Below are 72089 nucleotides of genomic sequence, written 5' to 3'. Positions count from 1 at the left end.
TGTCAATCACACTACGATCGCCGGAGCGAAGAAAAAGCCGTGAGTAAAAATACTATCTTCATTGTTAAATTACTTGGCGCAGTCGCAGTGCGAATATTGCGCATGCGTACTAAGCGGAATTTCACTGCGATGCGATGAAAATTACCGAGCGATCAACTCGGAATGAGGGCCCATGTACCAGTAGTTAGAAGTAGAAGAGCTCTAACAGAAACCACAAAGCTTATCTAAAGCCACACCACACTGGATATGCCCAATCTCATTTGATCTTTGAAGCAAAGCAGTATTGGACTTTGTTACTACCAAGCAGTCTCCCATCCATGTATTATCAGATTCTTTAGGTGTTTTTAAACTACCAACACCCTTTTCTTGGTACATTTAATTTTTACACGTATTCTTTTATGTACCAGAAGTTAGAAGTAGAAAAGCTCTAACAGAAACCACCAGCTCATCTACAGCCACAGCACACTGGATTTGCCCAATCTCTCCTGATCATGGAAGCTGAGCAGTATTGGTCCTGGTTTTAGTACTTGGATGGGAGACCACCAGGAAATACCAGGAGCTGTGTGTATTTTTACAATACCAACACCGTTCTCTTGATGCATTCCATTTTGAAACATTGGGGCAGATCTATTAAGCCTGGTGAACTGATAAAGTGCAAGGTGATAAAGTACCAGCCAGTCAGCTCCTAACTGTCATTTTTCAAACCCAGCCTGTGACATGGCAATTAGGAGCTGATTGGCTGGTACTTTATCACCATGCAAATTATAATTTCACCGGGTTTAATAAATCGGCCGCTTATTCATTTATGTACTAGTAGTTAGAAGTAGAAGAACTCTAACAGAAACCACTAAGCTCATCTACAGCCACACCACACTGTATATGCCCAATATCACCTGATCTTAGGCCTGGTTTGTTCTTGGATGTGAGACCACCTAGGAATACCAGGTGCTGTAGGTAGTTTTATACTACCAACACCGTTCTCTTGATGCATTCTATTTTGAAACTTATTCATTGATGTAGAAGTTAGAAACAGCAAAAATCATCTACAGCCGCATCACACTGGATATGTCCAATCTCATCTGATGTTGGAAGCTAAGCAGTGTTGTGCCTGGTTAGTTTTTGGATTTCAGGTCCTGCCTTCTGGTTTGGCCACGGCACCTAAGAAATTCACCAAGGTCATGGCCGTGATGACGACCCTTCACCATCGGTGGACCAGGGAGGAATCTCTCCTCCCGATAAACATTCTGGAATTGTGGGCAGTGTTCAATTCATTGATACTGGCCCTGCCTCTAGTACAGAACAGGCCTGTTCAAGTACAATCGGACAACGCCACCACGGTAGTGTACACAAATCATCAAGTCGGCACTCGAAACTGCATGGCAAAGCTGGAAGTATCAAAAATCCTCAGTTGGGTAGAACGTCATCTGCCAGCAATATCGGCAGTGTTCATTCCCGGAGTCCTCAACTGGGAAGCGGATTTCCTCAGTCGTCAGGACGTTCACGCTGGAGAGTGGAGAGGCTGCAGCAGAAATATCTGCACTGGTGTCAGTAGGTGACTGAGGCAGGGATGACTGGGAGATAGTGGGTGACTGAAGCATGTATGAGTGGGAGATAGTGGGTGACTGAAGCCGGGGTGACTGGGAGATAGTGGGTGACTGATGCAGGGGTGACAGTGATAGTGGTTGACTGAGGCAGGGGTGACAGGGAGATAGTGGGTTACTGAGGGAGGGGTGATAGGAAGGGGTTGGGTAAGTATGGGAAGAAAGTGGGTGACAGGGATAATAAATGAATAAGGCAGGGATGATAGGGAGATAGTGGATGACTGTGGCAGGGGTGACAGGGACAGTAAGAGACTGAGGCAGGGTTGACAGGGATAGTGGGTGACTGAAGCAGGGGTGATAGGGTGACAGTGGGTGACTGAGGCAGGGGTGACAGGGATAGTGGGTGACTGAGGCAGGGGTCGCAGGTATAGTGGTTGACTGAGGCAGCGGTGACTGGGAGATAGTGGGTAACTGAGGCAGGGGTGACAGGGAAAGTGTGTGACTCAGGCAGGGGTGATAGGGAGATAGTGGGCAGCATATCTCTGCCTCACTGCAGCAGCACATTCCTGCTTCACTGACAGCAGCACATCCCTGCAACGTTGACAGCAACACATCCCTGCAACATTGACGGCAGCACATCCCTGCCTCATTGACGGCAGCACATCCCTGCCTCACTTATAGCAGCACATCCCTGCCTCGCTGACAGCAGCACATCACTGCCTCGCTGACAGCAGCACATCACTGCTTCACTGACATCAGCACATTACTGCTTCACTGACAGCTGTATATAGGGCCTAATTAAGACCTGATCCCTGCTGTGCATATTCACACAACAGGAGATCAGGTCTGAAGTGCGTGTGTGCTGGTGCCACAGTGCACCGGCACATGCCAGGATGCGATCAGCATCTCTGCCCTGTGAGCGCCTCTGCCTGATTGACAGGCAGAGGCGGTCACTGGACAGGAGGAGTCGGGCCAGCGGCGTTGTGCCGCCATTTTGGGGGCACAGTCAGGACAACGCAGACATGACCGGACCGTATGGGGGCGGGGCGTGACGGCTGTGTGACCCGGACAGCAACGGGCCTTATTTACTAAAATCTCAGATAAATTTTATGGCATTTATGTGCAGTCTAGTTTGCACAGTTGATAGAGTGTTGATCTTGCACTATCAATGTAAGCCTCACATAGGTTTGATACACATGTAAGTTTGTTTTTATTTTACTACATTGTGGTTTGTGGCTCTATACCATGTAATACATGTCTTTTAACAGTAGTCAAGTCTTCCAATGTGCTTGTTAGTGAAACCCAATACATAACTTTATTTTATTTTGTTTCTTCAAATATTGAATGCATATGTCTTATAACTTTTTTTTTCAATATATAAACATTTTTATTATAAGATTTTCAATGACACAAGTACATCCAAGTTGCAGATTATGGGTTGTGAAGGACAAATCAACCATATAAACAATTTAAGCAATTTAAATTGCATGCAGGTAGTAGAATATCAAACTCCTTGGATGAGAGTTGGTCGTAATAAACTAGGATAGAAAAGAATAAAGTAGAAAATAAGATTTTAAACCTACGGTAAATCTTTTTCTCGTAGTCCGTAGAGGGTGCTGGGGACTCCGTAAGGACCATGGGGATAGACGGGCTCCGCAGGAGACATGGGCACTTTAAGAAAGACTTTAGTTCTGGGTGTGCACTGGCTCCTCCCTCTATGCGCCTCTATGCCACAGTTAGAGAAACTGTGCCCAGAGGAGACTGACAGTATGAGGAAAGGATTTTGTTAATCCAGGGCAAGATTCATACCAGCCACACCAATCACACCGTATAACTTGTGATAAACTACCCAGTTATAAGTCGAAAAAACAACATACTGCAGCATCAGTGCAGGATCGATGCAACTATAACATAACCCTTATTGAAGCAATAACTATATACAAGTATTGCAGAAGTAGTCCGCAGTTGGGACGGGCGCCCAGCATCCTCTACGGACTACGAGAAAAAGATTTACCGGTAGGTTTAAAATCTTATTTTCTCTAACGTCCTAGAGGATGCTGGGGACTCCGTAAGGAACATGGGGATTATACCAAAGCTCCAAAACGGGCGGGAGAGTGCGGATGACTCTGCAGCACCGATTGAGCAAACATGAGTTCCTCCTCAGCCAGGGTATCAAACTTATAGTATTTTGAAAAGGTGTTTGAACCTGACCAAGTAGCAGCTTGACACAGCTGTAGTACCGAGACCCCTCGGGCAGCCGCCCAAGAAGAGCCCACTTTCCTCGTGGAATGGGCCTAGACCGATTTCGGTAACTGCAATCCAGCCATAGAATGCGCTTGCTGAATCGTGTTACAAATCCAGCGAGCAATAGCCTGCTTTGAAGCAGGGGCACCAATCTTGTTGGTTGCATACAGGACAAACAGCGCTTCAGTTTTCCTGACTCTAGCCGTCCTGGCCACGTAAATTTTCAAAGCCCTGACCACATCAAGTAACTCGGAATCCTCCAAGTCACGCGTAGCCAAAGGCACCACAATAGGTTGGTTCATATGAAAAGATGAGACCACTTTTGGTAGGAATTGAGGATGGGTCCGCAATTCCGCTCTATCCACATGGAACACCAAATATGGGCTTTTATGTGACAAAGCCGCTAATTCCGACACTCGCCTAGCCGAAGCCAAGGCTAATAACATGACCACCTTCCACGTGAGATATGTTAACTCCACCGTTTTAAGGCTGCTAAAAACTGCTAGCGAGCAATCAACTCAGAATGACCCCCATAGTGTATTGCAAGAAAATATCTGTAAATCCAATGGTACCGTAAGTGCGGTATATACTCGCACTTCTTTGCGGGGCGAGAACATCTCCCCTAAGTGAAGTCAGCCCTATGAATAGAGTTTGTGTGATCCCTGTGCAGCAGTCACAGAAAGGGTTCATCTCTGCAGTTTGTCACTCAAATTACATTGTTGCATTTTTTCTAGAAGTGGATCTGAGAGCTGTTACCCGCAGACCAGCTACAATAATTATCCTGGGATAGTGCACAAGGGCATAGAAGGGAGCGGCTCAAGAAAAGAGAAGTGGAAACAGACAGCAAACTAGGCTGGAGAGAGACCTGAGACAAAGAGATCTGAATTATACGAGAGCCGACCAGGGGAAACACAAATTATGCAGTCAAGTTTCCCACATTTGGGGAAATCGCAAGAGCAGCACACCCAGAGTGCAATGGGTGAGCCTTGCCCTGGGAGAAGCACCTTCATGATCATAGTATCTCACCTGGCAGGTAAGTAGGAGTTGGGCTAGAGCTGGGTAGGGTCGCTGCTCGGGCACTTCCCTGTCAAGTGAAGGAGATCCAACTGAGTCAGCACAAGGGAACTCTCGAAAGAAGAACAAGGCTAGAGGAAGATCTGAGACAAATAAATCTGACTTTTACCAGAGCTGACCAGAGGAAAGCACAAACACAGTCCCCCACTACCACAAATAATGAAGTCGAGTTTCCCACATTTGGGGAAATCACAGGGGTCAGCATACCCAGAATGCAATGAATGAACCTCACCCTGGGATAACAGTCTTCATTACCATGATATCTCCTATGCAAAATAAGTATGATTTGGGATAGGGCTAGGGAGGGCCGCTGCTCAGGCACATCTCTGTCAAGTAAAGAAGATTCAACTGAGGCAGCACAAGGGAACTCTCATCTGGGGACAACAACTGCAGGGAGAACACATATTTTCAGATGAACATGGGAGGGCAGAAGGCTGCCTAATACTGAAGCACCCCCAAACAACAAACCAAATGCAACAACTAGTGCAAGCATTCCTGGGGGAAGGCCTGCAGCAGATGGATTTGCATATGGTGATGTCATCCAAGCAGTGGGTCCAAAGTTGGCTTCAACCCTCGTCTGCATATGAAAAGAGAAAAGGGGCATGCAGGGCATGGCGGCCTTTTGTGGCGCTTGGATGACCCCTAGTTCGCATTAAACACCTCCACCCTCCTTCGGTGTGGGGCTCATGTTGGCTATGCCCCAGCCCCTGAAGCATTCAAGCTGATTTCTTGCAGAAGCTGGGCACTGTAACAGCTCCAGAGCTGCTCTGTATGGCAAGTAAAAGGGTGTGGGCCCTGCAGCACTACCTGTAGTTCGCATTGTGCGTTGGAAGGCACAATGTAAGCAGATGGGAGAAGTCAGGATAGTGCGCAAGGGCATAGAAGGGAGCGGCTCAAGAAAAGAGAAGTGGAAACAGACAGCAAACTAGGCTGGAGAGCTCTTCTGTCTATATTTTGCAAACCTGCTCTTGTCCTCTCCAGCTGCTCCATGTAGATTTGACGTCTGGAAAGGTGCATAACCCACTGACAAGCAGGCACACTCCTGCATGAGTTTTCTCTCTCACTAGCTGGATGATACACAATCATTTGCATGTGCTCCACCTCCGACACACCACCCACCCAACCACCCAGTGACCAGAGCCACCCACAAGCCAACTGGCTCCGTGATTTAATTTGCACAGTGTAGTCATCCAGGCAGCATGTCCTTCTCAATGGAATACAATAATACAACAGTTAATAAGGCTATGGGTGTGGAGTGTAAGAGGGTGAGGGAATCACAAGCCCGAAGCTTTATTGAAAGACAGACACATATAAAGGGAGGATCAATAAATACAAAGATATCCTTTACTATAGAATGTAGTCCAATCCGGTCTTTCAACTCTTCCACAACTTAAAAACGGATAGTGTTCCCAAGCCTTCCATCCTGGAATATCTTCAGTCTCTCGCCAATGAAGAAAACAATCCCTCCAGCAGACTCTTCAACCACGATACAAGATCACAGCCAAAAGGGCGAGAAGCAACTACACTTGCGTTTAACCAAAATAGCTAAAACTTAGTGGAGGAAAGTGCAGTGCACCAAAACATAAGCTGACACAATCATGGAGAATGTGCCAGCATATATGCTCTTCTATCTATATTTTGCAAACCTGCTCTTGTCCCCTCCAGCTGCTCCATGTAGATTTGACGTCTGGCAAGGTGCATAACCCACTGACAAGCAGGCACACTCCTGCATGAGTTTTCACTCTCACTAGCTGGATGATACACATTCATTTGCATGTGCTCCACCTCCGACACACCGCCCACCCAACCACCCAGTCACCAGAGCCACCCACAAGCCAACTGGCTCCGTGACTTAATTTGCACAGTGCAGTCATCCAGGCAGCATGTCCTTCTCAATGGAATAATCTCTGGTTCCATGGAATCTTCCGCATTGGAATGCTGCGGAACAAAAAGGATTTAAACATTCAGCTTGCTAGCATTCAATGTACCTGCGGCTTGGCTCTAGCACATGGGTCTTCATCCTGTGGCCCTCCAGCTGCTGTGAAACTACACATCCCAGCATGCCCTGCCACAGTTTTGCTATTAAGGTATGCTAAAACTGAGGCAGGGCATGCTGGGATGTGTAGTTCCACAGCAGCTGGAGGGTTGCAGGTTGAAGACCCATGTTCTAGCATGCCTGTTCTATGATGCATGTTCCGTGATGTCACAATCAGCTTGGAATGGGGTATCTAGCAGGCATTTGCTGACAGTCACTTGAGGTAGACACACATCAGGAGATGCAGCATATCGGAGGTCTTCGATGCCTTTCCAGCAAATGCACACCACCTGCTGCTGGTCTGGACACAAAACAATGCCCACAATCGAAGTCCCAAAATGCCCAACTACAGGATTCATGTAAGTAGTGAATTTAGGAATGAATTTAGAAGTAGGAAATTAAGTTAGTTCACAAGTACATTCAAATTCAGATCTAAAGTCTAGGTAGGCCTCACGTCCTGGCAGACCCCAGCATTTAAAAATGCCTTGATTAGAGGTAGGGAATTAAATGTAGATAAGAAGTAGACGCAAAATAAGACTCCACAGAGCAGTTATCAGGTGTCTTTATCAATTGTTGCATTTAAAAAATCAAGCAATTAGGGAACACAATGTTGCAACAATTTAACCCTATTTGCAAAATAGTACTAAATAAGTTTGTCGATGTAAGACATTTGCAAAGGCGCAAACAAAACACGCTGGAAAATCTGATCACAAGGTCAATTACGTCCCTGGGTGGGATTGAACCACCAACCTTTTGGTTAATAGCCGAACACACTAACCGATTGCGCCACAGAGACACTTTGCAAAAAGTACATACTGACAAAGGCTAATAAGCATTTATCTAGAACGTTTCCTAGAAAAACTTTAAAAAGTCAATAATCTGGAGAGTTTTTGTAAGATGTTTCTTCCATCAACCAACGAAGAAACACATTGGTACTTTTCCATGATGAGTGAGTGCTTCAGGTTCTCTTGCACTTACATGTGCAGCAGAGTACTGCAATGGAAGCATGCTGGGCCCATAACCCAGAGGTAGGCAGATTGAAACTATCCTCTGCTATATGCATTTTTTTTTGTTAATTAAAGTAATCCAAAACTGGGATTGATATTTTGGTTCTTTTATTTTTACTTAAAGTACAATAACTTTTACCATTTTAATTTGTTTTAATAGTATATTGACAGTATTGTTTTCTTTCAAAAATCCACTTAATTTTCTTTACCCTATTATTAAAATGGTAATTGACAAAAACAAACTACATTGTCACCAGAAGAGCAATACAAAATGTACAAGTGATATATTAAAATCATCTTTCCAGCTTGAATTTCAATGATGCATTGGGGCAACGATTTTGTTAGCAACATCTTCACCCTTAAATAAAGATTTTCTTAATTCCTTACCTGTGTGCTAATTAGATATCACCTTGTTTTCACATTAAACAGACTTCCACATGAGAAAGCAGCAAGGATGCAGTGGCGTTAATGTTTCGTGGTGTCAACCCGTATTATTTCAGTAGACATTGAAATGAGGATGCATCTTGCTGCCTTTCCAATGAAGCAAATTTAATTTAGTAATAGGTGAAAAACCATCCCTACAAAGGTGTTAATCAGAGACTTGGCTTTGTGGACACTTTTCAGAGAACAAATTTGTTAGCATAAAAATAAAGCCAGAAAATGAAGAGCTGTTTAATCACTCAATTGGATTTTTTTGCCAGCATATTTCTTTTTCTCTGCAACCCACTGCTAAATTGTGCTACCTAGCTGTTTTTATAAAATCACTGAATCAAATCTAACTCTGATTACATCAGAGAAGGCCAGGTACCCTACACCATAAGAGGGGGTTTGAAATTTTGACTTGTCTACTTAAAGATCACCAAAATCTGATAACAAGGTCAATTACATCCCTGGGTGGGATTGAACCACCAACCTTTTGGTTTATAGCCGTACACACTAACTGATTGCGCCACAGAGACACTTTGCAAAAGTACATACTGACAAAGGCTAATAAGCATTCATCTAAAACGTTTCCTAGAAAAACTTTAAAAAGTCAATAATCTGGAGAGTTTTTGTAAGATGTTTCTTCCATCAACCAACGAAGAAACACATTGGTACTTTCCCATGATGAGTGAGTGCTTCAGGATCTCTTGCACTTACATGTGCAGCAGAGTACTGCAATGGAAGCATGCTGGGCCCATAACCCAGAGGTAGGCAGATTGAAACTATCCTTTGCTATATGCATTTTTTTTGTTAATTTAAGTAATCAAAACTGGGATTGATATTTTTGCTCTTTTATTTTTACTTAAAGTACAATAACTTTTACCATTTTAATTTGTTTTAATAGTATATTGACAGTATAGTTTTCTTTAAAAAAATCCACTTAATTTTCTTTACCCTATTATTAAAAGGGTAATTGACAAAAACAAACTACATTGTCACCAGAAGAGCAATACAAAATGTACAAGTGATATATTAAAATCATCTTTCCAGCTTGAATTTCAATGATGCATTGGGGCAACGATTTTGTGAGAAACATCTTCACCCTTAAATAAAGATTTTCTTAATTCCTTACCTGTGTGCTAATTAGATATCACCTTCTTTTCACATTAAACAGACTTCCACATGAGAAAGCAGCAAGGATGCAGTGGCGTTAATGTTTCCTGGTGTCAACCTGTATTATTTCAGTAGACATTGAAATGAGGATGCATCTTGCTGCCTTTCCAATGAAGCAAGTTTAATTTAGTAATAGGTGAAAAACCATCCCTACAAAGGTGTTAATCAGAGACTTGGCTTTGTGGACACTTTTCAGAGAACAAATTTGTTAGCATAAAAATAAAGCCAGAAAATAAAGAGCTGTTTAATCTCCCAATTGGATTCTTTTGCCAGCATATTTCTTTTTCTCTTCAACCCACTGCTAAATTGTGCTTCCTAGCTGTTTTTATAAAATCACTGAATCAAATCTGATTACATCAGAGAAGGCCAGGTACCCTACACCATAAGAGGGGGTTTGAAATTTTGACTTGTCTACTTAAAGATCACCAAAATCTGATAACAAGGTCAATTACGTCCCTGGGTGGGATTGAACCACCAACCTTTTGGTTAATAGCCGTGCACACTAACTGATTGCGCCACAGAGACACTTTGCAAAAGTCCATACTGACAAAGGCTAATAAGCATTCATCTAAAACGTTTCCTAGAAAAACTTTAAAAAGTCAATAATCTGGAGAGTTTTTGTAAGATGTTTCTTCCATCAACCAACGAAGAAACACATTGGTACTTTCCCATGATGAGTGAGTGCTTCAGGATCTCTTGCACTTACATGTGCAGCAGAGTACAGCAATGGAAGCATGCTGGGCCCATAACCCAGCGGTAGGCAGATTGAAACTATCCTTTGCTATATGCATTTTTTTTTTGTTAATTAAAGTAATCCAAAACTGGGATTGATATTTCGGCTCTTTTATTTTTACTTAAAGTACAATAACTTTTACCATTTTAATTTGTTTTAATAGTATATTGACAGTATTGTTTTCTTTCAAAAATCCACTTAATTTTCTTTACCCTATTATTAAAATGGTAATTGACAAAAACAAACTACATTGTCACCAGAAGAGCAATACAAAATGTACAAGTGATATATTAAAATCATCTTTCCAGCTTGAATTTCAATGATGCATTGGGGCAACGATTTTGTGAGAAACATCTTCACCCTTAAATAAAGATTTTCTTAATTCCTTACCTGTGTGCTAATTAGATATCACCTTGTTTTCACATTAAACAGACTTCCACATGAGAAAGCAGCAAGGATGCAGTGGCGTTAATGTTTCCTGGTGTCAACCTGTATTATTTCAGTAGACATTGAAATGAGGATGCATCTTGCTGCCTTTCCAATGAAGCAAGTTTAATTTAGTAATAGGTGAAAAACCATCCCTACAAAGGTGTTAATCAGAGACTTGGCTTTGTGGACACTTTTCAAAGAACAAATTTGTTAGCATAAAAATAAAGACAGAAAATGAAGAGCTGTTTAATCACTCAATTGGATTTTTTTTGGCAGCATATTTCTTTTTCTCTGCAACCCACTGCTAAATTGTGCTTCCTAGCTGTTTTTATAAAATCACTGAATCAAATCTTACTCTGATTACATCAGAGAAGGCCAGGTACCCTATACCATAACAGGGGGTTTGAAATTTTGACTTGTCTACTTAAAGATCACCAAAATCTGATAACAAGGTCAATTACGTCCCTGGTTGGGATTGAACCACCAACCTTTTGGTTAGTAGCCGGACACACTAACCGATTGCGCCACAGAGACACTTTGCAAAAAGTACATACTGACAAAGGCTAATAAGCATACATCTAGAACGTTTCCTAGAAAAACTTTAAAAAGTCAATAATCTGGAGAGTTTTTGTAAGATGTTTCTTCCATCAACCAATGAAGAAACACATTGGTACTTTCCCATGATGAGTGAGTGCTTCAGGATCTCTTGCACTTACATGTGCAGCAGAGTACTGCAATGGAAGCATGCTGGGCCCATAACCCAGAGGTAGGCAGATTGAAACTATCCTTTGCTATATGCATTTTTTTTTGTTAATTTAAGTAATCAAAACTGGGATTGATATTTTTGCTCTTTTATTATTACTTAAAGTACAATAACTTTTACCATTTTAATTTGTTTTAATAGTATATTGACAGTATAGTTTTCTTTAAAAAATCCACTTAATTTTCTTTACCCTATTATTAAAAGGGTAATTGACAAAAACAAACTACATTGTCACCAGAAGAGCAATACAAAATGTACAAGTGATATATTAAAATCATATTTCCAGCTTGAATTTCAATGATGCATTGGGGCAACGATTTTGTGAGAAACATCTTCACCCTTAAATAAAGATTTTCTTAATTCCTTACCTGTGTGCTAATTAGATATCACCTTGTTTTCACATTAAACAGACTTCTACATGAGAAAGCAGCAAGGATGCAGTGGCGTTAATGTTTCCTGGTGTCAACCTGTATTATTTCAGTAGACATTGAAATGAGGATGCATCTTGCTGCCTTTCCAATGAAGCAAGTTTAATTTAGTAATAGGTGAAAAACCATCCCTATAAAGGTGTTAATCAGAGACTTGGCTTTGTGGACACTTTTCAGAGAACAAATTTGTTAGCATAAAAATAAAGCCAGAAAATGAAGAGCTGTTTAATCACTCAATTGGATTTTTTTTGCCAGCATATTTCTTTTTCTCTGCAACCCACTGCTAAATTGTGCTTCCTAGCTGTTTTTATAAAATCACTGAATCAATTCTAACTCTGATTACATCAGAGAAGGCCAGGTACCCTACATCATAACAGGGGGTTTGAAATTTTGACTTGTCTACTTAAAGATCACCAAAATCTGATAAGGTCAATTACGTCCCTGGTTGGGATTGAACCACCAACCTTTTGGTTAGTAGCCGGACACACTAACCGATTGCGCCACAGAGACACTTCGCAAAAAGTACATACTGACAAAGGCTAATAAGCATACATCTAGAACGTTTCCTAGAAAAACTTTAAAAAGTCAATAATCTGGAGAGTTTTTGTAAAATGTTTCTTCCATCAACCAACGAAGAAACACATTGGTACTTTCCCATGATGAGTGAGTGCTTCAGGATCTCTTGCACTTACATGTGCAGCAGAGTACTGCAATGGAAGCATGCTGGGCCCATAACCCAGAGGTAGGCAGATTGAAACTACCCTTTGCTATATGCATTTTTTTTGTTAATTTAAGTAATCAAAACTGGGATTGATATTTTTGCTCTTTTATTTTTACTTGAAGTACAATAACTTTTACCATTTTAATTTGTTTGAATAGTATATTGACAGTATAGTTTTCTTTAAAAAAATCCACTTAATTTTCTTTACCCTATTATTAAAAGGGTAATTGACAAAAACAAACTACATTGTCACCAGAAGAGCAATACAAAATGTACAAGTGATATATTAAAATCATCTTTCCAGCTTGAATTTCAATGATGCATTGGGGCAACGATTTTGTGAGAAACATCTTCACCCTTAAATAAAGATTTTCTTAATTCCTTACCTGTGTGCTAATTAGATATCACCTTGTTTTCACATTAAACAGACTTCCACATGAGAAAGCAGCAAGGATGCAGTGGCGTTAATGTTTCCTGGTGTCAACCTGTGTTATTTCAGTAGACATTGAAATGAGGATGCATCTTGCTGCCTTTCCAATGAAGCAAGTTTAATTTAGTAATAGGTGAAAAACCATCCCTACAAAGGTGTTAATCAGAGACTTGGCTTTGTGGACACTTTTCAGAGAACAAATTTGTTAGCATAAAAATAAAGCCAGAAAATAAAGAGCTGTTTAATCACTCAATTGGATTTTTTTTGCCAGCATATTTATTTTTCTCTGCAACCCACTGCTAAATTGTGCTTCCTAGCTGTTTTTATAAAATCAATGAATCAAATCTAACTCTGATTACATCAGAGAAGGCCAGGTACCCTACACCATAACAGGGGGTTTGAAATTTTGACTTGTCTACTTAAAGATCACCAAAATCTGATAACAAGGTCAATTACGTCCCTGGGTGGGATTGAACCACCAACCTTTTGGTTAGTAGCTGGACACACTAACCGATTGCGCCACAGAGACACTTTGCAAAAAGTACCTACTGACAAAGGCATACATCTAGAACGTTTCCTAGAAAAACTTTAAAAAGTCAATAATCTGGAGAGTTGTTGTAAAATGTTTCTTCCATCAACCAACGAAGAAACACATTGGTACTTTCCCATGATGACTGAGTGCTTCAGGATCTCTTGCACTTACATGTGCAGCAGAGTACTGCAATGGAAGCATGCTGAGCCCATAACCCAGAGGTAGGCAGATTGAAACTATCCTTTGCTATATGCATTTTTTTTTTTGTTAATTTAAGTAATCAAAACTGGGATTGATATTTTGGCTCTTTTATTTTTACTTAAAGTACAATAACTTTTACCATTTTAATTTGTTTTAATAGTATATTGACAGTATAGTTTTCTTTAAAAAATCCACTTAATTTTCTTTACCCTATTATTAAAAGGGTAATTGACAAAAACAAACTACATTGTCACCAGAAGAGCAATACAAAATGTACAAGTGATATATAAAAATCATCTTTCCAGCTTGAATTTCAATGATGCATTGGGGCAACGATTTTGTGAGAAACATCTTCACCCTTAAATAAAGATTTTCTTAATTCCTTACCTGTGTGCTAATTAGATATCACCTTGTTTTCACATTAAACAGACTTCTACATGAGAAAGCAGCAAGGATGCAGTGGCGTTAATGTTTCCTGGTGTCAACCCGTATTATTTCAGTAGACATTGAAATGAGGATGCATCTTGCTGCCTTTCCAATGAAGCAAATTTAATTTAGTAATAGGTGAAAAACCATCCCTACAAAGGTGTTAATCAGAGACTTGGCTTTGTGGACACTTTTCAAAGAACAAATTTGTTAGCATAAAAATAAAGCCAGAAAATGAAGAGCTGTTTAATCACTCAATTGGATTTTTTTTGGCAGCATATTTCTTTTTCTCGGCAGCATATTTCTTTTTCTCTGCAACCCACTGCTAAATTGTGCTTCCTAGCTGTTTTTATAAAATCACTGAATCAAATCTTACTCTGATTACATCAGAGAAGGCCAGGTACCCTACACCATAACAGGGGGTTTGAAATTTTGACTTGTCTACTTAAAGATCACCAAAATCTGATAACAAGGTCAATTACGTCCCTGGTTGGGATTGAACCACCAACCTTTTGGTTAGTAGCCGGACACACTAACCGATTGCGCCACAGAGACACTTTGCAAAAAGTACGTACTGACAAAGTCTAATAAGCATACATCTAGAACGTTTCCTAGAAAAACTTTAAAAAGTCAATAATCTGGAGAGTTTTTGTAAGATGTTTCTTCCATCAACCAATGAAGAAACACATTGGTACTTTCCCATGATGAGTGAGTGCTTCAGGATCTCTTGCACTTACATGTGCAGCAGAGTACTGCAATGGAAGCATGCTGGGCCCATAACCCAGAGGTAGGCAGATTGAAACTATCCTTTGCTATATGCATTTTTTTTTGTTAATTTAAGTAATCAAAACTGGGATTGATATTTTTGCTCTTTTATTATTACTTAAAGTACAATAACTTTTACCATTTTAATTTGTTTTAATAGTATATTGACAGTATAGTTTTCTTTAAAAAATCCACTTAATTTTCTTTACCCTATTATTAAAAGGGTAATTGACAAAAACAAACTACATTGTCACCAGAAGAGCAATACAAAATGTACAAGTGATATATTAAAATCATATTTCCAGCTTGAATTTCAATGATGCATTGGGGCAACGATTTTGTGAGAAACATCTTCACCCTTAAATAAAGATTTTCTTAATTCCTTACCTGTGTGCTAATTAGATATCACCTTGTTTTCACATTAAACAGACTTCTACATGAGAAAGCAGCAAGGATGCAGTGGCGTTAATGTTTCCTGGTGTCAACCTGTATTATTTCAGTAGACATTGAAATGAGGATGCATCTTGCTGCCTTTCCAATGAAGCAAGTTTAATTTAGTAATAGGTGAAAAACCATCCCTACAAAGGTGTTAATCAGAGACTTGGCTTTGTGGACACTTTTCAGAGAACAAATTTGTTAGCATAAAAATAAAGCCAGAAAATGAAGAGCTGTTTAATCACTCAATTGGATTTTTTTGCCAGCATATTTCTTTTTCTCTTCAACCCACTGCTAAATTGTGCTTCCTAGCTGTTTTTATAAAATCACTGAATCAAATCTTACTCTGATTACATCAGAGAAGGCCAGGTACCCTACACCATAACAGGGGGTTTGAAATTTTGACTTGTCTACTTAAAGATCACCAAAATCTGATAACAAGGTCAATTACGTCCCTGGTTGGGATTGAACCACCAACCTTTTGGTTAGTAGCCGGACACACTAACCGATTGCGCCACAGAGACACTTTGCAAAAAGTACGTACTGACAAAGTCTAATAAGCATACATCTAGAACGTTTCCTAGAAAAACTTTAAAAAGTCAATAATCTGGAGAGTTTTTGTAAGATGTTTCTTCCATCAACCAATGAAGAAACACATTGGTACTTTCCCATGATGAGTGAGTGCTTCAGGATCTCTTGCACTTACATGTGCAGCAGAGTACTGCAATGGAAGCATGCTGGGCCCATAACCCAGAGGTAGGCAGATTGAAACTATCCTTTGCTATATGCATTTTTTTTTGTTAATTTAAGTAATCAAAACTGGGATTGATATTTTTGCTCTTTTATTATTACTTAAAGTACAATAACTTTTACCATTTTAATTTGTTTTAATAGTATATTGACAGTATAGTTTTCTTTAAAAAATCCACTTAATTTTCTTTACCCTATTATTAAAAGGGTAATTGACAAAAACAAACTACATTGTCACCAGAAGAGCAATACAAAATGTACAAGTGATATATTAAAATCATATTTCCAGCTTGAATTTCAATGATGCATTGGGGCAACGATTTTGTGAGAAACATCTTCACCCTTAAATAAAGATTTTCTTAATTCCTTACCTGTGTGCTAATTAGATATCACCTTGTTTTCACATTAAACAGACTTCTACATGAGAAAGCAGCAAGGATGCAGTGGCGTTAATGTTTCCTGGTGTCAACCTGTATTATTTCAGTAGACATTGAAATGAGGATGCATCTTGCTGCCTTTCCAATGAAGCAAGTTTAATTTAGTAATAGGTGAAAAACCATCCCTACAAAGGTGTTAATCAGAGACTTGGCTTTGTGGACACTTTTCAGAGAACAAATTTGTTAGCATAAAAATAAAGCCAGAAAATGAAGAGCTGTTTAATCACTCAATTGGATTTTTTTTGCCAGCATATTTCTTTTTCTCTGCAACCCACTGCTAAATTGTGCTTCCTAGCTGTTTTTATAAAATCACTGAATCAATTCTAACTCTGATTACATCAGAGAAGGCCAGGTACCCTACATCATAACAGGGGGTTTGAAATTTTGACTTGTCTACTTAAAGATCACCAAAATCTGATAAGGTCAATTACGTCCCTGGTTGGGATTGAACCACCAACCTTTTGGTTAGTAGCCGGACACACTAACCGATTGCGCCACAGAGACACTTCGCAAAAAGTACATACTGACAAAGGCTAATAAGCATACATCTAGAACGTTTCCTAGAAAAACTTTAAAAAGTCAATAATCTGGAGAGTTTTTGTAAAATGTTTCTTCCATCAACCAACGAAGAAACACATTGGTACTTTCCCATGATGAGTGAGTGCTTCAGGATCTCTTGCACTTACATGTGCAGCAGAGTACTGCAATGGAAGCATGCTGGGCCCATAACCCAGAGGTAGGCAGATTGAAACTATCCTTTGCTATATGCATTTTTTTTGTTAATTTAAGTAATCAAAACTGGGATTGATATTTTTGCTCTTTTATTTTTACTTGAAGTACAATAACTTTTACCATTTTAATTTGTTTGAATAGTATATTGACAGTATAGTTTTCTTTAAAAAAATCCACTTAATTTTCTTTACCCTATTATTAAAAGGGTAATTGACAAAAACAAACTACATTGTCACCAGAAGAGCAATACAAAATGTACAAGTGATATATTAAAATCATCTTTCCAGCTTGAATCTCAATGATGCATTGGGGCAACGATTTTGTGAGAAACATCTTCACCCTTAAATAAAGATTTTCTTAATTCCTTACCTGTGTGCTAATTAGATATCACCTTGTTTTCACATTAAACAGACTTCTACATGAGAAAGCAGCAAGGATGCAGTGGCGTTAATGTTTCCTGGTGTCAACCTGTATTATTTCAGTAGACATTGAAATGAGGATGCATCTTGCTGCCTTTCCAATGAAGCAAGTTTAATTTAGTAATAGGTGAAAAACCATCCCTACAAAGGTGTTAATCAGAGACTTGGCTTTGTGGACACTTTTCAGAGAACAAATTTGTTAGCATAAAAATAAAGCCAGAAAATGAAGAGCTGTTTAATCACTCAATTGGATTTTTTTTGCCAGCATATTTCTTTTTCTCTGCAACCCACTGCTAAATTGTGCTTCCTAGCTGTTTTTATAAAATCACTGAATCAATTCTAACTCTGATTACATCAGAGAAGGCCAGGTACCCTACATCATAACAGGGGGTTTGAAATTTTGACTTGTCTACTTAAAGATCACCAAAATCTGATAAGGTCAATTACGTCCCTGGTTGGGATTGAACCACCAACCTTTTAGTTAGTAGCCGGACACACTAACCGATTGCGCCACAGAGACACTTCGCAAAAAGTACATACTGACAAAGGCTAATAAGCATACATCTAGAACGTTTCCTAGAAAAACTTTAAAAAGTCAATAATCTGGAGAGTTTTTGTAAAATGTTTCTTCCATCAACCAACGAAGAAACACATTGGTACTTTCCCATGATGAGTGAGTGCTTCAGGATCTCTTGCACTTACATGTGCAGCAGAGTACTGCAATGGAAGCATGCTGGGCCCATAACCCAGAGGTAGGCAGATTGAAACTATCCTTTGCTATATGCATTTTTTTTGTTAATTTAAGTAATCAAAACTGGGATTGATATTTTTGCTCTTTTATTTTTACTTGAAGTACAATAACTTTTACCATTTTAATTTGTTTGAATAGTATATTGACAGTATAGTTTTCTTTAAAAAAATCCACTTAATTTTCTTTACCCTATTATTAAAAGGGTAATTGACAAAAACAAACTACATTGTCACCAGAAGAGCAATACAAAATGTACAAGTGATATATTAAAATCATCTTTCCAGCTTGAATTTCAATGATGCATTGGGGCAACGATTTTGTGAGAAACATCTTCACCCTTAAATAAAGATTTTCTTAATTCCTTACCTGTGTGCTAATTAGATATCACCTTGTTTTCACATTAAACAGACTTCCACATGAGAAAGCAGCAAGGATGCAGTGGCGTTAATGTTTCCTGGTGTCAACCTGTGTTATTTCAGTAGACATTGAAATGAGGATGCATCTTGCTGCCTTTCCAATGAAGCAAGTTTAATTTAGTAATAGGTGAAAAACCATCCCTACAAAGGTGTTAATCAGAGACTTGGCTTTGTGGACACTTTTCAGAGAACAAATTTGTTAGCATAAAAATAAAGCCAGAAAATAAAGAGCTGTTTAATCACTCAATTGGATTTTTTTTGCCAGCATATTTATTTTTCTCTGCAACCCACTGCTAAATTGTGCTTCCTAGCTGTTTTTATAAAATCAATGAATCAAATCTAACTCTGATTACATCAGAGAAGGCCAGGTACCCTACACCATAACAGGGGGTTTGAAATTTTGACTTGTCTACTTAAAGATCACCAATATCTGATAACAAGGTCAATTACGTCCCTGGTTGGGATTGAACCACCAACCTTTTGGTTAATAGCCGTGCACACTAACTGATTGCGCCACAGAGACACTTTGCAAAAGTCCATACTGACAAAGGCTAATAAGCATTCATCTAAAACGTTTCCTAGAAAAACTTTAAAAAGTCAATAATCTGGAGAGTTTTTGTAAGATGTTTCTTCCATCAACCAACGAAGAAACACATTGGTACTTTCCCATGATGAGTGAGTGCTTCAGGATCTCTTGCACTTACATGTGCAGCAGAGTACAGCAATGGAAGCATGCTGGGCCCATAACCCAGCGGTAGGCAGATTGAAACTATCCTTTGCTATATGCATTTTTTTTTTGTTAATTAAAGTAATCCAAAACTGGGATTGATATTCCGGCTCTTTTATTTTTACTTAAAGTACAATAACTTTTACCATTTTAATTTGTTTTAATAGTATATTGACAGTATTGTTTTCTTTCAAAAATCCACTTAATTTTCTTTACCCTATTATTAAAATGGTAATTGACAAAAACAAACTACATTGTCACCAGAAGAGCAATACAAAATGTACAAGTGATATATTAAAATCATCTTTCCAGCTTGAATTTCAATGATGCATTGGGGCAACGATTTTGTGAGAAACATCTTCACCCTTAAATAAAGATTTTCTTAATTCCTTACCTGTGTGCTAATTAGATATCACCTTGTTTTCACATTAAACAGACTTCCACATGAGAAAGCAGCAAGGATACAGTGGCGTTAATGTTTCCTGGTGTCAACCTGTATTATTTCAGTAGACATTGAAATGAGGATGCATCTTGCTGCCTTTCCAATGAAGCAAGTTTAATTTAGTAATAGGTGAAAAACCATCCCTACAAAGGTGTTAATCAGAGACTTGGCTTTGTGGACACTTTTCAAAGAACAAATTTGTTAGCATAAAAATAAAGACAGAAAATGAAGAGCTGTTTAATCACTCAATTGGATTTTTTTTGGCAGCATATTTCTTTTTCTCGGCAGCATATTTCTTTTTCTCTGCAACCCACTGCTAAATTGTGCTTCCTAGCTGTTTTTATAAAATCACTGAATCAAATCTTACTCTGATTACATCAGAGAAGGCCAGGTACCCTACACCATAACAGGGGGTTTGAAATTTTGACTTGTCTACTTAAAGATCACCAAAATCTGATAACAAGGTCAATTACGTCCCTGGTTGGGATTGAACCACCAACCTTTTGGTTAGTAGCCGGACACACTAACCGATTGCGCCACAGAGACACTTTGCAAAAAGTACATACTGACAAAGTCTAATAAGCATACATCTAGAACGTTTCCTAGAAAAACTTTAAAAAGTCAATAATCTGGAGAGTTTTTGTAAGATGTTTCTTCCATCAACCAATGAAGAAACACATTGGTACTTTCCCATGATGAGTGAGTGCTTCAGGATCTCTTGCACTTACATGTGCAGCAGAGTACTGCAATGGAAGCATGCTGGGCCCATAACCCAGAGGTAGGCAGATTGAAACTATCCTTTGCTATATGCATTTTTTTTTGTTAATTTAAGTAATCAAAACTGGGATTGATATTTTTGCTCTTTTATTATTACTTAAAGTACAATAACTTTTACCATTTTAATTTGTTTTAATAGTATATTGACAGTATAGTTTTCTTTAAAAAATCCACTTAATTTTCTTTACCCTATTATTAAAAGGGTAATTGACAAAAACAAACTACATTGTCACCAGAAGAGCAATACAAAATGTACAAGTGATATATTAAAATCATATTTCCAGCTTGAATTTCAATGATGCATTGGGGCAACGATTTTGTGAGAAACATCTTCACCCTTAAATAAAGATTTTCTTAATTCCTTACCTGTGTGCTAATTAGATATCACCTTGTTTTCACATTAAACAGACTTCTACATGAGAAAGCAGCAAGGATGCAGTGGCGTTAATGTTTCCTGGTGTCAACCTGTATTATTTCAGTAGACATTGAAATGAGGATGCATCTTGCTGCCTTTCCAATGAAGCAAGTTTAATTTAGTAATAGGTGAAAAACCATCCCTACAAAGGTGTTAATCAGAGACTTGGCTTTGTGGACACTTTTCAGAGAACAAATTTGTTAGCATAAAAATAAAGCCAGAAAATGAAGAGCTGTTTAATCACTCAATTGGATTTTTTTTGCCAGCATATTTCTTTTTCTCTGCAACCCACTGCTAAATTGTGCTTCCTAGCTGTTTTTATAAAATCACTGAATCAATTCTAACTCTGATTACATCAGAGAAGGCCAGGTACCCTACATCATAACAGGGGGTTTGAAATTTTGACTTGTCTACTTAAAGATCACCAAAATCTGATAAGGTCAATTACGTCCCTGGTTGGGATTGAACCACCAACCTTTTGGTTAGTAGCCGGACACACTAACCGATTGCGCCACAGAGACACTTCGCAAAAAGTACATACTGACAAAGGCTAATAAGCATACATCTAGAACGTTTCCTAGAAAAACTTTAAAAAGTCAATAATCTGGAGAGTTTTTGTAAAATGTTTCTTCCATCAACCAACGAAGAAACACATTGGTACTTTCCCATGATGAGTGAGTGCTTCAGGATCTCTTGCACTTACATGTGCAGCAGAGTACTGCAATGGAAGCATGCTGGGCCCATAACCCAGAGGTAGGCAGATTGAAACTATCCTTTGCTATATGCATTTTTTTTTGTTAATTTAAGTAATCAAAACTGGGATTGATATTTTTGCTCTTTTATTTTTACTTGAAGTACAATAACTTTTACCATTTTAATTTGTTTGAATAGTATATTGACAGTATAGTTTTCTTTAAAAAAATCCACTTAATTTTCTTTACCCTATTATTAAAAGGGTAATTGACAAAAACAAACTACATTGTCACCAGAAGAGCAATACAAAATGTACAAGTGATATATTAAAATCATCTTTCCAGCTTGAATCTCAATGATGCATTGGGGCAACGATTTTGTGAGAAACATCTTCACCCTTAAATAAAGATTTTCTTAATTCCTTACCTGTGTGCTAATTAGATATCACCTTGTTTTCACATTAAACAGACTTCCACATGAGAAAGCAGCAAGGATGCAGTGGCGTTAATGTTTCCTGGTGTTAATCTGTATTATTTCAGTAGAAATTGAAATGAGGATGCATCTTGCTGCCTTTCCAATGAAGCAAGTTTAATTTAGTAATAGGTGAAAAACCATCCCTACAAAGGTGTTAATCAGAGACTTGGCTTTGTGGACACTTTTCAGAGAACAAATTTGTTAGCATAAAAATAAAGCCAGAAAATGAAGAGCTGTTTAATCACTCAATTGGATTTTTTTTGCCAGCATATTTCTTTTTCTCTGCAACCCACTGCTAAATTGTGCTTCCTATCTGTTTTTATAAAATCACTGAATCAAATCTAACTCTGATTACATCAGAGAAGGCCAGGTACCCTACACCATAACAGGGGGTTTGAAATTTTGACTTGTCTACTTAAAGATCACCAAAATCTGATAACAAGGTCAATTACGTCCCTGGGTGGGATTGAACCACCAACCTTTTGGTTAGTAGCCAGACACACTAACCAATTGCGCCACAGAGACACTTTGTAAAAATGCATACTGACAAAGGCTAATAAGCATACATCTAGAACGTTTCCTAGAAAAACTTTAAAAAGTCAATAATCTGGAGAGTTTTTGTAAGATGTTTCTTCCATCAACCAACGAAGAAACACATTGGTACTTTCCCATGATGAGTGAGTGCTTCAGGATCTCTTGCACTTACATGTGCAGCAGAGTACTGCAATGGAAGCATAACCCAGAGGTAGGCAGATTGAAACTATCCTTTGCTATATGCATTTTTTTTTGTTAATTTAAGTAATCAAAACTGGGATTGATATTTTTGCTCTTTTATTTTTACTTAAAGTACAATAACTTTTGCCATTTTAATTTGTTTTAATAGTATATTGACAGTATAGTTTTCTTTAAAAAATCCACTTAATTTTCTTTACCCTATTATTAAAAGGGTAATTGACAAAAACAAACTACATTGTCACCAGAAGAGCAATACAAAATGTACAAGTGATATATTAAAATCATCTTTCCAGCTTGAATTTCAATGATGCATTGGGGCAACGATTTTGTGAGAAACATCTTCACCCTTAAATAAAGATTTTCTTAATTCCTTACCTGTGTGCTAATTAGATATCACCTTGTTTTCACATTAAACAGACTTCCACATGAGAAAGCAGCAAGGATGCAGTGGCGTTAATGTTTCCTGGTGTCAACCTGTGTTATTTCAGTAGACATTGAAATGAGGATGCATCTTGCTGCCTTTCCAATGAAGCAAGTTTAATTTAGTAATAGGTGAAAAACCATCCCTACAAAGGTGTTAATCAGAGACTTGGCTTTGTGGACACTTTTCAGAGAACAAATTTGTTAGCATAAAAATAAAGCCAGAAAATAAAGAGCTGTTTAATCACTCAATTGGATTTTTTTTGCCAGCATATTTATTTTTCTCTGCAACCCACTGCTAAATTGTGCTTCCTAGCTGTTTTTATAAAATCAATGAATCAAATCTAACTCTGATTACATCAGAGAAGGCCAGGTACCCTACACCATAACAAGGGGTTTGAAATTTTGACTTGTCTACTTAAAGATCACCAAAATCTGATAACAAGGTCAATTACGTCCCTGGGTGGGATTGAACCACCAACCTTTTGGTTAGTAGCTGGACACACTAACCGATTGCGCCACAGAGACACTTTGCAAAAAGTACCTACTGACAAAGGCATACATCTAGAACGTTTCCTAGAAAAACTTTAAAAAGTCAATAATCTGGACAGTTGTTGTAAGATGTTTCTTCCATCAACCAACGAAGAAACACATTGGTACTTTCCCATGATGACTGAGTGCTTCAGGATCTCTTGCACTTACATGTGCAGCAGAGTACTGCAATGGAAGCATGCTGAGCCCATAACCCAGAGGTAGGCAGATTGAAACTATCCTTTGCTATATGCATTTTTTTTTGTTAATTTAAGTAATCAAAACTGGGATTGATATTTTTGCTCTTTTATTTTTACTTAAAGTACAATAACTTTTACCATTTTAATTTGTTTTAATAGTATATTGACAGTATAGTTTTCTTTCAAAAATCCACTTAATTTTCTTTACCCTATTATTAAAAGGGTAATTGACAAAAACAAACTACATTGTCACCAGAAGAGCAATACAAAATGTACAAGTGATATATTAAAATCATCTTTCCAGCTTGACTTTCAATGATGCATTGGGGCAACGATTTTGTGAGAAACATTTTCACCCTTAAATAAAGATTTTCTTAATTCCTTACCTGTGTGCTAATTAGATATCACCTTGTTTTCACATTAAACAGACTTCCACATGAGAAAGCAGCAAGGATGCAGTGGCGTTAATGTTTCCTGGTGTCAACCTGTATTATTTCAGTAGACATTGAAATGAGGATGCATCTTGCTGCCTTTCCAATGAAGCAAGTTTAATTTAGTAATAGGTGAAAAACCATCCTTACAAAGGTGTTAATCAGAGACTTGGCTTTGTGGACACTTTTCAGAGAACAAATTTGTTAGCATAAAAATAAAGCCAGAAAATGAAGAGCTGTTTAATCACTCAATTGGATTTTTTTGCCAGCATATTTCTTTTTTTCTGCAACCCACTGCTAAATTGTGCTTCCTAGCTGTTTTTATAAAATCACTGAATCAAATCTAACTCTGATTACATCAGAGAAGGCCAGGTACCCTACACCATAAGAGGGGGTTTGAAATTTTGACTTGTCTACTTAAAGATCACCAAAATCTGATAACAAGGTCAATTACGTCCCTGGGTGGGATTGAACCACCAACCTTTTGGTTAATAGCCATATACACTAACTGATTGCGCCACAGAGACACTTAGCAAAAGTCCATACTGACAAAGGCTAATAAGCATTCATCTAAAACGTTTCCTAGAAAAACTTTAAAAAGTCAATAATCTGGAGAGTTTTTGTAAGATGTTTCTTCCATCAACCAACGAAGAAACACATTGGTACTTTCCCATGATGACTGAGTGCTTCAGGATCTCTTGCACTTACATGTGCAGCAGAGTACTGCAATGGAAGCATGCTGGGCCCATAACCCAGAGGTAGGCAGATTAAAACTATCCTCTGCTATATGCATTTTTTTTGTTAATTAAAGTAATCCAAAACTGGGATTGATATTTTTGCTCTTTTATTTTTCATTAAAGTACAATAACTTTTACCATTTTAATTTGTTTTAATAGTATATTGAAAGTATTGTTTTCTTTTAAAAATCCACTTAATTTTCTTTACCCTATTATTAAAATGGTAATTGACAAAAACAAACTACATTGTCACCAGAAGAGCAATACAAAATGTACAAGTGATATATTAAAATCATCTTTCCAGCTTGAATTTCAATGATGCATTGGGGCAACGATTTTGTGAGAAACATTTTCACCCTTAAATAAAGATTTTCTTAATTCCTTACCTGTGTGCTAATTAGATATCACCTTGTTTTCACATTAAACAGACTTCCACATGAGAAAGCAGCAAGGATGCAGTGGCGTTAATGTTTCCTGGTGTCAACCTGTATTATTTCAGTAGACATTGAAATGAGGATGCATCTTGCTGCCTTTCCAATGAAGCAAGTTTAATTTAGTAATAGGTGAAAAACCATCCTTACAAAGGTGTTAATCAGAGACTTGGCTTTGTGGACACTTTTCAGAGAACAAATTTGTTAGCATAAAAATAAAGCCAGAAAATGAAGAGCTGTTTAATCACTCAATTGGATTTTTTTGCCAGCATATTTCTTTTTCTCTGCAACCCACTGCTAAATTGTGCTTCCTAGCTGTTTTTATAAAATCACTGAATCAAATCTAACTCTGATTACATCAGAGAAGGCCAGGTACCCTACACCATAAGAGGGGGTTTGAAATTTTGACTTGTCTACTTAAAGATCACCAAAATCTGATAACAAGGTCAATTACGTCCCTGGGTGGGATTGAACCACCAACCTTTTGGTTAATAGCCATATACACTAACTGATTGCGCCACAGAGACACTTAGCAAAAGTACATACTGACAAAGGCTAATAAGCATTCATCTAAAACGTTTCCTAGAAAAACTTTAAAAAGTCAATAATCTGGAGAGTTTTTGTAAGATTTTTCTTCCATCAACCAACGAAGAAACACATTGGTACTTTCCCATGATGACTGAGTGCTTCAGGATCTCTTGCACTTACATGTGCAGCAGAGTACTGCAATGGAAGCATGCTGGGCCCATAACCCAGAGGTAGGCAGATTGAAACTATCCTTTGCTATATGCATTTTTTTTTGTTAATTTAAGTAATCAAAACTGGGATTGATATTTTTGCTCTTTTATTTTTACTTAAAGTACAATAACTTTTACCATTTTAATTTGTTTTAATAGTATATTGACAGTATAGTTTTCTTTAAAAAATCCACTTAATTTTCTTTACCCTATTACTAAAAGGGTAATTGACAAAAACAAACTACATTGTCACCAGAAGAGCAATACAAAATGTACAAGTGATATATTAAAATCATCTTTCCAGCTTGAATTTCAATGATGCATTGGGGCAACGATTTTGTGAGAAACATCTTCACCCTTAAATAAAGATTTTCTTAATTCCTTACCTGTGTGCTAATTAGATATCACCTTGTTTTCACATTAAACAGACTTCTACATGAGAAAGCAGCAAGGATGCAGTGGCGTTAATGTTTCCTGGTGTCAACCCGTATTATTTCAGTAGACATTGAAATGAGGATGCATCTTGCTGCCTTTCCAATGAAGCAAATTTAATTTAGTAATAGGTGAAAAACCATCCCTACAAAGGTGTTAATCAGAGACTTGGCTTTGTGGACACTTTTCAAAGAACAAATTTGTTAGCATAAAAATAAAGCCAGAAAATGAAGAGCTGTTTAATCACTCAATTGGATTTTTTTGCCAGCATATTTCTTTTTCTCTGCAACCCACTGCTAAATTGTGCTTCCTAGCTGTTTTTATAAAATCACTGAATCAAATCTAACTCTGATTACATCAGAGAAGGCCAGGTACCCTACACCATAAGAGGGGGTTTGAAATTTTGACTTGTCTACTTAAAGATCACCAAAATCTGATAACAAGGTCAATTACGTCCCTGGGTGGGATTGAACCACCAACCTTTTGGTTAATAGCCATATACACTAACTGATTGCGCCACAGAGACACTTAGCAAAAGTACATACTGACAAAGGCTAATAAGCATTCATCTAAAACGTTTCCTAGAAAAACTTTAAAAAGTCAATAATCTGGAGAGTTTTTGTAAGATTTTTCTTCCATCAACCAACGAAGAAACACATTGGTACTTTCCCATGATGACTGAGTGCTTCAGGATCTCTTGCACTTACATGTGCAGCAGAGTACTGCAATGGAAGCATGCTGGGCCCATAACCCAGAGGTAGGCAGATTGAAACTATCCTTTGCTATATGCATTTTTTTTTGTTAATTTAAGTAATCAAAACTGGGATTGATATTTTGGCTCTTTTATTTTTACTTAAAGTACAATAACTTTTACCATTTTAATTTGTTTTAATAGTATATTGACAGTATAGTTTTCTTTAAAAAATCCACTTAATTTTCTTTACCCTATTATTAAAAGGGTAATTGACAAAAACAAACTACATTGTCACCAGAAGAGCAATACAAAATGTACAAGTGATATATTAAAATCATCTTTCCAGCTTGAATTTCAATGATGCATTGGGGCAACGATTTTGTGAGAAACATCTTCACCCTTAAATAAAGATTTTCTTAATTCCTTACCTGTGTGCTAATTAGATATCACCTTGTTTTCACATTAAACAGACTTCTACATGAGAAAGCAGCAAGGATGCAGTGGCGTTAATGTTTCCTGGTGTCAACCTGTATTATTTCAGTAGACATTGAAATGAGGATGCATCTTGCTGCCTTTCCAATGAAGCAAATTTAATTTAGTAATAGGTGAAAAACCATCCCTACAAAGGTGTTAATCAGAGACTTGGCTTTGTGGACACTTTTCAAAGAACAAATTTGTTAGCATAAAAATAAAGCCAGAAAATGAAGAGCTGTTTAATCACTCAATTGGATTTTTTTGCCAGCATATTTCTTTTTCTCTTCAACCCACTGCTAAATTGTGCTTCCTAGCTGTTTTTATAAAATCACTGAATCAAATCTGATTACATCAGAGAAGGCCAGGTACCCTACACCATAAGAGGGGGTTTGAAATTTTGACTTGTCTACTTAAAGATCACCAATATCTGATAACAAGGTCAATTACGTCCCTGGTTGGGATTGAACCACCAACCTTTTGGTTAATAGCCGTGCACACTAACTGATTGCGCCACAGAGACACTTTGCAAAAGTCCATACTGACAAAGGCTAATAAGCATTCATCTAAAACGTTTCCTAGAAAAACTTTAAAAAGTCAATAATCTGGAGAGTTTTTGTAAGATGTTTCTTCCATCAACCAACGAAGAAACACATTGGTACTTTCCCATGATGAGTGAGTGCTTCAGGATCTCTTGCACTTACATGTGCAGCAGAGTACAGCAATGGAAGCATGCTGGGCCCATAACCCAGCGGTAGGCAGATTGAAACTATCCTTTGCTATATGCATTTTTTTTTTGTTAATTAAAGTAATCCAAAACTGGGATTGATATTCCGGCTCTTTTATTTTTACTTAAAGTACAATAACTTTTACCATTTTAATTTGTTTTAATAGTATATTGACAGTATTGTTTTCTTTCAAAAATCCACTTAATTTTCTTTACCCTATTATTAAAATGGTAATTGACAAAAACAAACTACATTGTCACCAGAAGAGCAATACAAAATGTACAAGTGATATATTAAAATCATCTTTCCAGCTTGAATTTCAATGATGCATTGGGGCAACGATTTTGTGAGAAACATCTTCACCCTTAAATAAAGATTTTCTTAATTCCTTACCTGTGTGCTAATTAGATATCACCTTGTTTTCACATTAAACAGACTTCCACATGAGAAAGCAGCAAGGATACAGTGGCGTTAATGTTTCCTGGTGTCAACCTGTATTATTTCAGTAGACATTGAAATGAGGATGCATCTTGCTGCCTTTCCAATGAAGCAAGTTTAATTTAGTAATAGGTGAAAAACCATCCCTACAAAGGTGTTAATCAGAGACTTGGCTTTGTGGACACTTTTCAAAGAACAAATTTGTTAGCATAAAAATAAAGACAGAAAATGAAGAGCTGTTTAATCACTCAATTGGATTTTTTTTGGCAGCATATTTCTTTTTCTCTGCAACCCACTGCTAAATTGTGCTTCCTAGCTGTTTTTATAAAATCACTGAATCAAATCTTACTCTGATTACATCAGAGAAGGCCAGGTACCCTACACCATAACAGGGGGTTTGAAATTTTGACTTGTCTACTTAAAGATCACCAAAATCTGATAACAAGGTCAATTACGTCCCTGGTTGGGATTGAACCACCAACCTTTTGGTTAGTAGCCGGACACACTAACCGATTGCGCCACAGAGACACTTTGCAAAAAGTACATACTGACAAAGTCTAATAAGCATACATCTAGAACGTTTCCTAGAAAAACTTTAAAAAGTCAATAATCTGGAGAGTTTTTGTAAGATGTTTCTTCCATCAACCAATGAAGAAACACATTGGTACTTTCCCATGATGAGTGAGTGCTTCAGGATCTCTTGCACTTACATGTGCAGCAGAGTACTGCAATGGAAGCATGCTGGGCCCATAACCCAGAGGTAGGCAGATTGAAACTATCCTTTGCTATATGCATTTTTTTTTTGTTAATTTAAGTAATCAAAACTGGGATTGATATTTTTGCTCTTTTATTATTACTTAAAGTACAATAACTTTTACCATTTTAATTTGTTTTAATAGTATATTGACAGTATAGTTTTCTTTAAAAAATCCACTTAATTTTCTTTACCCTATTATTAAAAGGGTAATTGACAAAAACAAACTACATTGTCACCAGAAGAGCAATACAAAATGTACAAGTGATATATTAAAATCATATTTCCAGCTTGAATTTCAATGATGCATTGGGGCAACGATTTTGTGAGAAACATCTTCACCCTTAAATAAAGATTTTCTTAATTCCTTACCTGTGTGCTAATTAGATATCACCTTGTTTTCACATTAAACAGACTTCTACATGAGAAAGCAGCAAGGATGCAGTGGCGTTAATGTTTCCTGGTGTCAACCTGTATTATTTCAGTAGACATTGAAATGAGGATGCATCTTGCTGCCTTTCCAATGAAGCAAGTTTAATTTAGTAATAGGTGAAAAACCATCCCTACAAAGGTGTTAATCAGAGACTTGGCTTTGTGGACACTTTTCAGAGAACAAATTTGTTAGCATAAAAATAAAGCCAGAAAATGAAGAGCTGTTTAATCACTCAATTGGATTTTTTTTGCCAGCATATTTCTTTTTCTCTGCAACCCACTGCTAAATTGTGCTTCCTAGCTGTTTTTATAAAATCACTGAATCAATTCTAACTCTGATTACATCAGAGAAGGCCAGGTACCCTACATCATAACAGAGGGTTTGAAATTTTGACTTGTCTACTTAAAGATCACCAAAATCTGATAAGGTCAATTACGTCCCTGGTTGGGATTGAACCACCAACCTTTTGGTTAGTAGCCGGACACACTAACCAATTGCGCCACAGAGACACTTCGCAAAAAGTCCATACTGACAAAGGCTAATAAGCATACATCTAGAACGTTTCCTAGAAAAACTTTAAAAAGTCAATAATCTGGAGAGTTTTTGTAAAATGTTTCTTCCATCAACCAACGAAGAAACACATTGGTACTTTCCCATGATGAGTGAGTGCTTCAGGATCTCTTGCACTTACATGTGCAGCAGAGTACTGCAATGGAAGCATGCTGGGCCCATAACCCAGAGGTAGGCAGATTGAAACTATCCTTTGCTATATGCATTTTTTTTGTTAATTTAAGTAATCAAAACTGGGATTGATATTTTTGCTCTTTTATTTTTACTTGAAGTACAATAACTTTTACCATTTTAATTTGTTTGAATAGTATATTGACAGTATAGTTTTCTTTAAAAAAATCCACTTAATTTTCTTTACCCTATTATTAAAAGGGTAATTGACAAAAACAAACTACATTGTCACCAGAAGAGCAATACAAAATGTACAAGTGATATATTAAAATCATCTTTCCAGATTGAATCTCAATGATGCATTGGGGCAACGATTTTGTGAGAAACATCTTCACCCTTAAATAAAGATTTTCTTAATTCCTTACCTGTGTGCTAATTAGATATCACCTTGTTTTCACATTAAACAGACTTCCACATGAGAAAGCAGCAAGGATGCAGTGGCGTTAATGTTTCCTGGTGTTAATCTGTATTATTTCAGTAGAAATTGAAATGAGGATGCATCTTGCTGCCTTTCCAATGAAGCAAGTTTAATTTAGTAATAGGTGAAAAACCATCCCTACAAAGGTGTTAATCAGAGACTTGGCTTTGTGGACACTTTTCAGAGAACAAATTTGTTAGCATAAAAATAAAGCCAGAAAATGAAGAGCTGTTTAATCACTCAATTGGATTTTTTTTGCCAGCATATTTCTTTTTCTCTGCAACCCACTGCTAAATTGTGCTTCCTATCTGTTTTTATAAAATCACTGAATCAAATCTAACTCTGATTACATCAGAGAAGGCCAGGTACCCTACACCATAACAGGGGGTTTGAAATTTTGACTTGTCTACTTAAAGATCACCAAAATCTGATAACAAGGTCAATTACGTCCCTGGGTGGGATTGAACCACCAACCTTTTGGTTAGTAGCCAGACACACTAACCAATTGCGCCACAGAGACACTTTGTAAAAATGCATACTGACAAAGGCTAATAAGCATACATCTAGAACGTTTCCTAGAAAAACTTTAAAAAGTCAATAATCTGGAGAGTTTTTGTAAGATGTTTCTTCCATCAACCAACGAAGAAACACATTGGTACTTTCCCATGATGAGTGAGTGCTTCAGGATCTCTTGCACTTACATGTGCAGCAGAGTACTGCAATGGAAGCATAACCCAGAGGTAGGCAGATTGAAACTATCCTTTGCTATATGCATTTTTTTTTGTTAATTTAAGTAATCAAAACTGGGATTGATATTTTTGCTCTTTTATTTTTACTTAAAGTACAATAACTTTTACCATTTTAATTTGTTTTAATAGTATATTGACAGTATAGTTTTCTTTAAAAAATCCACTTAATTTTCTTTACCCTATTATTAAAAGGGTAATTGACAAAAACAAACTACATTGTCACCAGAAGAGCAATACAAAATGTACAAGTGATATATTAAAATCATCTTTCCAGCTTGAATTTCAATGATGCATTGGGGCAACGATTTTGTGAGAAACATCTTCACCCTTAAATAAAGATTTTCTTAATTCCTTACCTGTGTGCTAATTAGATATCACCTTGTTTTCACATTAAACAGACTTCCACATGAGAAAGCAGCAAGGATGCAGTGGCGTTAATGTTTCCTGGTGTCAACCTGTGTTATTTCAGTAGACATTGAAATGAGGATGCATCTTGCTGCCTTTCCAATGAAGCAAGTTTAATTTAGTAATAGGTGAAAAACCATCCCTACAAAGGTGTTAATCAGAGACTTGGCTTTGTGGACACTTTTCAGAGAACAAATTTGTTAGCATAAAAATAAAGCCAGAAAATAAAGAGCTGTTTAATCACTCAATTGGATTTTTTTTGCCAGCATATTTATTTTTCTCTGCAACCCACTGCTAAATTGTGCTTCCTAGCTGTTTTTATAAAATCAATGAATCAAATCTAACTCTGATTACATCAGAGAAGGCCAGGTACCCTACACCATAACAAGGGGTTTGAAATTTTGACTTGTCTACTTAAAGATCACCAAAATCTGATAACAAGGTCAATTACGTCCCTGGGTGGGATTGAACCACCAACCTTTTGGTTAGTAGCTGGACACACTAACCGATTGCGCCACAGAGACACTTTGCAAAAAGTACCTACTGACAAAGGCATACATCTAGAACGTTTCCTAGAAAAACTTTAAAAAGTCAATAATCTGGACAGTTGTTGTAAGATGTTTCTTCCATCAACCAACGAAGAAACACATTGGTACTTTCCCATGATGACTGAGTGCTTCAGGATCTCTTGCACTTACATGTGCAGCAGAGTACTGCAATGGAAGCATGCTGAGCCCATAACCCAGAGGTAGGCAGATTGAAACTATCCTTTGCTATATGCATTTTTTTTTTGTTAATTTAAGTAATCAAAACTGGGATTGATATTTTTGCTCTTTTATTTTTACTTAAAGTACAATAACTTTTACCATTTTAATTTGTTTTAATAGTATATTGACAGTATAGTTTTCTTTCAAAAATCCACTTAATTTTCTTTACCCTATTATTAAAAGGGTAATTGACAAAAACAAACTACATTGTCACCAGAAGAGCAATACAAAATGTACAAGTGATATATTAAAATCATCTTTCCAGCTTGACTTTCAATGATGCATTGGGGCAACGATTTTGTGAGAAACATCTTCACCCTTAAATAAAGATTTTCTTAATTCCTTACCTGTGTGCTAATTAGATATCACCTTGTTTTCACATTAAACAGACTTCCACATGAGAAAGCAGCAAGGATGCAGTGGCGTTAATGTTTCCTTGTGTCAACCCGTATTATTTCAGTAGACATTGAAATGAGGATGCATCTTGCTGCCTTTCCAATGAAGCAAATTTAATTTAGTAATAGGTGAAAAACCATCCCTACAAAGGTGTTAATCAGAGACTTGGCTTTATGGACACTTTTCAAAGAACAAATTTGTTAGCATAAAAATAAAGCCAGAAAATGAAGAGCTGTTTAATCACTCAATTGGATTTTTTTGCCAGCATATTTCTTTTTCTCTGCAACCCACTGCTAAATTGTGCTTCCTAGCTGTTTTTATAAAATCACTGAATCAAATCTAACTCTGATTACATCAGAGAAGGCCAGGTACCCTACACCATAAGAGGGGGTTTGAAATTTTGACTTGTCTACTTAAAGATCACCAAAATCTGATAACAAGGTCAATTACGTCCCTGGGTGGGATTGAACCACCAACCTTTTGGTTAATAGCCATATACACTAACTGATTGCGCCACAGAGACACTTAGCAAAAGTACATACTGACAAAGGCTAATAAGCATTCATCTAAAACGTTTCCTAGAAAAACTTTAAAAAGTCAATAATCTGGAGAGTTTTTGTAAGATGTTTCTTCCATCAACCAACGAAGAAACACATTGGTACTTTCCCATGATGACTGAGTGCTTCAGGATCTCTTGCACTTACATGTGCAGCAGAGTACTGCAATGGAAGCATGCTGGGCCCATAACCCAGAGGTAGGCAGATTAAAACTATCCTCTGCTATATGCATTTTTTTTGTTAATTAAAGTAATCCAAAACTGGGATTGATATTTTTGCTCTTTTATTTTTCATTAAAGTACAATAACTTTTACCATTTTAATTTGTTTTAATAGTATATTGAAAGTATTGTTTTCTTTTAAAAATCCACTTAATTTTCTTTACCCTATTATTAAAATGGTAATTGACAAAAACAAACTACATTGTCACCAGAAGAGCAATACAAAATGTACAAGTGATATATTAAAATCATCTTTCCAGCTTGACTTTCAATGATGCATTGGGGCAACGATTTTGTGAGAAACATTTTCACCCTTAAATAAAGATTTTCTTAATTCCTTACCTGTGTGCTAATTAGATATCACCTTGTTTTCACATTAAACAGACTTCCACATGAGAAAGCAGCAAGGATGCAGTGGCGTTAATGTTTCCTGGTGTCAACCTGTATTATTTCAGTAGACATTGAAATGAGGATGCATCTTGCTGCCTTTCCAATGAAGCAAGTTTAATTTAGTAATAGGTGAAAAACCATCCTTACAAAGGTGTTAATCAGAGACTTGGCTTTGTGGACACTTTTCAGAGAACAAATTTGTTAGCATAAAAATAAAGCCAGAAAATGAAGAGCTGTTTAATCACTCAATTGGATTTTTTTGCCAGCATATTTCTTTTTCTCTGCAACCCACTGCTAAATTGTGCTTCCTAGCTGTTTTTATAAAATCACTGAATCAAATCTAACTCTGATTACATCAGAGAAGGCCAGGTACCCTACACCATAAGAGGGGGTTTGAAATTTTGACTTGTCTACTTAAAGATCACCAAAATCTGATAACAAGGTCAATTACGTCCCTGGGTGGGATTGAACCACCAACCTTTTGGTTAATAGCCATATACACTAACTGATTGCGCCACAGAGACACTTAGCAAAAGTACATACTGACAAAGGCTAATAAGCATTCATCTAAAACGTTTCCTAGAAAAACTTTAAAAAGTCAATAATCTGGAGAGTTTTTGTAAGATTTTTCTTCCATCAACCAACGAAGAAACACATTGGTACTTTCCCATGATGACTGAGTGCTTCAGGATCTCTTGCACTTACATGTGCAGCAGAGTACTGCAATGGAAGCATGCTGGGCCCATAACCCAGAGGTAGGCAGATTGAAACTATCCTTTGCTATATGCATTTTTTTTTGTTAATTTAAGTAATCAAAACTGGGATTGATATTTTTGCTCTTTTATTTTTACTTAAAGTACAATAACTTTTACCATTTTAATTTGTTTTAATAGTATATTGACAGTATAGTTTTCTTTAAAAAATCCACTTAATTTTCTTTACCCTATTATTAAAAGGGTAATTGACAAAAACAAACTACATTGTCACCAGAAGAGCAATACAAAATGTACAAGTGATAAATTAAAATCATCTTTCCAGCTTGAATTTCAATGATGCATTGGGGCAACGATTTTGTGAGAAACATCTTCACCCTTAAATAAAGATATTCTTAATTCCTTACCTGTGTGCTAATTAGATATCACCTTGTTTTCACATTAAACAGACTTCCACATGAGAAAGCAGCAAGGATGCAGTGGCGTTAATGTTTCCTTGTGTCAACCCGTATTATTTCAGTGGACATTGAAATGAGGATGCATCTTGCTGCCTTTCCAATGAAGCAAATTTAATTTAGTAATAGGTGAAAAACCATCCCTACAAAGGTGTTAATCAGAGACTTGGCTTTGTGGACACTTTTCAAAGAACAAATTTGTTAGCATAAAAATAAAGCCAGAAAATGAAGAGCTGTTTAATCACTCAATTGGATTTTTTTGCCAGCATATTTCTTTTTCTCTGCAACCCACTGCTAAACTGTGCTTCCTAGCTGTTTTTATAAAATCACTGAATCAAATCTAACTCTGATTACATCAGAGAAGGCCAGGTACCCTACACCATAAGAGGGGGTTTGAAATTTTGACTTGTCTACTTAAAGATCACCAAAATCTGATAACAAGGTCAATTACGTCCCTGGGTGGGATTGAACCACCAACCTTTTGGTTAATAGCCATATACACTAACTGATTGCGCCACAGAGACACTTTTCAAAAGTACATACTGACAAAGGCTAATAAGCATTCATCTAAAACGTTTCCTAGAAAAACTTTAAAAAGTCAATAATCTGGAGAGTTTTTGTAAGATGTTTCTTCCATCAACCAACGAAGAAACACATTGGTACTTTCCCATGATGACTGAGTGCTTCAGGATCTCTTGCACTTACATGTGCAGCAGAGTACTGCAATGGAAGCATGCTGGGCCCATAACCCAGAGGTAGGCAGAATGAAACTATCCTTTGCTATATGCATATTTTTTTGTTAATTTAAGTAATCAAAACTGGGATTGATATTTTTGCTCTTTTATTTTTACTTAAAGTACAATAACTTTTACCATTTTAATTTGTTTTAATAGTATATTGACAGTATAGTTTTCTTTAAAAAATCCACTTAATTTTCTTTACCCTATTATTAAAAGGGTAATTGACAAAAACAAACTACATTGTCACCAGAAGAGCAATACAAAATGTACAAGTGATATATTAAAATCATCTTTCCAGCTTGACTTTCAATGATGCATTGGGGCAACGATTTTGTGAGAAACATCTTCACCCTTAAATAAAGATTTTCTTAATTCCTTACCTGTGTGCTAATTAGATATCACCTTGTTTTCACATTAAACAGACTTCCACATGAGAAAGCAGCAAGGATGCAGTGGCGTTAATGTTTCCTTGTGTCAACCCGTATTATTTCAGTAGACATTGAAATGAGGATGCATCTTGCTGCCTTTCCAATGAAGCAAATTTAATTTAGTAATAGGTTAAAAACCATCCCTACAAAGGTGTTAATCAGAGACTTGGCTTTGTGGACACTTTTCAAAGAACAAATTTGTTAGCATAAAAATAAATCCAGAAAATTAAGAGCTGTTTAATCACTCAATTGGATTTTTTTTGCCAGCATATTTCTTTTTCTCTGCAACCCACTGCTAAATTGTGCTTCCTAGCTGTTTTTATAAAATCACTGAATCAAATCTAACTCTGATTACATCAGAGAAGGCCAGGTACCCTACACCATAAGAGGGGGTTTGAAATTTTGACTTGTCTACTTAAAGATCACCAAAATCTGATAACAAGGTCAATTACGTCCCTGGGTGGGATTGAACCACCAACCTTTTGGTTTATAGCCGTACACACTAACTGATTGCGCCACAGAGACACTTTGCAAAAGTACATACTGACAAAGGCTAATAAGCATTCATCTAAAACGTTTCCTAGAAAAACTTTAAAAAGTCAATAATCTGGAGAGTTTTTGTAAGATGTTTCTTCCATCCACCAACGAAGAAACACATTGGTACTTTCCCATGATGAGTGAGTGCTTCAGGATCTCTTGCACTTACATGTGCAGCAGAGTACTGCAATGGAAGCATGCTGGGCCCTTAACCCAGAGGTAGGCAGATTAAAACTATCCTCTGCTATATGCATTTTTTTTGTTAATTAAAGTAATCCAAAACTGGGATTGATATTTTTGCTCTTTTATTTTTCATTAAAGTACAATAACTTTTACCATTTTAATTTGTTTTAATAGTATATTGAAAGTATTGTTTTCTTTTAAAAATCCACTTAATTTTCTTTACCCTATTATTAAAATGGTAATTGACAAAAACAAACTACATTGTCATCAGAAGAGCAATACAAAATGTACAAGTGATATATTAAAATCATCTTTCCAGCTTGAATTTCAATGATGCATTGGGGCAACGATTTTGTGAGAAACATTTTCACCCTTAAATAAAGATTTTCTTAATTCCTTACCTGTGTGCTAATTAGATATCACCTTGTTTTCACATTAAACAGACTTCCACATGAGAAAGCAGCAAGGATGCAGTGGCGTTAATGTTTCCTGGTGTCAACCTGTATTATTTCAGTAGACATTGAAATGAGGATGCATCTTGCTGCCTTTCCAATGAAGCAAGTTTAATTTAGTAATAGGTGAAAAACCATCCTTACAAAGGTGTTAATCAGAGACTTGGCTTTGTGGACACTTTTCAGAGAACAAATTTGTTAGCATAAAAATAAAGCCAGAAAATGAAGAGCTGTTTAATCACTCAATTGGATTTTTTTGCCAGCATATTTCTTTTTCTCTGCAACCCACTGCTAAATTGTGCTTCCTAGCTGTTTTTATAAAATCACTGAATCAAATCTAACTCTGATTACATCAGAGAAGGCCAGGTACCCTACACCATAAGAGGGGGTTTGAAATTTTGACTTGTCTACTTAAAGATCACCAAAATCTGATAACAAGGTCAATTACGTCCCTGGGTGGGATTGAACCACCAACCTTTTGGTTAATAGCCATATACACTAACTGATTGCGCCACAGAGACACTTTGCAAAAGTACATACTGACAAAGGCTAATAAGCATTCATCTAAAACGTTTCCTAGAAAAACTTTAAAAAGTCAATAATCTGGAGAGTTTTTGTAAGATGTTTCTTCCATCAACCAACGAAGAAACACATTGGTACTTTCCCATGATGACTGAGTGCTTCAGGATCTCTTGCACTTACATGTGCAGCAGAGTACTGCAATGGAAGCATGCTGGGCCCATAACCCAGAGGTAGGCAGAATGAAACTATCCTTTGCTATATGCATATTTTTTTGTTAATTTAAGTAATCAAAACTGGGATTGATATTTTTGCTCTTTTATTTTTACTTAAAGTACAATAACTTTTACCATTTTAATTTGTTTTAATAGTATATTGACAGTATAGTTTTCTTTAAAAAATCCACTTAATTTTCTTTACCCTATTATTAAAAGGGTAATTGACAAAAACAAACTACATTGTCACCAGAAGAGCAATACAAAATGTACAAGTGATATATTAAAATCATCTTTCCAGCTTGACTTTCAATGATGCATTGGGGCAACGATTTTGTGAGAAACATCTTCACCCTTAAATAAAGATTTTCTTAATTCCTTACCTGTGTGCTAATTAGATATCACCTTGTTTTCACATTAAACAGACTTCCACATGAGAAAGCAGCAAGGATGCAGTGGCGTTAATGTTTCCTTGTGTCAACCCGTATTATTTCAGTAGACATTGAAATGAGGATGCATCTTGCTGCCTTTCCAATGAAGCAAATTTAATTTAGTAATAGGTTAAAAACCATCCCTACAAAGGTGTTAATCAGAGACTTGGCTTTGTGGACACTTTTCAAAGAACAAATTTGTTAGCATAAAAATAAATCCAGAAAATTAAGAGCTGTTTAATCACTCAATTGGATTTTTTTTGCCAGCATATTTCTTTTTCTCTGCAACCCACTGCTAAATTGTGCTTCCTAGCTGTTTTTATAAAATCACTGAATCAAATCTAACTCTGATTACATCAGAGAAGGCCAGGTACCCTACACCATAAGAGGGGGTTTGAAATTTTGACTTGTCTACTTAAAGATCACCAAAATCTGATAACAAGGTCAATTACGTCCCTGGGTGGGATTGAACCACCAACCTTTTGGTTTATAGCCGTACACACTAACTGATTGCGCCACAGAGACACTTTGCAAAAGTACATACTGACAAAGGCTAATAAGCATTCATCTAAAACGTTTCCTAGAAAAACTTTAAAAAGTCAATAATCTGGAGAGTTTTTGTAAGATGTTTCTTCCATCCACCAACGAAGAAACACATTGGTACTTTCCCATGATGAGTGAGTGCTTCAGGATCTCTTGCACTTACATGTGCAGCAGAGTACTGCAATGGAAGCATGCTGGGCCCTTAACCCAGAGGTAGGCAGATTAAAACTATCCTCTGCTATATGCATTTTTTTTGTTAATTAAAGTAATCCAAAACTGGGATTGATATTTTTGCTCTTTTATTTTTCATTAAAGTACAATAACTTTTACCATTTTAATTTGTTTTAATAGTATATTGAAAGTATTGTTTTCTTTTAAAAATCCACTTAATTTTCTTTACCCTATTATTAAAATGGTAATTGACAAAAACAAACTACATTGTCATCAGAAGAGCAATACAAAATGTACAAGTGATATATTAAAATCATCTTTCCAGCTTGAATTTCAATGATGCATTGGGGCAACGATTTTGTGAGAAACATTTTCACCCTTAAATAAAGATTTTCTTAATTCCTTACCTGTGTGCTAATTAGATATCACCTTGTTTTCACATTAAACAGACTTCCACATGAGAAAGCAGCAAGGATGCAGTGGCGTTAATGTTTCCTGGTGTCAACCTGTATTATTTCAGTAGACATTGAAATGAGGATGCATCTTGCTGCCTTTCCAATGAAGCAAGTTTAATTTAGTAATAGGTGAAAAACCATCCTTACAAAGGTGTTAATCAGAGACTTGGCTTTGTGGACACTTTTCAGAGAACAAATTTGTTAGCATAAAAATAAAGCCAGAAAATGAAGAGCTGTTTAATCACTCAATTGGATTTTTTTGCCAGCATATTTCTTTTTCTCTGCAACCCACTGCTAAATTGTGCTTCCTAGCTGTTTTTATAAAATCACTGAATCAAATCTAACTCTGATTACATCAGAGAAGGCCAGGTACCCTACACCATAAGAGGGGGTTTGAAATTTTGACTTGTCTACTTAAAGATCACCAAAATCTGATAACAAGGTCAATTACGTCCCTGGGTGGGATTGAACCACCAACCTTTTGGTTAATAGCCATATACACTAACTGATTGCGCCACAGAGACACTTTGCAAAAGTACATACTGACAAAGGCTAATAAGCATTCATCTAAAACGTTTCCTAGAAAAACTTCAAAAAGTCAATAATCTGGAGAGTTTTTGTAAGATGTTTCTTCCATCAACCAACGAAGAAACACATTGGTACTTTCCCATGATGACTGAGTGCTTCAGGATCTCTTGCACTTACATGTGCAGCAGAGTACTGCAATGGAAGCATGCTGGGCCCATAACCCAGAGGTAGGCAGAATGAAACTATCCTTTGCTATATGCATATTTTTTTGTTAATTTAAGTAATCAAAACTGGGATTGATATTTTTGCTCTTTTATTTTTACTTAAAGTACAATAACTTTTACCATTTTAATTTGTTTTAATAGTATATTGACAGTATAGTTTTCTTTAAAAAATCCACTTAATTTTCTTTACCCTATTATTAAAAGGGTAATTGACAAAAACAAACTACATTGTCACCAGAAGAGCAATACAAAATGTACAAGTGATATATTAAAATCATCTTTCCAGCTTGACTTTCAATGATGCATTGGGGCAACGATTTTGTGAGAAACATCTTCACCCTTAAATAAATATTTTCTTAATTCCTTACCTGTGTGCTAATTAGATATCACCTTGTTTTCACATTAAACAGACTTCCACATGAGAAAGCAGCAAGGATGCAGTGGCGTTAATGTTTCCTTGTGTCAACCCGTATTATTTCAGTAGACATTGAAATGAGGATGCATCTTGCTGCCTTTCCAATGAAGCAAATTTAATTTAGTAATAGGTTAAAAACCATCCCTACAAAGGTGTTAATCAGAGACTTGGCTTTGTGGACACTTTTCAAAGAACAAATTTGTTAGCATAAAAATAAAGCCAGAAAATGAAGAGCTGTTTAATCACTCAATTGGATTTTTTTTGCCAGCATATTTCTTTTTCTCTGCAACCCACTGCTAAATTGTGCTTCCTAGCTGTTTTTATAAAATCACTGAATCAAATCTAACTCTGATTACATCAGAGAAGGCCAGGTACCCTACACCATAAGAGGGGGTTTGAAATTTTGACTTGTCTACTTAAAGATCACCAAAATCTGATAACAAGGTCAATTACGTCCCTGGGTAGGATTGAACCACCAACCTTTTGGTTTATAGCCGTACACACTAACTGATTGCGCCACAGAGACACTTTGCAAAAGTACATACTGACAAAGGCTAATAAGCATTCATCTAAAACGTTTCCTAGAAAAACTTTAAAAAGTCAATAATCTGGAGAGTTTTTGTAAGATGTTTCTTCCATCCACCAACGAAGAAACACATTGGTACTTTCCCATGATGAGTGAGTGCTTCAGGATCTCTTGCACTTACATGTGCAGCAGAGTACTGCAATGGAAGCATGCTGGGCCCATAACCCAGAGGTAGGCAGATTAAAACTATCCTCTGCTATATGCATTTTTTTTGTTAATTAAAGTAATCCAAAACTGGGATTGATATTTTTGCTCTTTTATTTTTCATTAAAGTACAATAACTTTTACCATTTTGATTTGTTTTAATAGTATATTGAAAGTATTGTTTTCTTTTAAAAATCCACTTAATTTTCTTTACCCTATTATTAAAATGGTAATTGACAAAAACAAACTACATTGTCATCAGAAGAGCAATACAAAATGTACAAGTGATATATTAAAATCATCTTTTCAGCTTGAATTTCAATGATGCATTGGGGCAACGATTTTGTGAGAAACATTTTCACCCTTAAATAAAGATTTTCTTAATTCCTTACCTGTGTGCTAATTAGATATCACCTTGTTTTCACATTAAACAGACTTCCACATGAGAAAGCAGCAAGGATGCAGTGGCGTTAATGTTTCCTTGTGTCAACCCGTATTATTTCAGTAGACATTGCAATGAGGATGCATCTTGCTGCCTTTCCAATGAAGCAAATTTAATTTAGTAATAGGTGAAAAACCATCCCTACAAAGGTGTTAATCAGAGACTTGGCTTTGTGGACACTTTTCAGAGAACAAATTTGTTAGCATAAAAATAAAGCCAGAAAATAAGGAGCTGTTTAATCACTCAATTGGATTTTTTTTGCCAGCATATTTCTTTTTCTCTGCAACCCACTGCTAAATTGTGCTTCCTAGCTGTTTTTATTAAATCACTGAATCAAATCTAACTCTGATTACATCAGAAAAGGCCAGGTACCCTACACCATAACAGGGGGTTTGAAATTTTGACTTGTCTACTTAAAGATCACCAAAATCTGATAACAAGGTCAATTACGTCCCTGGGTGGGATTGAACCACCAACCTTTTGGTTAGTAGCCGGACACACTAACCGATTGCACCACAGAGACACTTCGCAAAAAGGACATACTGACAAAGGCTAATAAGCATACATCTAGAACGTTTCCTAGAAAAACTTTAAAAAGTCAATAATCTGGAGAGTTTTTGTAAAATGTTTCTTCCATCAACCAACGAGAAACACATTGGTACTTTCCCATGATGAGTGAGTGCTTCAGGATCTCTTGCACTTACATGTGCAGCAGAGTACAGCAATGGAAGCATGCTGGGCCCATAACCCAGCGGTAGGCAGATTGAAACTATCCTCTGCTATATGCATTTTTTTTTGTTAATTAAAGTAATCCAAAACTGGGATTGATATTTTGGCTCTTTTATTTTTACTTAAAGTACAATAACTTTTACCATTTTAATTTGTTTTAATAGTATATTGACAGTATTGTTTTCTTTCAAAAATCCACTTAATTTTCTTTACCCTATTATTAAAATGGTAATTGACAAAAACAAACTACATTGTCACCAGAAGAGCAATACAAAATGTACAAGTGATATATTAAAATCATCTTTCCAGCTTGAATTTCAATGATGCATTGGGGCAACGATTTTGTGAGAAACATCTTCACCCTTAAATAAAGATTTTCTTAATTCCTTACCTGTGTGCTAATTAGATATCACCTTGTTTTCACATTAAACAGACTTCTACATGAGAAAGCAGCAAGGATGCAGTGGCGTTAATGTTTCCTTGTGTCAACCCGTATTATTTCAGTAGACATTGAAATGAGGATGCATCTTGCTGCCTTTCCAATGAAGCAAATTTAATTTAGTAATAGGTGAAAAACCATCCCTACAAAGGTGTTAATCAGAGACTTGGCTTTGTGGACACTTTTCAAAGAACAAATTTGTTAGCATAAAAATAAAGCCAGAAAATTAAGAGCTGTTTAATTACTCAATTGGATTTTTTTGCCAGCATATTTCTTTTTCTCTGCAACCCACTGCTAAATTGTGCTTCCTAGCTGTTTTTATAAAATCACTGAATCAAATCTAACTCTGATTACATCAGAGAAAGCAAGGTACCCTACAACATAAGAGGGGGTTTGAAATTTTGACTTGTCTACTTAAAGATCACCAAAATCTGATAACAAGGTCAATTACGTCCCTGGGTGGGATTGAACCACCAACCTTTTAGTTTATAGCCGTACACACTAACTGATTGCGCCTCAGAGACACTTTGCAAAAGTACATACTGACAAAGGCTAATAAGCATTCATCTAAAACGTTTCCTAGAAAAACTTTAAAAAGTCAATAATCTGGAGAGTTTTTGTAAGATGTTTCTTCCATCCACCAACGAAGAAACACATTGGTACTTTCCCATGATGAGTGAGTGCTTCAGGATCTCTTGCACTTACATGTGCAGCAGAGTACTGCAATGGAAGCATGCTGGGCCCATAACCCAGAGGTAGGCAGATTAAAACTATCCTCTGCTATATGCATTTTTTTTGTTAATTAAAGTAATCCAAAACTGGGATTGATATTTTTGATCTTTTATTTTTCATTAAAGTACAATAACTTTTACCATTTTAATTTGTTTTAATAGTATATTGAAAGTATTGTTTTCTTTAAAAAATCCACTTAATTTTCTTTACCCTATTATTAAAATGGTAATTGACAAAAACAAACTACATTGTCACCAGAAGAGCAATACAAAATGTACAAGTGATATATTAAAATCATCTTTCCAGCTTGAATTTCAATGATGCATTGGGGCAACGATTTTGTGAGAAACATTTTCACCCTTAAATAAAGATTTTCTTAATTCCTTACCTGTGTGCTAATTAGATATCACCTTGTTTTCACATTAAACAGACTTCCACATGAGAAAGCAGCAAGGATGCAGTGGCGTTAATGTTTCCTTGTGTCAACCTGTATTATTTCAGTAGACATTGAAATGAGGATGCATCTTGCTGCCTTTCCAATGAAGCAAGTTTAATTTAGTAATAGGTGAAAAACCATCCTTACAAAGGTGTTAATCAGAGACTTGGCTTTGTGGACACTTTTCAGAGAACAAATTTGTTAGCATAAAAATAAAGCCAGAAAATGAAGAGCTGTTTAATCACTCAATTGGATTTTTTTGCCAGCATATTTCTTTTTCTCTGCAACCCACTGCTAAATTGTGCTTCCTAGCTGTTTTTATAAAATCACTGAATCAAATCTAACTCTGATTACATCAGAGAAGGCCAGGTACCCTACACCATAAGAGGGGGTTTGAAATTTTGACTTGTCTACTTAAAGATCACCAAAATCTGATAACAAGGTCAATTACGTCCCTGGGTGGGATTGAACCACCAACCTTTTGGTTTATAGCCGTACACACTAACTGATTGCGCCACAGAGACACTTTGCAAAAGTGCATACTGACAAAGGCTAATAAGCATTCATCTAAAACGTTTCCTAGAAAAACTTTAAAAAGTCAATAATCTGGAGAGTTTTTGTAAGATGTTTCTTCCATCCACCAACGAAGAAACACATTGGTACTTTCCCATGATGAGTGAGTGCTTCAGGATCTCTTGCACTTACATGTGCAGCAGAGTACTGCAATGGAAGCATGCTGGGCCCATAACCCAGAGGTAGGCAGATTAAAACTATCCTCTGCTATATGCATTTTTTTTGTTAATTAAAGTAATCCAAAACTGGGATTGATATTTTTGCTCTTTTATTTTTCATTAAAGTACAATAACTTTTACCATTTTAATTTGTTTTAATAGTATATTGAAAGTATTGTTTTCTTTTAAAAATCCACTTAATTTTCTTTACCCTATTATTAAAATGGTAATTGACAAAAACAAACTACATTGTCACCAGAAGAGCAATACAAAATGTACAAGTGATATATTAAAATCATCTTTCCAGCTTGAATTTCAATGATGCATTGGGGCAACGATTTTGTGAGAAACATTTTCACCCTTAAATAAAGATTTTCTTAATTCCTTACCTGTGTGCTAATTAGATATCACCTTGTTTTCACATTAAACAGACTTCCACATGAGAAAGCAGCAAGGATGCAGTGGCGTTAATGTTTCCTGGTGTCAACCTGTATTATTTCAGTAGACATTGAAATGAGGATGCATCTTGCTGCCTTTCCAATGAAGCAAGTTTAATTTAGTAATAGGTGAAAAACCATCCTTACAAAGGTGTTAATCAGAGACTTGGCTTTGTGGACACTTTTCAGAGAACAAATTTGTTAGCATAAAAATAAAGCCAGAAAATGAAGAGCTGTTTAATCACTCAATTGGATTTTTTTGCCAGCATATTTCTTTTTCTCTGCAACCCACTGCTAAATTGTGCTTCCTAGCTGTTTTTATAAAATCACTGAATCAAATCTAACTCTGATTACATCAGAGAAGGCCAGGTACCCTACACCATAAGAGGGGGTTTGAAATTTTGACTTGTCTACTTAAAGATCACCAAAATCTGATAACAAGGTCAATTACGTCCCTGGGTGGGATTGAACCACCAACCTTTTGGTTAATAGCCATATACACTAACTGATTGCGCCACAGAGACACTTAGCAAAAGTACATACTGACAAAGGCTAATAAGCATTCATCTAAAACGTTTCCTAGAAAAACTTTAAAAAGTCAATAATCTGGAGAGTTTTTGTAAGATGTTTCTTCCATCAACCAACGAAGAAACACATTGGTACTTTCCCATGATGACTGAGTGCTTCAGGATCTCTTGCACTTACATGTGCAGCAGAGTACTGCAATGGAAGCATGCTGGGCCCATAACCCAGAGGTAGGCAGATTGAAACTATCCTTTGCTATATGCATTTTTTTTTGTTAATTTAAGTAATCAAAACTGGGATTGATATTTTTGCTCTTTTATTTTTACTTAAAGTACAATAACTTTTACCATTTTAATTTGTTTTAATAGTATATTGACAGTATAGTTTTCTTTAAAAAATCCACTTAATTTTCTTTACCCTATTATTAAAAGGGTAATTGACAAAAACAAACTACATTGTCACCAGAAGAGCAATACAAAATGTACAAGTGATAAATTAAAATCATCTTTCCAGCTTGAATTTCAATGATGCATTGGGGCAACGATTTTGTGAGAAACATCTTCACCCTTAAATAAAGATTTTCTTAATTCCTTACCTGTGTGCTAATTAGATATCACCTTGTTTTCACATTAAACAGACTTCCACATGAGAAAGCAGCAAGGATGCAGTGGCGTTAATGTTTCCTTGTGTCAACCCGTATTATTTCAGTAGACATTGAAATGAGGATGCATCTTGCTGCCTTTCCAATGAAGCAAATTTAATTTAGTAATAGGTTAAAAACCATCCCTACAAAGGTGTTAATCAGAGACTTGGCTTTGTGGACACTTTTCAAAGAACAAATTTGTTAGCATAAAAATAAATCCAGAAAATTAAGAGCTGTTTAATCACTCAATTGGATTTTTTTGCCAGCATATTTCTTTTTCTCTGCAACCCACTGCTAAATTGTGCTTCCTAGCTGTTTTTATAAAATCACTGAATCAAATCTAACTCTGATTACATCAGAGAAGGCCAGGTACCCTACACCATAAGAGGGGGTTTGAAATTTTGACTTGTCTACTTAAAGATCACCAAAATCTGATAACAAGGTCAATTACGTCCCTGGGTGGGATTGAACCACCAACCTTTTGGTTTATAGCCGTACACACTAACTGATTGCGCCACAGAGACACTTTGCAAAAGTACATACTGACAAAGGCTAATAAGCATTCATCTAAAATGTTTCCTAGAAAAACTTTAAAAAGTCAATAATCTGGAGAGTTTTTGTAAGATGTTTCTTCCATCCACCAACGAAGAAACACATTGGTACTTTCCCATGATGAGTGAGTGCTTCAGGATCTCTTGCACTTACATGTGCAGCAGAGTACTGCAATGGAAGCATGCTGGGCCCATAACCCAGAGGTAGGCAGATTGAAACTATCCTTTGCTATATGCATTTTTTTTTGTTAATTTAAGTAATCAAAACTGGGATTGATATTTTTGCTCTTTTATTTTTACTTAAAGTACAATAACTTTTACCATTTTAATTTGTTTTAATAGTATATTGACAGTATAGTTTTCTTTCAAAAATCCACTTAATTTTCTTTACCCTATTATTAAAATGGTAATTGACAAAAACAAACTACATTGTCACCAGAAGAGCAATACAAAATGTACAAGTGATATATTAAAATCATCTTTCCAGCTTGAATTTCAATGATGCATTGGGGCAACGATTTTGTGAGAAACATTTTCACCCTTAAATAAAGATTTTCTTAATTCCTTACCTGTGTGCTAATTAGATATCACCTTGTTTTCACATTAAACAGACTTCCACATGAGAAAGCAGCAAGGATGCAGTGGCGTTAATGTTTCCTGGTGTCAACCTGTATTATTTCAGTAGACATTGAAATGAGGATGCATCTTGCTGCCTTTCCAATGAAGCAAGTTTAATTTAGTAATAGGTTAAAAACCATCCATACAAAGGTGTTAATCAGAGACTTGGCTTTGTGGACACTTTTCAGAGAACAAATTTGTTAGCATAAAAATAAAGCCAGAAAATTAAGAGCTGTTTAATCACTCAATTGGATTTTTTTTGCCAGCATATTTCTTTTTCTCTGCAACCCACTGCTAAATTGTGCTTCCTAGCTGTTTTTTATAAAATCACTGAATCAAATCTAACTCTGATTACATCAGAGAAGGCCAGGTACCCTACAACATAAAAGGGGGTTTGAAATTTTGACTTGTCTACTTAAAGATCACCAAAACCTGATCACAAGGTCAATTATGTCCCTGGGTGGGATTGAACCACCAACCTTTTGGTTAGTAGCCAAACACACTAACTGATTGCACCACAGAGACACTTTGCAAAAGTGGATACTGACAAAGGCTAATAAGCATTCATCTAGAACGTTTCCTAGAAAAACTTTAAAAAGTCAATAATCTGGAGAGTTTTTGTAAGATGTTTCTTAGATCAACCAACGAAGAAACACATTGGTACTTTCCCATGATGAGTGAGTGCTTCAGGATCTCTTGCACTTACATGTGCAGCAGAGTACTGCAATGGAAGCATGCTGGGCCCATAACCCAGAGGTAGGCAGATTAAAACTATCCTCTGCTATATGCATTTTTTTTTAATTAAAGTAATCCAAAACTGGGATTGATATTTTAGCTCTTTTATTTTTACTTAAAGTACAATAACTTTTACCATTTTAATTTGTTTTAATAGTGTATTGACATTATAGTTTTCTTAAAAAAATCCACTTAATTTTCTTTACCCTATTATTAAAAGGGTAATTGACAAAAACAAACTACATTGTCACCAGAAGAGCAATACAAAATGTACAAGTGATATATTAAAATCATCTTTCCAGCTTGAATTTCAATGATGCATTGGGGCAACGATTTTGTGAGAAACATCTTCACCCTTAAATAAAGATTTTCTTAATTCCTTACCTGTGTGCTAATTAGATATCACCTTGTTTTCACATTAAACAGACTTCTACATGAGAAAGCAGCAAGGATGCAGTGGCGTTAATGTTTCCTGGTGTCAACCTGTATTATTTCAGTAGACATTGAAATGAGGATGCATCTTGCTGCCTTTCCAATGAAGCAAGTTTAATTTAGTTATAGGTGAAAAACCATCCCTACAAAGGTGTTAATCAGAGACTTGGCTTTGTGGACACTTTTAGAGAACAAATTTGTTAGCATAAAAATAAAGCCAGAAAATGAAGAGCTGTTTAATCACTCAATTGGATTTTTCTGCCAGCATATTTTTTTTCTCTGCAATCCATTGCTAAATTGTGCTTCCTAGCTGTTTTTTATAAAATCACTGAATCAAATCTAACTCTGATTACATCAGAGAAGGCCAGGTACCCTACACCATAAAATGGGGTTTGAAATTTTGACTTGTCTACTTAAAGATCACCAAAACCTGATCACAAGGTCAATTATGTCCCTGGGTGGGATTGAACCACCAACCTTTTGGTTAGTAGCCAGACACACTAACCGATTGCGCCACAGAGACACTTTGCAAAAATTACATACTGACAAAGGCTAATAAGCATTCATCTAGAACGTTTCCTAGAAAAACTTTAAAAAGTCAATAATCTGGAGAGTTTTTGTAAGAATTTTCTTAAATCAACCAACGAAGAAACACATTGGTACTTTCCCATGATGAGTGAGTGCTTCAGGATCTCTTGCACTTACATGTGCAGCAGAGTACTGCAATGGAAGCATGCTGGGCCCATTACCCAGAGGTAGGCAGATTGAAACTATCCTCTGCTATATGCATTTTTTTTGTTAATTAAAGTAATCCAAAACTGGGATTGATGTTAGCTATTTTATGTTTACTTAAAGTACAATAACTTTTACCATTTTAATTTGTTTTAATAGTATATTGACAGTATTGTTTTCTTTCAAAAATCCACTTAATTTTCTTTACCCTATTATTAAAATGGTAATTGACAAAAACAAACTACATTGTCACCAGAAGAGCAATACAAAATGTACAAGTGATATATTAAAATCATCTTTCCAGCTTGAATTTCAATGATGCATTGGGGCAACGATTTTGTGAGAAACATCTTCACCCTTAAATAAAGATTTTCTTAATTCCTTACCTGTGTGCTAATTAGATATCACCTTGTTTTCACATTAAACAGACTTCCACATGAGAAAGCAGCAAGGATGCATTGGCGTTAATGTTTCCTGGTGTCAACCTGTATTATTTCAGTAGACATTGAAATGAGGATGCATCTTGCTGCCTTTCCAATGAAGCAAGTTTAATTTAGTAATAGGTGAAAAACCATCCTTACATAGGTGTTCATCAGAGACTTGGCTTTGTGGACACTTTTCAGAGAACAAATTTGTTAGCATAAAAATAAAGCCAGAAAATGAAGAGCTGTTTAATCACTCAATTGGATTTTTCTGCCAGCATATTTTTTTTCTCTGCAACCCACTGCTAAATTGTGCTTCCTAGCTGTTTTTTATAAAATCACTTAATCAAATCTAACTCTGATTACATCAGAGAAGGCCAGGTACCCTACATCATAACAGGGGGTTTGAAATTTTGACTTGTCCACTTAAAGATCACCAAAACCTGATCACAAGGTCACTTACATCCCTGGGTGGGATTGAACCACCAACCTTTTGGTTAGTAGCCAAACACACTAACTGATTGCGCCACAGAGACACTTTGCAAAAGTGGATACTGACAAAGGCTAATAAGCATTCATCTAAAACGTTTCCTAGAAAAACTTTAAAAAGTCAGTAATCTGGAGAGTTTTTGTAAGATGTTTCTTCCATCCACCAACGAAGAAACACATTGGTACTTTCCCATGATGAGTGAGTGCTTCAGGATCTCTTGCACTTACATGTGCAGCAGAGTACTGCAATGGAAGCATGCTGGGCCCATAACCCAGAGGTAGGCAGATTAAAACTATCCTCTGCTATATGCATTTTTTTTGTTAATTAAAGTAATCCAAAACTGGGATTGATATTTTTGCTCTTTTATTTTTCATTAAAGTACAATAACTTTTACCATTTTAATTTGTTTTAATAGTATATTGAAAGTATTGTTTTCTTTTAAAAAGCCACTTAATTTTCTTTACCCTATTATTAAAATGGTAATTGACAAAAACAAACTACATTGTCACCAGAAGAGCAGTACAAAATGTACAAGTGATATATTAAAATCATCTTTCCAGCTTGAATTTCAATGATGCATTGGGGCAACGATTTTGTGAGAAACATCTTCACCCTTAAATAAAGATTTTCTTAATTCCTTACCTGTGTGCTAATTAGATATCACCTTGTTTTCACATTAAACAGACTTCCACATGAGAAATCAGCAAGGATGCAGTGGCATTAATGTTTCCTGGTATCAACCCGTATTATTTCAGTAGACATTGAAATGAGGATGCATCTTGCTGCCTTTCCAATGAAGCAAGTTTAATTTAGTAATAGGTGAAAAACCATCCCTACAAAGGTGTTAATCAGAGACTTGGCTTTGTCGACACTTTTCAGAGAACAAATTTGTTAGCATAAAAATAAAGCCAGAAAATTAAGAGCTGTTTAATCACTCAATTGGATTTTTTTGCCAGCATATTTCTTTTTCTCTGCAACTCACTGCTAAATTGTGCTTCCTAGCTGTTTTTATAAAATCACTGAATCAAATCTAACTCTGATTACATCAGAGAAGGCCAGGTACTCTACACCATAAGAGGGGGTTTGAAATTTTGACTTGTCTACTTAAAGATCACCAAAATCTGATAACAAGGTCAATTATGTCCCTGGGTGGGATTGAACCACTAACGTTTTGGTTAGTAGCCAAACACACTAACTGATTGCACCACAGAGACACTTTGCAAAAGTGGGTACTGACAAAGGCTAATAAGCATTCATCTAGAACGTTTCCTAGAAAAACTTTAAAAAGTCAATAATCTGGAGAGTTTTTGTAAGATGTTTCTTCCATCAACCAATGAAGAAACACATTGGTACTTTCCCATGATGAGTGAGTGCTTCAGGATCTCTTGCACTTACATGTGCAGCAGAGTACTGCAATGGAAGCATGCTGGGCCCATAACCCAGAGGTAGGCAGATTAAAACTATCCTCTGCTATATGCATTTTTTTTTATTAAAGTAATCCAACACTGGGATTGATATTTTAGCTCTTTTATTTTTACTTAAAGTACAATAACTTTTACCATTTTTATTTGTTTTAATAGTGTATTGACAGTATAGTTTTCTTTAAAAAATCCACTTAATTTTCTTTACCCTATTATTAAAAGGGTAATTGACAAAAACAAACTACATTGTCACCAGAAGAGCAATACAAAATGTACAAGTGATATATTAAAATCATCTTTCCAGCTTGAATTTCAATGATGCATTGGAACAACGATTTTGTGAGAAACATCTTCACCCTTAAATAAAGATTTTCTTAATTCCTTACCTGTGTGCTAATTAGATATCACCTTGTTTTCACATTAAACAGACTTCTACATGAGAAAGCAGCAAGGATGCAGTGGCGTTTTATGTTTCCTGGTGTCAACCTGTATTATTTCAGTAGACATTGAAATGAGGATGCATCTTGCTGCCTTTCCAATGAAGCAAGTTTAATTTAGTTATAGGTGAAAAACCATCCCTACAAAGGTGTTAATCAGAGACTTGGCTTTGTGGACACTTTTAGAGAACAAATTTGTTAGCATAAAAATAAAGGCAGAAAATGAAGAGCTGTTTAATCACTCAATTGGATTTTTCTGCCAGCATATTTTTTTTCTCTGCAACCCATTGCTAAATTGTGCTTCCTAGCTGTTTTTTATAAAATCACTGAATCAAATCTAACTCTGATTACATCAGAGAAGGCCAGGTACCCTACACCATAAAATGGGGTTTGAAATTTTGACTTGTCTACTTAAAGATCACCAAAACCTGATCACAAGGTCAATTATGTCCCTGGGTGGGATTGAACCACCAACCTTTTGGTTAGTAGCCAGACACACTAAGCGATTGCGCCACAGAGACACTCTGCAAAAAGTACATCCTGACAAAGGCTCATAAGCATTCATCTAGAACGTTTCCTAGAAAAACTTTAAAAAGTCAATAATCTGGAGAGTTTTTGTAAGAATTTTCTTAAATCAACCAACGAAGAAACACATTGGTACTTTCCCATGATGAGTGAGTGCTTCAGGATCTCTTGCACTTACATGTGCAGCAGAGTACTGCAATGGAAGCATGCTGGGCCCATTACCCAGAGGTAGGCAGATTGAAACTATCCTCTGCTATATGCATTTTTTTTGTTAATTAAAGTAATCCAAAACTGGGATTGATATGTTAGCTATTTTATGTTTACTTAAAGTACAATAACTTTTACCATTTTAATTTGTTTTAATAGTATATTGACAGTATTGTTTTCTTTCAAAAATCCACTTAATTTTCTTTACCCTATTATTAAAATGGTAATTGACAAAAACAAACTACATTGTCACCAGAAGAGCAATACAAAATGTACAAGTGATATATTAAAATCATCTTTCCAGCTTTAATTTCAATGATGCATTGGGGCAACGATTTTGTGAGAAACATCTTCACCCTTAAATAAAGATTTTCTTAATTCCTTACCTGTGTGCTAATTAGATATCACCTTGTTTTCACATTAAACAGACTTCTACATGAGAAAGCAGCAAGGATGCAGTGGCGTTAATGTTTCCTGGTGTCAACCTGTATTATTTCAGTAGACATTGAAATGAGGATGCATCTTGCTGCCTTTCCAATGAAGCAAGTTTAATTTAGTAATAGGTGAAAAACCATCCTTACATAGGTGTTCATCAGAGACTTGGCTTTGTGGACACTTTTCAGAGAACAAATTTGTTAGCATAAAAATAAAGCCAGAAAATGAAGAGCTGTTTAATCACTCAATTGGATTTTTCTGCCAGCATATTTTTTTTCTCTGCAACCCACTGCTAAATTGTGCTTCCTAGCTGTTTTTTATAAAATCACTTAATCAAATCTAACTCTGATTACATCAGAGAAGGCCAGGTACCCTACATCATAACAGGGGGTTTGAAATTTTGACTTGTCCACTTAAAGATCACCAAAACCTGATCACAAGGTCACTTACATCCCTGGGTGGGATTGAACCACCAACCTTTTGGTTAGTAGCCAAACACACTAACTGATTGCACCACAGAGACACTTTGCAAAAGTGGATACTGACAAAGGCTAATAAGCATTCATCTAAAACGTTTCCTAGAAAAACTTTAAAAAGTCAGTAATCTGGAGAGTTTTTGTAAGATGTTTCTTCCATCCACCAACGAAGAAACACATTGGTACTTTCCCATGATGAGTGAGTGCTTCAGGATCTCTTGCACTTACATGTGCAGCAGAGTACTGCAATGGAAGCATGCTGGGCCCATAACCCAGAGGTAGGCAGATTAAAATTATCCTCTGCTATATGCATTTTTTTTTGTTAATTAAAGTAATCCAAAACTGGGATTGATATTTTTGCTCTTTTATTTTTCATTAAAGTACAATAACTTTTACCATTTTAATTTGTTTTAATAGTATATTGAAAGTATTGTTTTCTTTTAAAAAGCCACTTAATTTTCTTTACCCTATTATTAAAATGGTAATTGACAAAAACAAACTACATTGTCACCAGAAGAGCAATACAAAATGTACAAGTGATATATTAAAATCATCTTTCCAGCTTGAATTTCAATGATGCATTGGGGCAACGATTTTGTGAGAAACATCTTCACCCTTAAATAAAGATTTTCTTAATTCCTTACCTGTGTGCTAATTAGATATCACCTTGTTTTCACATTAAACAGACTTCCACATGAGAAATCAGCAAGGATGCAGTGGCATTAATGTTTCCTGGTATCAACCCGTATTATTTCAGTAGACATTGAAATGAGGATGCATCTTGCTGCCTTTCCAATGAAGCAAGTTTAATTTAGTAATAGGTGAAAAACCATCCCTACAAAGGTGTTAATCAGAGACTTGGCTTTGTCGACACTTTTCAGAGAACAAATTTGTTAGCATAAAAATAAAGCCAGAAAATTAAGAGCTGTTTAATCACTCAATTGGATTTTTTTGCCAGCATATTTCTTTTTCTCTGCAACTCACTGCTAAATTGTGCTTCCTAGCTGTTTTTATAAAATCACTGAATCAAATCTAACTCTGATTACATCAGAGAAGGCCAGGTACCCTACACCAGAACAGGGGGTTTGAAATTTTGACTTGTCTACTTAAAGATCACCAAAATCTGATAACAAGGTCAATTACGTCCCTGGGTGGGATTGAACCACCAACCTTTTGGTTTATAGCCGTACACACTAACTGATTGCGCCACAGAGACACTTTGCAAAAGTACATACTGACAAAGGCTAATAAGCATTCATCTAAAACGTTTCCTAGAAAAACTTTAAAAAGTCAATAATCTGGAGAGTTTTTGTAAGATGTTTCTTCCATCCACCAACGAAGAAACACATTGGTACTTTCCCATGATGAGTGAGTGCTTCAGGATCTCTTGCACTTACATGTGCAGCAGAGTACTGCAATGGAAGCATGCTGGGCCCATAACCCAGAGGTAGGCAGATTAAAACTATCCTCTGCTATATGCATTTTTTTTGTTAATTAAAGTAATCCAAAACTGGGATTGATATTTTTGCTCTTTTATTTTTCATTAAAGTACAATAACTTTTACCATTTTAATTTGTTTTAATAGTATATTGAAAGTATTGTTTTCTTTTAAAAATCCACTTAATTTTCTTTACCCTATTATTAAAATGGTAATTGACAAAAACAAACTACATTGTCACCAGAAGAACAATACAAAATGTACAAGTGATATATTAAAATCATCTTTCCAGCTTGAATTTCAATGATGCATTGGGGCAACGATTTTGTGAGAAACATTTTCACCCTTAAATAAAGATTTTCTTAATTCCTTACCTGTGTGCTAATTAGATATCACCTTGTTTTCACATTAAACAGACTTCCACATGAGAAAGCAGCAAGGATGCAGTGGCGTTAATGTTTCCTGGTGTCAACCTGTATTATTTCAGTAGACATTGAAATGAGGATGCATCTTGCTGCCTTTCCAATGAAGCAAGTTTAATTTTATAATAGGTGAAAAACCATCCTTACAAAGGTGTTAATCAGAGACTTGGCTTTGTGGACACTTTTCAGAGAACAAATTTGTTAGCATAAAAATAAAGCCAGAAAATTAAGAGCTGTTTAATCACTCAATTGGATTTTTTTTGCCAGCATATTTCTTTTTCTCTGCAACCCACTGCTAAATTGTGCTTCCTAGCTGTTTTTATAAAATCACTGAATCAAATCTAACTCTGATTACATCAGAGAAGGCCAGGTACCCTACACCAGAACAGGGCGTTTGAAATTTTGACTTGTCTACTTAAAGATCACCAAAATCTGATAACAACGTCAATTACGTCCCTGGGTGGGATTGAACCACCAACCTTTTGGTTAATAGCCGTGCACACTAACTGATTGCGCCACAGAGACACTTTGCAAAAGTCCATACTGACAAAGGCTAATAAGCATTCATCTAAAACGTTTCCTAGAAAAACTTTAAAAAGTCAATAATCTGGAGAGTTTTTGTAAAATGTTTCTTCCATCAACCAACGAAGAAACACATTGGTACTTTCCCATGATGAGTGAGTGCTTCAGGATCTCTTGCACTTACATGTGCAGCAGAGTACAGCAATGTAGATGATGGCCTAACAGGAGGCTTTAAAATTTTCTTTCTAGTGTCCTTCGTTTGGGAGAAAAATGCAAAGGTACAAGACAGCTTTTCCTTGCCAATATCTCTCTTTTGCAAAGAGCTGCGCATTGGAAAATTCAGGGCTATGCCGTGTAAATGATGGCCTAACAGGAGGCTTTAAAATTTTCTTTCTAGTGTCCTTCGTTTGCGAGAAAAATGCAAAGGTACAAGACAGCTTTTCCTTGCCAATATCTCTCTTTTGCAAAGAGCTACGCATTGGAAAATTCAGGGCTATACCGTGTAGATATTAGAGATGAGCGGGTTCGGTTTCTCTGAATCCGAACCCGCACGAACTTCATGTTTTTTTTCACGGGTCCGAGCGACTCGGATCTTCCCGCCTTGCTCGGTTAACCCGAGCGCGCCCGAACGTCATCATGACGCTGTCGGATTCTCGCGAGACTCGGATTCTATATAAGGAGCCGCGCGTCGCCGCCATTTTCACACGTGCATTGAGATTGATAGGGAGAGGACGTGGCTGGCGTCCTCTCCATTTAGATTAGAAGAGAGAGAGAGATTGACCTGATTTACTGGAGCTTAGGAGTACTGTAGAACTGTAGAGAGTGCAGAGTTTACTAGTGACTGACCACAGTGACCACCAGACAGTGCAGTTTTATTTAATATATCCGTTCTCTGCCTGAAAAAAACGATACACAGTGACTCAGTCACATACCATATCTGTGTGCACTGCTCAGCCCAGTGTGCTGCATCATCTATGTATATATCTGACTGTGCTCAGCTCACACATCTTATAATTGTGGGGGAGACTGGGGAGCACTGCAGTGCCAGTTATAGGTTATAGCAGGAGCCAGGAGTACATATTATTATTAAAATTAAACAGTGCACACTTTTGCTGCAGGAGTGCCACTGCCAGTGTGACTGACCAGTGACCTGACCACACTGACCACCAGTATAGTTAGTAGTATAGTATACTATATTGTGATTGCCTGAAAAAGTTAAACACTCGTATCTGACTGTGCTCAGCTCACACATCTTATAATTGTGGGGGAGACTGGGGAGCACTGCAGTGCCAGTTATAGGTTATAGCAGGAGCCAGGAGTACATATTATTATTAAAATTAAACAGTGCACACTTTTGCTGCAGGAGTGCCACTGCCAGTGTGACTGACCAGTGACCACCTGACCACACTGACCACCAGTATAGTTAGTAGTATAGTATACTATATTGTGATTGCCTGAAAAAGTTAAACACTCGTCGTGTGACTTCACTTGTGTGGTGTTTTTTTTTTTTTATTCTATAAAAAACTCATTCTGCTGACAGACAGTGTCCAGCAGGTCCGTCATTATATAATATATACCTGTCCGGCTGCAGTAGTGATATATATATATTTTTTATATAATTATTTATCATCCAGTCGCAGCAGACACAGTACGGTAGTTCACGGCTGTAGCTACCTCTGTGTCGGCACTCGGCAGTCCGTCCATAATTGTATACCACCTACCCGTGGTTTTTTTTTCTTTCTTCTTTATACATACATACTACTACTACATCTCTTTATCAACCAGTCTATATTAGCAGCAGACACAGTACAGTACGGTAGTCCATGGCTGTAGCTACCTCTGTGTCGGCACTGGGCAGTCCGTCCATAATTGTATACCACCTACCCGTGTTTTTTTTTTCTTTCTTCTTTATACATACATACTACTACTACATCTCTTTATCAACCAGTTTATATTAGCAGCAGACACAGTACAGTACGGTAGTCCACGGCTGTAGCTACCTCAGTGTCGGCACTGGGCAGTCCGTCCATAATTGTATACCACCTACCCGTGGTTTTTTTTTCTTTCTTCTTTATATTATACATACATACTACTACTACTACATCTCTTTATCAACCAGTCTATATTAGCAGCAGACACAGTACAGTACGGTAGTCCACGGCTGTAGCTACCTCTGTGTCGGCACTGGGCAGTCCGTCCATAATTGTATACCACCTACCCGTGGTTTTTTTTTCTTTCTTCTTTATACATACATACTACTACTACATCTCTTTATCAACCAGTCTATATTAGCAGCAGACACAGTACAGTACGGTAGTCCACGGCTGTAGCTACCTCTGTGTCGGCACTGGGCAGTCCGTCCATAATTGTATACCACCTACCCGTGGTTTTTTTTTTCTTTCTTCTTTATACATACATACTACTACTACATCTCTTTATCAACCAGTCTATATTAGCAGCAGACACAGTACAGTACGGTAGTCCACGGCTGTAGCTACCTCTGTGTCGGCACTCGGCAGTCCGTCCATAATTGTATACCACCTACCCGTGGTTTTTTTTTCTTTCTTCTTTATACATACATACTACTACTACATCTCTTTATCAACCAGTCTATATTAGCAGCAGACACAGTACAGTACGGTAGTCCACGGCTGTAGCTACCTCTGTGTCGGCACTGGGCAGTCCGTCCATAATTGTATACCACCTACCCGTGTTTTTTTTTTCTTTCTTCTTTATACATACATACTACTACTACATCTCTTTATCAACCAGTCTATATTAGCAGCAGACACAGTACAGTACGGTAGTCCACGGCTGTAGCTACCTCTGTGTTCGCACTCGGCAGTCCGTCCATAATTGTATACCACCTACCCGTGGTTTTTTTTTCTTTCTTCTTTATACATACATACTACTACTACATCTCTTTATCAACCAGTCTATATTAGCAGCAGACACAGTACAGTACGGTAGTCCACGGCTGTAGCTACCTCTGTGTCGGCACTCGGCAGTCCATCCATAATTGTATACTAGTATCCATCCATCTCCATTGTTTACCTGAGGTGCCTTTTAGTTGTGCCTATTAAAATATGGAGAACAAAAATGTTGAGGTTCCAAAATTAGGGAAAGATCAAGATCCACTTCCACCTCGTGCTGAAGCTGCTGCCACTAGTCATGGCCGAGACGATGAAATGCCAGCAACGTCGTCTGCCAAGGCCGATGCCCAATGTCATAGTACAGAGCATGTCAAATCCAAAACACCAAATATCAGTAAAAAAAGGACTCCAAAACCTAAAATAAAATTGTCGGAGGAGAAGCGTAAACTTGCCAATATGCCATTTACCACACGGAGTGGCAAGGAACGGCTGAGGCCCTGGCCTATGTTCATGGCTAGTGGTTCAGCTTCACATGAGGATGGAGGCACTCAGCCTCTCGCTAGAAAAATGAAAAGACTCAAGCTGGCAAAAGCAGTAGCACCGCAAAGAACTGTGCGTTCTTCGAAATCCCAAATCCACAAGGAGAGTCCAATTGTGTCGGTTGCGATGCCTGACCTTCCCAACACTGGACGTGAAGAGCATGCGCCTTCCACCATTTGCACGCCCCCTGCAAGTGCTGGAAGGAGCACCCGCAGTCCAGTTCCTGATAGTCAGATTGAAGATGTCAGTGTTGAAGTACACCAGGATGAGGAGGATATGGGTGTTGCTGGCGCTGGGGAGGAAATTGACCAGGAGGATTCTGATGGTGAGGTGGTTTGTTTAAGTCAGGCACCCGGGGAGACACCTGTTGTCCGTGGGAGGAATAGGGCCGTTGACATGCCTGGTGAAAATACCAAAAAAATCAGCTCTTCGGTGTGGAAGTATTTCACCAGAAATGCGGACAACAGGTGTCAAGCCGTGTGTTCCCTTTGTCAAGCTGTAATAAGTAGGGGTAAGGACGTTAACCACCTCGGAACATCCTCCCTTATACGTCACCTGCAGCGCATTCATAATAAGTCAGTGACAAGTTCAAAAACTTGGGCCGACAGCGGAAGCAGTCCACTGACCAGTAAATCCCTTCCTCTTGTAACCAAGCTCACACAAACCACCCCACCAACTCCCTCAGTGTCAATTTCCTCCTTCCCCAGGAATGCCAATAGTCCTGCAGGCCATGTCACTGGCAATTCTGACGAGTCCTCTCCTGCCTGGGATTCCTCCGATGCATCCTTGCGTGTAACGCCTACTGCTGCTGGTGCTGCTGTTGTTGCTGCTGGGAGTCGATGGTCATCCCAGAGGGGAAGTCGTAAGCCCACTTGTACTACTTCCAGTAAGCAATTGACTGTCCAACAGTCCTTTGCGAGGAAGATGAAATATCACAGCAGTCATCCTGTTGCAAAGCGGATAACTGAGTCCTTGACAACTATGTTGGTGTTAGACGTGCGTCCGGTATCCGCCGTTAGTTCACAGGGAACTAGACAATTTATTGAGGCAGTGTGCCCCCGTTACCAAATACCATCTAGGTTCCACTTCTGTAGGCAGGCGATACCGAGAATGTACACGGACGTCAGAAAAAGACTCACCAGTGTCCTAAAAAATGCAGTTGTACCCAATGTCCACTTAACCACGGACATGTGGACAAGTGGAGCAGGGCAGGGTCAGGACTATATGACTGTGACAGCCCACTGGGTAGGTGTATGGACTCCCGCCGCAAGAACAGCAGCGGCGGCACCAGTAGCAGCATCTCGCAAATGCCAACTCTTTCCTAGGCAGGCTACGCTTTGTATCACCGCTTTCCAGAATACGCACACAGCTGAAAACCTCTTACGGCAACTGAGGTAGATCATCGCAGAATGGCTTACCCCAATTGGACTCTCCTGTGGATTTGTGGCATCGGACAACGCCAGCAATATTGTGTGTGCATTAAATATGGGCAAATTCCAGCACGTCCCATGTTTTGCACATACCTTGAATTTGGTGGTGCAGAATTTTTTAAAAAACGACAGGGGCGTGCAAGAGATGCTGTCGGTGGCCAGAAGAATTGCGGGACACTTTCGGCGTACAGGCACCACGTACAGAAGACTGGAGCACCACCAAAAACTACTGAACCTGCCCTGCCATCATCTGAAGCAAGAAGTGGTAACGAGGTGGAATTCAACCCTCTATATGCTTCAGAGGTTGGAGGAGCAGCAAAAGGCCATTCAAGCCTATACAATTGAGCACGATATAGGAGGTGGAATGCACCTGTCTCAAGTGCAGTGGAGAATGATTTCAACGTTGTACAAGGTTCTGATGCCCTTTGAACTTGCCACACGTGAAGTCAGTTCAGACACTGCCAGCCTGAGTCAGGTCATTCCCCTCATCAGGCTTTTGCAGAAGAAGCTGGAGGCATTGAAGAAGGAGCTAAAAGGGAGCGATTCCGCTAGGCATGTGGGACTTGTGGATGCAGCCCTTAATTCGCTTAACAAGGATTCACGGGTGGTCAATCTGTTGAAATCAGAGCACTACATTTTGGCCACCGTGCTCGATCCTAGATTTAAAACCTACCTTGGATCTCTCTTTCCGGCAGACACAAGTCTGCTGGGGTGCAAAGACCTGCTGGTGACAAAATTGTCAAGTCAAGCGGAACGCGACCTGTCAACATCTCCTCCTTCACATTCTCCCGCAACTGGGGGTGCGAGGAAAAGGCTCAGAATTCCGAGCCCACCCGCTGGCGGTGATGCAGGGCAGTCTGGAGCGACTGCTGATGCTGACATCTGGTCCGGACTGAAGGACCTGACAACGATTACGGACATGTCGTCTACTGTCACTGCATATGATTCTCTCAACATTGAAAGAATGGTGGAGGATTATATGAGTGACCGCATCCAAGTAGGCACGTCACACAGTCCGTACTTATACTGGCAGGAAAAAGAGGCAATTTGGAGGCCCTTGCACAAACTGGCTTTATTCTACCTAAGTTGCCCTCCCACAAGTGTGTACTCCGAAAGAGTGTTTAGTGCCGCCGCTCACCTTGTCAGCAATCGGCGTACGAGGTTACATCCAGAAAATGTGGAGAAGATGATGTTCATTAAAATGAATTATAATCAATTCCTCCGTGGAGACATTGACCAGCAGCAATTGCCTCCACAAAGTACACAGGGAGCTGAGATGGTGGATTCCAGTGGGGACGAATTGATAATCTGTGAGGAGGGGGATGTACACGGTGATATATCGGAGGATGATGATGAGGTGGACATCTTGCCTCTGTAGAGCCAGTTTGTGCAAGGAGAGATTAATTGCTTCTTTTTTGGTGGGGGTCCAAACCAACCCGTCATATCAGTCACAGTCGTGTGGCAGACCCTGTCACTGAAATGATGGGTTGGTTAAAGTGTGCATGTCCTGTTTATACAACATAAGGGTGGGTGGGAGGGCCCAAGGACAATTCCATCTTGCACCTCTTTTTTCTTTTATTTTTCTTTGCGTCATGTGCTGTTTGGGGAGGGTTTTTTGGAAGGGACATCCTGCGTGACACTGCAGTGCCACTCCTAGATGGGCCCGGTGTTTGTGTCGGCCACTAGGGTCGCTAATCTTACTCACACAGCTACCTCATTGCGCCTCTTTTTTTCTTTGCGTCATGTGCTGTTTGGGGAGGGTTTTTTGGAAGGGACATCCTGCGTGACACTGCAGTGCCACTCCTAGATGGGCCAGGTGTTTGTGTCGGGCACTTGGGTCGCTGAGCTTAGTCACACAGCTACCTCATTGCACCTCTTTTTTTCTTTGCGTCATGTGCTGTTTGGGGAGTGTTTTTTGGAAGGGCCATCCTGCGTGACACTGCAGTGCCACTCCTAGAAGGGCCAGGTGTTTGTGTCGGCCACTAGGGTCGCTTAGCTTAGTCATCCAGCGACCTCGGTGCAAATTTTAGGACTAAAAATAATATTGTGAGGTGTGAGGTATTCAGAATAGACTGAAAATGAGTGGAAATTATGGTTTTTGAGGTTAATAATAATATGGGATCAAAATGACCCCCAAATTCTATGATTTAAGCTGTTTTTTAGGGTTTTTTGAAAAAAACACCCGAATCCAAAACACACCCGAATCCGACAAAAAAAATTCGGTGAGGTTTTGCCAAAACGCGGTCGAACCCAAAACACGGCCGCGGAACCGAACCCAAAACCAAAACACAAAACACGAAAAATTTCAGGCGCTCATCTCTAGTATATATAGCACTAACAGGAGGCTTTAAAATTTTCATTCTAGTGTCCTTCGTTTGGGAGAAAAATCCAATGGTACAAGACAGCTTTTCCTTGCCAATATCTCTCTTTTGCAAAGAGCTGCGCATTGGAAAATTCAGGGCTATGCCGTGTAGATGATGGCCTAACAGGAGGCTTTAAAATTTTCTTTCTAGTGTCCTTCGTTTGGGAGAAAAATGCAAAGGTACAAGACAGCTTTTCCTTGCCAATATCTCTCTTTTGCAAAGAGCTGCGCATTGGAAAATTCAGGGCTATGCCGTGTAGATGATGGCCTAACAGGAGGCTTTAAAATTGTCTTTCTAGTGTCCTTCGTTTGGGAGAAAAATGCAAAGGTACAAGACAGCTTTTCCTTGCCAATATCTCTCTTTTGCAAAGAGCTGCGCATTGGAAAATTCAGGGCTATGCCGTGTAGATGATGGCCTAACAGGAGGCTTTAAAATTTTCTTTCTAGTGTCCTTCGTTTGGGAGAAAAATGCAAAGGTACAAGACAGCTTTTCCTTGCCAATATCTCTCTTTTGCAAAGAGCTGCGCATTGGAAAATTCAGGGCTATGCCGTGTAGATGATGGCCTAACAGGAGGCTTTAAAATTTTCTTTCTAGTGTCCTTCGTTTGCGAGAAAAATGCAAAGGTACAAGACAGCTTTTCCTTGCCAATATCTCTCTTTTGCAAAGAGCTGCGCATTGGAAAATTCAGGGCTATGCCGTGTAGATGATGGCCTAACAGGAGGCTTTAAAATTTTCTTTCTAGTGTCCTTCGTTTGGGAGAAAAATGCAAAGGTACAAGACAGCTTTTCCTTGCCAATATCTCTCTTTTGCAAAGAGCTGCGCATTGGAAAATTCAGGGCTATGCCGTGTAGATGATGGCCTAACAGGAGGCTTTAACATTTTCTTTCTAGTGTCCTTCGTTTGGGAGAAAAATGCAAAGGTACAAGACAGCTTTTCCTTGCCAATATCTCTCTTTTGCAAAGAGCTGCGCATTGGAAAATTCAGGGCTATGCCGTGTAGATGATGGCCTAACAGGAGGCTTTAACATTTTCTTTCTAGTGTCCTTCGTTTGGGAGAATAATCCAATGGTACAAGACAGCTTTTCCTTGCCAATATCTCTCTTTTGCAAAGAGCTGCGCATTGGAAAATTCAGGGCTATGCCGTGTAGATGATGGCCTAACAGGAGGCTTTAAAATTTTCTTTCTAGTGTCCTTCGTTTGGGAGAAAAATGCAAAGGTACAAGACAGCTTTTCCTTGCCAATATCTCTCTTTTGCAAAGAGCTGCGCATTGGAAAATTCAGGGCTATGCCGTGTAGATGATGGCCTAACAGGAGGCTTTAAAATTGTCTTTCTAGTGTCCTTCGTTTGGGAGAAAAATGCAAAGGTACAAGACAGCTTTTCCTTGCCAATATCTCTCTTTTGCAAAGAGCTGCGCATTGGAAAATTCAGGGCTATGCCGTGTAGATGATGGCCTAACAGGAGGCTTTAAAATTTTCTTTCTAGTGTCCTTCGTTTGGGAGAAAAATGCAAAGGTACAAGACAGCTTTTCCTTGCCAATATCTCTCTTTTGCAAAGAGCTGCGCATTGGAAAATTCAGGGCTATGCCGTGTAGATGATGGCCTAACAGGAGGCTTTAAAATTTTCTTTCTAGTGTCCTTCGTTTGCGAGAAAAATGCAAAGGTACAAGACAGCTTTTCCTTGCCAATATCTCTCTTTTGCAAAGAGCTGCGCATTGGAAAATTCAGGGCTATGCCGTGTAGATGATGGCCTAACAGGAGGCTTTAAAATTTTCTTTCTAGTGTCCTTCGTTTGGGAGAAAAATGCAAAGGTACAAGACAGGTTTTCCTTGCCAATATCTCTCTTTTCCATAGAGCTGCGCATTGGAAAATTCAGGGCTATGCCGTGTAGATGATGGCCTAACAGGAGGCTTTAAAATTTTCTTTCTAGTGTCCTTCGTTTGGGAGAAAAATGCAAAGGTACAAGACAGCTTTTCCTTGCCAATATCTCTCTTTTGCAAAGAGCTGCGCATTGGAAAATTCAGGGCTATGCCGTGTAGATGATGGCCTAACAGGAGGCTTTAACATTTTCTTTCTAGTGTCCTTCGTTTGGGAGAAAAATGCAAAGGTACAAGACAGCTTTTCCTTGCCAATATCTCTCTTTTGCAAAGAGCTGCGCATTGGAAAATTCAGGGCTATGCCGTGTAGATGATGGCCTAACAGGAGGCTTTAAAATTTTCTTTCTAGTGTCCTTCGTTTGGGAGAAAAATGCAAAGGTACAAGACAGCTTTTCCTTGCCAATATCTCTCTTTTGCAAAGAGCTGCGCATTGGAAAATTCAGGGCTATGCCGTGTAGATGATGGCCTAACAGGAGGCTTTAAAATTTTCTTTCTAGTGTCCTTCGTTTGCGAGAAAAATGCAAAGGTACAAGACAGCTTTTCCTTGCCAATATCTCTCTTTTGCAAAGAGCTACGCATTGGAAAATTCAGGGCTATACCGTGTAGATATAGCACTAACAGGAGGCTTTAAAATTTTCATTCTAGTGTCCTTCGTTTGGGAGAAAAATCCAATGGTACAAGACAGCTTTTCCTTGCCAATATCTCTCTTTTGCAAAGAGCTGCGCATTGGAAAATTCAGGGCTATGCAGTGTAGATGATGGCCTAACAGGAGGCTTTAAAATTTTCTTTCTAGTGTCCTTCGTTTGGGAGAAAAATGCAAAGGTACAAGACAGCTTTACCTTGCCAATATCTCTCTTTTGCAAAGAGCTGCGCACTGGAAAATTCAGGGCTATGCCGTGTAGATGATGGCCTAACAGGAGGCTTTAAAATTTTCTTTCTAGTGTCCTTCGTTTGGGAGAAAAATGCAAAGGTACAAGACAGCTTTTCCTTGCCAATATCTCTCTTTTGCAAAGAGCTGCGCATTGGAAAATTCAGGGCTATGCCGTGTAGATGATGGCCTAACAGGAGGCTTTAAAATTTTCTTTCTAGTGTCCTTCGTTTGCGAGAAAAATGCAAAGGTACAAGACAGCTTTTCCTTGCCAATATCTCTCTTTTGCAAAGAGCTACGCTTTGGAAAATTCAGGGCTATACCGTGTAGATATAGCACTAACAGGAGGCTTTAAAATTTTCATTCTAGTGTCCTTCGTTTGGGAGAAAAATCCAATGGTACAAGACAGCTTTTCCTTGCCAATATCTCTCTTTTGCAAAGAGCTGCGCATTGGAAAATTCAGGGCTATGCCGTGTAGATGATGGCCTAACAGGAGGCTTTAAAATTTTCTTTCTAGTGTCCTTCGTTTGGGAGAAAACTGCAAAGGTACAAGACAGCTTTTCCTTGCCAATATCTCTCTTTTGCAAAGAGCTGCGCATTGGAAAATTCAGGGCTATGCCGTGTAGATGATGGTCTAACAGGAGGCTTTAAAATTTTCTTTCTAGTGTCCTTCGTTTGGGAGAAAAATGCAAAGGTACAAGACAGCTTTTCCTTGCCAATATCTCTCTTTTGCAAAGAGCTGCGCATTGGAAAATTCAGGGCTATGCCGTGTAGATGATGGCCTAACAGGAGGCTTTAAAATTTTCTTTCTAGTGTCCTTCGTTTGGGAGAAAAATGCAAAGGTACAAGACAGGTTTTCCTTGCCAATATCTCTCTTTTGCAAAGAGCTGCGCATTGGAAATTTCAGGGCTATGCCGTGTAGATGATGGCCTAACAGGAGGCTTTAAAATTTTCTTTCTAGTGTCCTTCGTTTGCGAGAAAAATGCAAAGGTACAAGACAGCTTTTCCTTGCCAATATCTCTCTTTTGCAAAGAGCTACGCATTGGAAAATTCAGGGCTATACCGTGTAGATATAGCACTAACAGGAGGCTTTAAAATTTTCATTCTAGTGTCCTTCGTTTGGGAGAAAAATCCAATGGTACAAGACAGCTTTTCCTTGCCAATATCTCTCTTTTGCAAAGAGCTGCGCATTGGAAAATTCAGGGCTATGCCGTGTAGATGATGGCCTAACAGGAGGCTTTAAAATTTTCTTTCTAGTGTCCTTCGTTTGGGAGAAAAATGCAAAGGTACAAGTCAGCTTTTCCTTGCCAATATCTCTCTTTTGCAAAGAGCTGCGCATTGCAAAATTCAGGGCTATGCCGTGTAGATGATGGCCTAACAGGAGGCTTTAAAATTTTCTTTCTAGTGTCCTTCGTTTGGGAGAAAAATGCAAAGGTACAAGACAGCTTTTCCTTGCCAATATCTCTCTTTTGCAAAGAGCTGCGCATTGGAAAATTCAGGGCTATGCCGTGTAGATGATGGCCTAACAGGAGGCTTTAAAATTTTCTTTCTAGTGTCCTTCGTTTGGGAGAAAAATGCAAAGGTACAAGACAGCTTTTCCTTGCCAATATCTCTCTTTTGCAAAGAGCTGCGCATTGGAAAATTCAGGGCTATGCCGTGTAGATGATGGCCTAACAGGAGGCTTTAAAATTTTCTTTCTAGTGTCCTTCGTTTGCGAGAAAAATGCAAAGGTACAAGACAGCTTTTCCTTGCCAATATCTCTCTTTTGCAAAGAGCTGCGCATTGGAAAATTCAGGGCTATGCCGTGTAGATGATGGCCTAACAGGAGGCTTTAAAATTTTCTTTCTAGTGTCCTTCGTTTGGGAGAAAAATGCAAAGGTACAAGACAGCTTTTCCTTGCCAATATCTCTCTTTTGCAAAGAGCTGCGCATTGGAAAATTCAGGGCTATGCCGTGTAGATGATGGCCTAACAGGAGGCTTTAAAATTTTCTTTCTAGTGTCCATCGTTTGGGAGAAAAATGCAAAGGTACAAGACAGGTTTTCCTTGCCAATATCTCTCTTTTGCAAAGAGCTGCGCATTGGAAATTTCAGGGCTATGCCGTGTAGATGATGGCCTAACAGGAGGCTTTAAAATTTTCTTTCTAGTGTCCTTCGTTTGCGAGAAAAATGCAAAGGTACAAGACAGCTTTTCCTTGCCAATATCTCTCTTTTGCAAAGAGCTACGCATTGGAAAATTCAGGGCTATACCGTGTAGATATAGCACTAACAGGAGGCTTTAAAATTTTCATTCTAGTGTCCTTCGTTTGGGAGAAAAATCCAATGGTACAAGACAGCTTTTCCTTGCCAATATCTCTCTTTTGCAAAGAGCTGCGCATTGGAAAATTCAGGGCTATGCCGTGTAGATGATGGCCTAACAGGAGGCTTTAAAATTTTCTTTCTAGTGTCCTTCGTTTGGGAGAAAAATGCAAAGGTACAAGTCAGCTTTTCCTTGCCAATATCTCTCTTTTGCAAAGAGCTGCGCATTGCAAAATTCAGGGCTATGCCGTGTAGATGATGGCCTAACAGGAGGCTTTAAAATTTTCTTTCTAGTGTCCTTCGTTTGGGAGAAAAATGCAAAGGTACAAGACAGCTTTTCCTTGCCAATATCTCTCTTTTGCAAAGAGCTGCGCATTGGAAAATTCAGGGCTATGCCGTGTAGATGATGGCCTAACAGGAGGCTTTAAAATTTTCTTTCTAGTGTCCTTCGTTTGGGAGAAAAATGCAAAGGTACAAGACAGCTTTTCCTTGCCAATATCTCTCTTTTGCAAAGAGCTGCGCATTGGAAAATTCAGGGCTATGCCGTGTAGATGATGGCCTAACAGGAGGCTTTAAAATTTTCTTTCTAGTGTCCTTCGTTTGCGAGAAAAATGCAAAGGTACAAGACAGCTTTTCCTTGCCAATATCTCTCTTTTGCAAAGAGCTGCGCATTGGAAAATTCAGGGCTATGCCGTGTAGATGATGGCCTAACAGGAGGCTTTAAAATTTTCTTTCTAGTGTCCTTCGTTTGCGAGAAAAATGCAAAGGTACAAGACAGCTTTTCCTTGCCAATATCTCTCTTTTGCAAAGAGCTACGCATTGGAAAATTCAGGGCTATACCGTGTAGATATAGCACTAACAGGAGGCTTTAAAATTTTCATTCTAGTGTCCTTCGTTTGGAAGAAAAATCCAATGGTACAAGACAGCTTTTCCTTGCCAATATCTCTCTTTTGCAAAGAGCTGCGCATTGGAAAATTCAGGGCTATGCCGTGTAGATGATGGCCTAACAGGAGGCTTTAAAATTTTCTTTCTAGTGTCCTTCGTTTGGGAGAAAAATGCAAAGGTACAAGACAGCTTTTCCTTGCCAATATCTCTCTTTTGCAAAGAGCTGCGCATTGGAAAATTCAGGGCTATGCCGTGTAGATGATGGCCTAACAGGAGGCTTTAAAATTTTCTTTCTAGTGTCCTTCGTTTGGGAGAAAAATGCAAAGGTACAAGACAGCTTTTCCTTGCCAATATCTCTCTTTTGCAAAGAGCTGCGCATTGGAAAATTCAGGGCTATGCCGTGTAGATGATGGCCTAACAGGAGGCTTTAAAATTTTCTTTCTAGTGTCCTTCGTTTGGGAGAAAAATGCAAAGGTACAAGACTGCTTTTCCTTGCCAATATCTCTCTTTTGCAAAGAGCTGCGCATTGGAAAATTCAGGGCTATGCCGTGTAGATGATGGCCTAACAGGAGGCTTTAAAATTTTCTTTCTAGTGTCCTTCGTTTGCGAGAAAAATGCAAAGGTACAAGACAGCTTTTCCTTGCAAATATCTCTCTTTTGCAAAGAGCTACGCATTGGAAAATTCAGGGCTATACCGTGTAGATATAGCACTAACAGGAGGCTTTAAAATTTTCATTCTAGTGTCCTTCGTTTGGAAGAAAAATCCAATGGTACAAGACAGCTTTTCCTTGCCAATATCTCTCTTTTGCAAAGAGCTGCGCATTGGAAAATTCAGGGCTATGCCGTGTAGATGATGGCCTAACAGGAGGCTTTAAAATTTTCTTTCTAGTGTCCTTCGTTTGGGAGAAAAATGCAAAGGTACAAGACAGCTTTTCCTTGCCAATATCTCTCTTTTGCAAAGAGCTGCGCATTGGAAAATTCAGGGCTATGCCGTGTAGATGATGGCCTAACAGGAGGCTTTAAAATTTTCTTTCTAGT

The 72089-nt window shown here is 37.8% G+C and overlaps 7 non-coding genes across 7 annotated transcripts; all 7 read right to left on the bottom strand.

The window, feature by feature from the left end:
* Positions 1 to 4663: 4663 nt before the first annotated feature.
* Positions 4664 to 4826, bottom strand: LOC134899301 (U1 spliceosomal RNA). The gene has a single exon (XR_010172980.1). It is a non-coding gene; the product is annotated as a U1 spliceosomal RNA (small nuclear RNA).
* A 152-nt stretch (positions 4827 to 4978) lies between these two features.
* LOC134899185 (U1 spliceosomal RNA) lies at positions 4979 to 5142 on the bottom strand. Its single transcript, XR_010172866.1, has one exon. It is a non-coding gene; the product is annotated as a U1 spliceosomal RNA (small nuclear RNA).
* A 17702-nt stretch (positions 5143 to 22844) lies between these two features.
* TRNAS-ACU (transfer RNA serine (anticodon ACU)) lies at positions 22845 to 22918 on the bottom strand. The gene has a single exon. It is a non-coding gene; the product is annotated as a tRNA-Ser (tRNA).
* A 9252-nt stretch (positions 22919 to 32170) lies between these two features.
* TRNAS-ACU (transfer RNA serine (anticodon ACU)) lies at positions 32171 to 32244 on the bottom strand. Its single transcript has one exon. It is a non-coding gene; the product is annotated as a tRNA-Ser (tRNA).
* Positions 32245 to 49681: 17437 nt separating this feature from the next.
* Positions 49682 to 49755, bottom strand: TRNAS-ACU (transfer RNA serine (anticodon ACU)). Its single transcript has one exon. It is a non-coding gene; the product is annotated as a tRNA-Ser (tRNA).
* Positions 49756 to 50846: 1091 nt separating this feature from the next.
* On the bottom strand, positions 50847 to 50920 carry TRNAS-ACU (transfer RNA serine (anticodon ACU)). The gene has a single exon. It is a non-coding gene; the product is annotated as a tRNA-Ser (tRNA).
* A 1093-nt stretch (positions 50921 to 52013) lies between these two features.
* Positions 52014 to 52087, bottom strand: TRNAS-ACU (transfer RNA serine (anticodon ACU)). The gene has a single exon. It is a non-coding gene; the product is annotated as a tRNA-Ser (tRNA).
* Between the last annotated feature and the right edge of the window lie 20002 nt (positions 52088 to 72089).

The sequence above is a fragment of the Pseudophryne corroboree genome, chromosome 3 (genome assembly GCF_028390025.1).
Source record: "Pseudophryne corroboree isolate aPseCor3 chromosome 3, aPseCor3.hap2, whole genome shotgun sequence".
Lineage (NCBI taxonomy): Eukaryota > Metazoa > Chordata > Amphibia > Anura > Myobatrachidae > Pseudophryne > Pseudophryne corroboree.
This window is presented reverse-complemented; position numbering and strand designations above follow the sequence as displayed.